At 35.0% G+C, this 72,089-nt stretch overlaps 1 protein-coding gene and 1 long non-coding RNA gene across 2 annotated transcripts; both read right to left on the bottom strand.

Annotated features, from left to right (window-relative positions):
- Positions 1-5,571: 5,571 nt before the first annotated feature.
- On the bottom strand, positions 5,572-8,405 carry LOC147404815 (uncharacterized). The gene is made up of 2 exons (XR_015177259.1): positions 7,342-8,405; positions 5,572-5,835 (listed from the first exon to the last, which is right to left on the bottom strand). It is a non-coding gene; the product is annotated as an uncharacterized LOC147404815 (long non-coding RNA).
- An 18,345-nt stretch (positions 8,406-26,750) lies between these two features.
- Positions 26,751-41,722, bottom strand: LOC147404814 (PI-PLC X domain-containing protein At5g67130-like). Its single transcript, XM_086440893.1, has 9 exons — positions 41,654-41,722; positions 41,483-41,563; positions 41,232-41,354; positions 41,020-41,157; positions 28,748-28,846; positions 28,356-28,659; positions 28,051-28,274; positions 27,494-27,580; positions 26,751-27,100 (listed from the first exon to the last, which is right to left on the bottom strand). The coding sequence occupies exons 1-9, from the start codon at positions 41,657-41,659 to the stop codon at positions 26,951-26,953; spliced, it is 1,212 nt and encodes a 403-aa protein (XP_086297019.1). The 5' UTR covers positions 41,660-41,722; the 3' UTR covers positions 26,751-26,950.
- Between the last annotated feature and the right edge of the window lie 30,367 nt (positions 41,723-72,089).

The raw sequence follows: 72,089 nt of genomic DNA, 5'->3' as shown, positions 1-72,089 counted from the left end.
ACCTCGTGTCGTGGTGGATTGCAGTGAATGTGAATTAGGGGTCTTTGGTTGGCTAGAGCAGTGGGTGGTGAGGTATTTTGTGCTTGCGGGGGTTGTTGTTGTAGTTGCTCTGGCATGGCCTAATTTGAACCAGAAGCTTGATGTTGGACCGCCTGAATGATACTTGGGTTGCTATCAATAGATCGAGAATCTTATCATGTTTTTCTAGTGTCTTTACTACCAAATCAAGCTTCGAAGTGAGATCTGTTATGACTTCTGTTATTGACTGTTGAGGTTGCTCTAAGGTGCTCATAATTGGTTACGAGCATAGAAAATATAGAGGATTGTTAGGTGGCAAGTACTTCTTTTTAAGTCATTTGGCCACCTGTGGATAAGAGGTTAGGCGTTAATATATCATTTACATAATGAAGATGTATGATGATTTATTATATTAGATTGGATGAATTGGTAAAGTTGCATTAAGAAAGTCTTGAGATTGGTTGGGATTGGATTTTTGTGTCAACAAGGAACTGGGGTTCGTCAGCATAAAGTCAGATATTGATCAGTATGGAGCTAGGATTTGTCAACACGAAACTGGAAGTTTGTCAGCATAGAGCTGGAGGTTCATCGGCACCAAGCCGGAGGTTTGTCAACACAGAACTAGAAGTTTGTCAGTACGAACTTGAAGGTTTATCAACACGGAGCTGGAAGTTTGTCAGCACGGAGCTGAAGGTTTGTCAGCACGGTGTCAAAGATTCATCAGCACAGAACCAAAGGTTTGTCAACACGGAACTGGAGGTTTATCGGCACGTAGCCGAAGGTTTGTCAACACGGAGTTAGAGGTTTATAGGCACGGAGCAAGAGGTTCGTCAGCGCGGAGCCAAAGGTTTGTCAGCACAGAGTTGGAGGTTTATCGGCAGAGAGCTGGAGGTTTTTGGGCACGGAGCCGGAGGTTTATCAATGCGGAGCCGAAGGTTTATCAGCACGGAACTGGAGGTTTATTGTCATAGAGCGAAAGGTTTTGTTAGCACAAAGCTAGGAAAATATTTTGTAAAGAAGAATTACTATAGAAAAATTAAGTCGGAAAAACCATTTTGTTAGCCCATCAATTCAATTCTCTGAAATCAAGATCGGCCAGTCAAATCCCCAAGGAAAAGGTGGCGCACAATGACACTCTTAAATCACCTCATTTTCTTAAATAGATGTAGTATATCCCCCTCGTATCAACAGGGTAGGATCATTCTTAGGCACTGATTTTGATTAAGAATTGCAATTGGTGCTTTAAAATCTTTTGTTTTTTTATTTTTTTGTTGGAAAATGATTGGATTTATTTGAATTGATCGACTGATTGTTGATCTTGATGGTTCATACATAGATTATGGACATGGTTGAGATTAAATGATAGATCTAGTTTAGGTTGGGTACGGGTTGTGGATCCGACTCAAAATGGATATAGGTTGTGAACCCATTTGGAAGTGGATATGGGTCATGGACTCATTTTGGTGCAAATATGGGTCGTAGACCCATTTGAAATGGATCTTGAAGCGGATATGGGTTGTGGACCCATTTGAAAGTGGATATGGTTCGTAGACCCAGTTGGAAGTGGGTATGGGTCGTAGACCCATTTGGAAACGGATATGGGTCGTTGACCCATTTGAGAATGGATCTTGAAGCGGATATGGGTCGTGAGCCCACTTGAAATAGATATGGGTAAACGATCCATTTTGAAGCAGATTTGGGTCGTGAATCCATTTAGAAATGGATATGGGTCGTGGACATATTTGAAAATGGATATAGGTCATAGACCCAATTGGAAGTGGGTATGGGTCGTGGACGCATTCGGAGTGGTTACGGGTTGTGGGCCCGATTTAAGTTGATCCTCGATGATTGATGATGGCAAGGTTGATAGTGTGCCACGTTGGGTTGAGATCAATATCGATAGGTAGAGCGGAGGCGAGCTCCGTTTGGGTCAAATACAAAGTGATGGGTAGTGGGCCCTAAGTTTAACGATAGAAATGACTTATTCAACCATTTTAAAGTCTTAAAACTCAAAAGAAAAATAAAGTCCAAAATAAAAGTTATCAGGACTGATGTAAGAGATGAAATGAGCAAATATATATATATATATTGTTTTAGGGTCCGATTTTAATGTGCGGACCAGAGGGCTCTTGTACTGGTCCGCACTTTAAAAATGGACCAGAACCTTAATTTTCCAATTTTTTTTTATACATTTTAAGGCACATAGCCTCTGTTTTTTGGGTTGAGCCATAAGGAAGAGAAATTTTTTTTTTTTTTATAATGCAAAGCATAAACAAAGATTTCCTCCTTTACCTAGGGGGACATGTAAAGAAATAAAATAAAAATAAGCCTAAAATCTATACAACTTGCCTTCATGGGCTAAAAAAAATTTACAAAGTCATCTCCTTAGATCGGAAAAATTACAATAATGAGAGGGTTGATAAATCATTTTTTCAAAATTGTGTCCTAAGCCTCTAATCGTATTTAATGCATGCGATTATAAGTGGCTTCACGGTTACCCATTCTTCAAACCTCAATGCATACCAAAATACACATGTCTTAGGTTGGTGATTGGGTTAGATGTGTTTCTTCCCGTACCCGAAATAAGCGATCTCGAGTCATGAAACTACTAAGCATCCGGGTTTAAACTTTTATAGGTAGAGGAGGTTTGTGTAATGGGCTATGCAAGCGTAAGTGCACAAGTGCATTTTAAACAAGTATCAACCCCGTTTACAAGCATTCATCCCACAAACGAGTCAAAGAAAATATTACAACCATTCTCTAAGAAAAAAAAGCAAAATACCAAACAAAACACAAACAACAACAATGTTAGTAAACACATATCGAATTTTTTTTTTGTAAAAAAAAAACAAATGGCCAAATGGTCATGGTTTGAACCCGCAATCTCCCCAGTGGAGTCGCCAAGTTGTAAACATGAGAATGTTTATCCTTGAACCTCAATGCTACGTTGTTTGGAGTCGCCACCATTCTTTTTTTGGAAATGGATGTGAATGGGCACCCGAATCGATTCTTTTGAAAACCATTTTTTTATTGCATTGTAGTAACTCCCATTCTTGGAAAAGGTATGGTCTACCTAAAATCTAAGTAAAGGGATTCGATTAGAGAATGGGGAAGGTGTTAAGCACTCCATTCTCTCCACCTAAGGTGATTACCTTTAGATTTGTCAATTTTTGAAAAAAGATTAGCATAATAAATAAATGCATGGGATACATGAAATGGGTGGGTACATATGGTATGTATGTACCTCTTTGAAAAAGGATTTGATGTTGGTGTTGACATAAGAATTATCTTATGAGAAAAGATATCCTATGGAGTCAACACACATTTGCATGAGTTGACCAGATCAAACGGTACTACATTTAAGGAGGCCATCTTTGACCGAATCAATTTTTCTACTACCTAGTTCAATATCTCCTTGCTCAGCCCTTTGCAGCCTTTTCAAAAAAAAATGATGCATTTTTCTTTCTCTGTCGGTTCACCTAACCTAGGAGAGGGAAAAATTCGAACTACGTCTTGGTCTGATCCCAAAATTCTGGGGTACGTAAGCAACTTGAAAAGTTACTTTAGGCCCGACCACATCAAAAAAAAAATATAGATTCCTCGCAAAAAATCTAGAAAAAGTTCAAAAGAAAAAAAAAGAAATATCTTCAAAATGGTGAAGAAAATTCAAAGCAAAAGAAATACCACACAAGGGGCATTCAGGTTTTTGAGCCTCAAAATCCCTTTCTTTTTATACCCAATCCCAAGCTTACCCATAAAAGTCCTCCTAAGTACCGTGCAAAAAGTCAAGGAAGATAGCAAAGCATAATCAGACAGCAATTCCAGAAGTTCAGCAGGAAGAAAATAAAAAAAAAAGAAAAAGCCTGCTAGGTTGAAAACCCGAAAAGGGAGACTTAGGCAAAAACTAAGGCAAGCTCGCAAGGTTGAAAATCTGAAAAGATATTCTTGGCAACAATCAGAGCAAAGAGAAAAAAAAAGCTCACTAAATTGAAAACTTGAAAAGACAATCTAGGCAAAAGCTAGATCAAGCTCGCTAGATCGAAAACCTAAAAAGGCGATCTAGGCAAAAGTTAGAGCAACAAAGAAAAACAAAAGAAAATCTCAAGTGGTTCGAGCCGAAATATTTAAAGTCCGAATAATCAAGTCTAATACTTAGCTTAAAACAAGCACAGATTTAGAAGTTACAAATATCTTGTCTACGATCGATCTAAAATTTTTTACTTCTCCAAGTGAACCAAAGATGAGAAGGGTGAATCCTATGACGAGCCTCAAAAGGAAATATTTTGTTCTTTTGAGCCTGACTAAAAATCTTCTATAAAATTAATCAAAATTAAAAGTTGGATCTTTATTGTGCTTGTGATAATCAAATATTTCAAACCTTCATACAAGGGGCATTTTCTTATGTAATTTCCCCCCTTATACCAGGGGCATTCTTTTTTAATGATCTCCAATGCCATGTTTATTGTCAAACTAGGGGCATTTTGTTTTTGAGCAATGTTAATCCTAAAAGATAATGGGAACTCCAAACTTAAGGTTACCCTCTTGATAACAATTTTTTGAAAAACCCTTGAGGTTCAAAAAAAATAATAACTCAGATTTTAAATTCATAAAATTTTTGAATACCCTTGAGAGGTTAAACAAAAGTATTCTTGATCTCATATTTTGGTTTTTGCCCAAAGAATAACTTATTTACCTAGAGTAGGAGATAGGGCATTCTTTTGTTCTCAGATTTGTTAATCTTTTTCCAGATCTATTCATTCTTTAATTCGATCATTCTCATCCAGATTTATTATCTTCCACATTTATTCATTCTATCAGTCTTCTCCAAATTCAATCATTCCTCTGCCAGTTTTGCTTAATTACCGTCAAGGATTAACTTGGATTTTGCACAGTTGCCGCCAAGGATTATCTTGGATTTTGCTCAGTTGCCGCCAAGGGTTATCTTGGATTTTGCTCAGTTACCGCCAAGGGTTATCTTGGATTTTGCTTAGATGTAACCAAGGGTACTCTTGGATTTTGCTCAGATGTCGCCAAGGGTTAACTTGGATTTTGCTCAATTGCTGCTAAGAGTTAACTTGGATTTTGCTCAGTTGCCACCAAGGGTTAACTTGGATTTTGCTCAGTTGCCGCCAAGGGTTAACTTGCATTTTGCTCAGATGCCATCAAGGGTTAACTTGGATTTTGCTCAGTTGCCGCCAAGGGTTATCTTGGATTTTGCTCAGTTGCCACCAAGGGTTATCTTGGATTTTGCTTAAATGTCGTCACCAAAGGTTATCTTGGATTTTGCTCAGATGCCGCCAAGGGTTATCTTGGATTTTGCTCAGTTGCCATCGAGGGTTTGCTCGGATTATGCCCAGCCAGTTATCACCGAGGGTGTGCTCGGATTATGCTCAGCCAGTGTGGCGCCCCACCGAACGCTAACACAAATCCCCATGTCAGATCTCGAGGTATTATGTAGCACCTCGAAATTTCGGCATGGTCTCCTCTGTTTATGTTAGCATTCCAAGGCGTTCAACCTGCACCTGATAAACGACATACAATCCTGCATACATATACAAAATATAATACTAGCGGAAGCCTATATAAGTCTAATAACGTACGAATTATCAGAGTGCGGAAGAAGAAAATTTACGGGATTATACAAAATTTTCTCACTCTAACAAGAATCCTAACGCTCAATACAAATCTATAATACTCCTAGACAAATGGAGTATAACTCCAATACTTACCAAGTGACAAAGTCTGGCTATCTATTTGACCCACCAGATGATTCTCACTCGTGCTCTATACTTGTCTCGCCAAGCTTTAGATCTGAAACTAAAAAAAATAGAGAAGGAAAGGGTGAGTAACAAGGGTTACCCAGTAAGGAAGCAACAATTTCTACCAATAACCTCTCCTAACATGAACGAATAAACATACTGAATCATTTTAAAATAAACAAAATTTTACAGAAGAAAACTACGATTAACTGGTACATATACCAGGGATGAGCAACTAAACATTTTAAAACTCACATTACATCGATCAGCAGTACTCACTATAACATTCTCTTTTTATACAAATCTAATTGATCAAATGGAAACAATAAACATGCATTTCATTTTATATATCAAAATAAGCAACAGATACATAATACACGATGGTGGAGTATTGGAATTAGAGAGTTGGGATTCACGACTGGATCGCTCCCAGTCGGGACATGATGTTACAATTCCTTTCTGGCTTTTAGTTCCTGATTTTGTGGCCGGTCGCTGCCCTTACCACGTTTGGTTGACCATTTATCCGGCTCAGGCTGGCCGTTTGACGTGACCGTAAGCAATGGGTCTCTTTTCGATGTGTCAGAACGTTCGACTACTATAGATTGTTAGTGATCACTGACTAATCATCTTCGTCTATGCCTATCAGGCGTACATGTGATTCCCAAAGATACAAACCATTCGTATACGACCACCTTTACATTACAAGTTCACTGGTAAATATAGAGAGGAATAAACCCGGATTCCAGTTGTGACTCCATTCTCATACGCGTCCCATACCACGTATGAGCTTGGTGGTCCCTACCGTACATCCCAGGATAGTACACCACTCCGGATGATATGACGCACTATCCCTTCAGGCATTCACAAACTCTTTAACAGCTCACAAATTAGCTACATATGTATATTATTTTTATTTGAAAACAAAAGAGAAATTAACAATACAAGGTTGAGAATGGATATCCAGTTTCCTACCATGCAAGTGTGGCCACCCGGCCTAAAATAAATAACATAACAGAGCGCCTCGCGCTAACAGAAAGTAAATAAACATGCAACCAGTAACATTATCCCTGGATATCCGTTCACCAACCTGCATACAACACAACAACGTAAAAAGCAGACATCACCCCTCGGGTGTGACTCTGACATTTTACCGTTTCATACCCTTTTTCCCTTTTTTCGACTTTTACAGTTTTCAATCTCTTCATAAAATATCCATTTTCTGATATTCATCAACTCAATCTGAGTTCATTGAATATTGAATCACATTTTTCAACTATAGAATTTATTTCTATCAATAATATTAAAAAAAAATACAAATTTCATATCAAAACGGGGTCCGAGCAGTGCACAAGACCCAATTTATGGTAATAACCCGTTAAAATACTCTACCCACTTATAATTTGTTAAAAATACAATTAAACATATCAAACATGCAATTTCTGGCGTGAATTTTGAAATAAACAAAGAATTCTATATTTCGAAAATACATCCAAATTTTTCCAATAAAATCCTAAATGCAATTTTCACAATCTATGATTATTAATAGAAATTCAGAGTTCCTTACAATGTCTAGGCGAAAGGATCAAAGCGTGTGCGCGGAAATCGAGGCGATCGGCGCGAAAATCGAGGCGGACCGAACTTCGAAGCGGCTGATTTTTGAAACCGACCCGGTGGTTTCGAAGAGCTCGACGTGCTCGTCTCTTCTCCTTTCTACAGCGAAAGGTGGTTTGACCCCGAAATCGATGAAAATCGAGGTCGAAGTTACGAAAATCTCCTTATAAAAATACGGCTGATTTTTGACTATACGGGGTGAAAAAGACGAGAAAACGGAAGGAACTTGGTTGGGTTATGTAGAGAATGAGGCTGCGGACGTTTCTTCCTTCTGCGTCGGAAAGCGATTTGACCCCGAAACGGACGAAATTCGAGGTCAAAGTTTTGAAATTTTTGTATCCGAATACGGCTGATTTTTGACGATATCGGGTGAAATAGAAAGTGAAACGAAGAAAGGTTGGGTGGGTTTTGTAGAGAACGTAGCTGCGGACATTTCTCCCTTCTGCGTTGATCGTCGACGGCGAGCCGTTTGTGAGAGATCTGAGGTGGAAGAATCGGAGGAAAATCAAATTTTTCGTTTTACATGTCTCGGCCATATGACGCGTTGGGGAAGATGAGTTATATAATAAAAAATTTAAATTATTATTTAAATGAAATTTGGGACGAATTTGGTATTTCGCCTATTGTTTTGATCGACTATAACTTGGTCATTCGGTCTCCAAAACTGACAAACGAATACTCTATTTCGCCTAATTTTTCATTCCGGATCTAATGGTATAGTCAATTTCTACAAATTATGTCTCCATCAAAAATTTACATTTTTGGCCTGACGTGACCCCTAAACTTTATGTCGTTTTCGTTTTTGGCGATAATTTAACTTCCTGATCTCCAAAAATGACAAATAAATAGTCTATGTTGAATAATTTTTCGTTATGAAACCAATGGTATGATCGAATTTTAAAAATTATTACTCCAACAAAAAGTTATTGTTTTAGCCTGGTCCGACCCGGTAATCGAGGATTTTGCAACTTTTATATTTGGACTCGCATTTGAGCGTGCTTACAGGCTAAACTATGTTTTTTGATCATTTTGAATCTAATGGTGAGGTCAGATTCTATTAAAAATGATCAAAATAAGGTCCCACAGTTTTACCCTAAGTCCCACTTTCAAGATTTTCTTAAAATTCCACTATTTATATTTTTCCTCGAGATACGAATTAAAAATTCGGGGTTTTACAGCCAGTTGCCGCCGAGGATTTGCTAGGATTATGCTTAGCCAGTTACCGCCAAGGGATTCCTCGAATTTTGCTAGTTTATTACTCTTTCACTCCAAGTAGGTAGAGTAGAACTCCCAAAAAATTAGTTCATTACTCTTTCACCCTGAGTAGGTAGAGTAGAACTTCCCAAAAAATTAGTTCATTACTCTTTCACTCCAAGTAGGTAGAGTAGAACTCCCAAAAAATTAGTTCATAACTCTTTCACCCCGAGTAGGTAGAATAGAACATCCTAAAAAATTAGTTCATTACTCTTTCACTCCAAGTAGGTTAAGTAAAACTCCCAAATAATTAGTTCATTACTCTTTCACCCCAAGTAGGTAGAGTAGAATTTCCCAAAAAATTAGTTCATTACTTTTTCACCCCGAATAGGTAGAGTAGAACTTCTCAAAAAGATTAGTTCATTACTCTTTCACTCCGAGTAGGTAGAGTAGAACTCCTAAAAAATTAGTTCATTACTCTTTCACCCTGAGTAGGTAGAGGAGAACTTCCAAAAATATTAGTTATTTACTCTTTCACTCCAAGTAGGTAGAGTAGAACTCCCAAAAAATTAGTTCATTACTCTTTCACTCCGAGTAGGTAGAGTAGAACTTCCCAAAACAAATTAGTTCATTACTCTTTCACCCTGGGCAGGTAGAGTAGGACTCTCAAAAATTTTAGTTCATTACTCTTTCACTCCGAGTAGGTAAAGTAGAACTTTCAAAAAAAAAAATAGTTCATTATTCTTTCACTCCGGGTAGGTAGAGTAGAACTTCCCAAAAAAAATTTAGTGCATTATTCTTTCACTCTGAGTAGGTAGAGTAGGACACTCAATAAAATATAAATTCATTCCTCTTTCACCTAAAGTAGGTAGAGTAGGGCACTCAACTTTCTCCCAACTTTTGCTCAGATTTTTCTCGAGTTTTGTTTTACTCAGATTTTACTCAGTTTCACACAGTGCACACACTTGAACATTTGTTTCATTAGTCAAAGAGAATTTCTAAAATTCAAGGATCTGACACTATCAGTGAGAGCTCTCGCTCAAGGACCTGACAACTTTTTAGTTCGGAGAGAGTTTTACCCTTGAGGATCTGAACGTCCTGACGAATTGCTAAATCAGACTGCAAAATGAACTGTCACTAGCTTTGGCATTCGGATATCGCACTATCTAACGAAATAGATTTGCTATCTAGTTTGCTTCAACCCTCTGCCAAAGTGGGGCATCTGTAGACACCCCATTTTTGCACTAGCCTGATTAATCAACTCGTCTGATTTAGATGATCTACTCTGTTTAAGGGTGCACTTGAGTGCTTTGGGAGATGAACCTATCATTTGTTATGGATTTTTAATTTGATGTGTAAATATTGTAATGTACTTAAATGGAAAAGAAATATCTCTAACACATAATGTCCCATCAGTTCAATTCAAATCTTTCTTGAACTTATTTTGGACATACTTGATCTTTGATGCTACCTTGGGGTTGTTCATATGCTGTGTGTCTAGCTGATTGTGAAAAGGATTTGATTCATGTTTTGTGTTTATGAAGGGATTTTGGTGCACGGAAGGACTCTTATCTTTCACAGATCTTTTTTAATTGGCCTATAGATTCTACGCCTGAGTTGAGTTTTCTACCAACCTGGTTGGTCTCTTTTGAGGTAGTTGTCTCATACTAACTAAAAGTTTTATTGTACTCTGTTTTAGATGATGTCGGTTGATACCATGCTCTGCATCTCTTATGGTAGGGGGGACACCTATATGTATATATTTTTTACGATATTCCTAGTTGTCGAACGAGGTAATTTGTCAGTTTTTGCTCATGATCAATTATTTATTTATTTATTTATTTAAAATGTCTCCCTAAGTGGACTCTACTTTTTTTTATTTCCGTATGGCATGTGCCCTTATTTATAACGTAACAATAATGGTCTCCCCATAACAGTTTTATAATAGTTATGCATGTATATTTATTAAAATTATTTTTTTTAAAGGTTTTTTTATAATATTTACAAAAAAAATATCATTGCCTAATTACCATCAAACCTCTTAATTTTTTGCACTAAAAAAGTAAATATAGAAATGTTTTTCACGGATGATTATTCCAACACTTTATTTTGTTACCAGATGTGTTTCAGAAATCCGAATGAGGTATCTCGAACTGACAAAACTGTAGAAACCACGTTATGCTAGGAAAATACGACTCCAGAAACATAGAAATCATCATCTTGCAGATTAAAAAGAAGTTTCACGATAAAAATCACTAAAAATGACCAAATTACCAAAATACCCCTAACATCAAAACAACCCTAGAGCCTACGTTACGCTTATAAAAACTAATTCAAACACATAAAATAACAAATCGCAACCAAATAAATCATTTCACCAATTTGCATAAAATTCGATAAAATTACAAAAATGCCCCTCATAAAGTTCACGACCATTTCATAAAAAAATTTCATAAATGACAAAAACCAACATTCCCATTGAATTCCTTATGAAAAACTGATTCCAAAACATCCTAGAATATTGAAAAATGACTTAAAACGCAAAAAGTTTTCTCCGAGGGCAAAACGATAATTTTACAAATTTAATAATTAAAAATTCTGAAATTAATAAATAAAATATTAAATAATGTAAAGTGAAATATTAATAAAATTAATTTAAAATTTTGAACCAAAAAATCAATCAATCGGGCTTTCAGGCAAAATTGTTAATGGTTGCTAGGATATTTATTCAAGGACCCCTCCATCTGGGGGCCCAAAGAATTAAAGATATAAAAGGGGGTTCTCCAAATCTTACAGTCAATCAAGTAAGACTAAAATCAATATATTAAAAGTCAACCAAGAAAGACTAAAGTCGAGAAATTAAAGTCAATCAAGAAATACTAAAGTCAAAATCTTAAAGTCAATCAAATGAGACTAAAAGTCAAAACCCTAATCTAAACTAATCAAGTCAAAACCTTAATTAAAATCCTAATCTAAACTAATCAAGTCAATCTCATAAGACTAAAGTCAAAACCCTAAAAGAAACCCTAATCAAACCGTAATTCTTCTAAAAAACTTTATAAATAGGAACCTCCACACCCTATTTTTGGATAAAATCATAAACCCTAAGAGAAGTAGGTCAAAAAATTGTCCTAGCCTCCCATAAACCCTAATTTTGTAATCCCAACTCCTTACCTAGCACCCATACTTCGATTTTAGCTTGAAAAACCCTTAGAAGTCCTTCAAAAACACCACAAAATCGATAATAAAATTTGAAGAATCCAGATCTAAGAAAGAGATACCTTGCCTCGGAGATCCAAAATTAGATCCGAACACAGAATGAAGCAAGGAGTACGGTACGCAGTTTTATCAAATCTTAGGGAATAGAACCATTATGTTAAAAGGTAAAATCTCTTTTATTTTTTCTATCTAGATTTTATATTAGCAATGTAGTCTTATTTGGGATTAGTAGAGACCGACATTAATCGGGCGGGGTTAGTGCCTAATACCTTCCAACCCCGTAACGTGATCCCCAGACCCGTATTTTTCTTTCGTAGATTAGTTTATTTGCCTTTTAGAGTCAAAATTCGGTTCGTACACCATAATAACTAGGTGACGACTCCCAAACCTCAAAGGTCAAAAGCGGATCCGCGCACCCCGCGGATCGAGGGCGCTTTTAGTAGCGACTCCACTAAGGACTATTGAGGATCAGACTTGAAAAACCCCAAGTATGGGAGCATTACCAAGATGACCTAGTTTTTTTTTTTATTTAGTTCGATTTATTTTATTTATTTATTTGTTTATTTATTTATTTATTTATTTTTATGATTTGATTGTGGATAATTTTGGGTATTGTATTTTTTTCCAATTAAGGGTCACTTTTTGATGATCCCTAAATAATGAGAGATTCAAATTGATATATGAAAAGGATGGAATGATGAAGGTTGGGACAACAATGTTAAAATATTTTTACAAAATATTCTAGTGAGAATTAAGTCTAGGCACCTATTAATAAAACGTAGATCCCATCGAATAGATTAATTTAGAACCTGAATTCACTCGATTTCTTTATCGGGAGCCTTAGATATCATCGATGCAAGTTCAATATGTAAATCTGGAATTGTTGCTGAATGAAGGTTGGGACAGCAATGTTAAAACGTTTTTACAGAATATTCTAATAAAAATTAAGTCTGGAAACCTTTAATAAAACGTAGATCTCATTGAGTAGATTAATTTAAAACTTGAATTCACTCAATTTCATTATCGGGAGCCTTAGATATCATCGATGCAAGTTCAATATGTAAATCTGAAATTATTGCTGAATTAAGGTTGGGACAGCAATGTTAAAACGTTTTTACAGAACATTCTAGTTAGAATTAGGCCTGAGCACCTATTAATAAAACTTAGATCCCATCGAGTAGATTAATTTAGAATCTGAATTCACTCGATTTTGTTATCGGGAACCTTAGATATCATTGATGCAAGTTCAGATTGTATTTTCTTAATTCACAGAAAATCTGAATTTATCTAATGTTAACACAGTTATTGTTCCTGAGAGCGAGCTCATTTGGTACTAGGATCTTTCTCTTTGATTTTCTTTTGGGATGTGTTTCTAGTTTTTTTTTCTATAATTAAAAAAAAAAGAGGGTTCATCGCTGCTCATCTCAACAATTATCATTCTATCATCAATGTAACATCTATTGGAATCTCGATTTACTTAGGATCACCCAAAGCAACCCTTAATTGGACCATAAAATTACAAAAATTGTGTCTATTGCAATGATTGGATCTAATTGATTATTATATGCTGTACTCATTGATTGATCTACCATAATTGATGTATGCAAGAGATGTGCATGTTTAAATCTTAAATTGAACTATATGAATATGTTTTTAATCAATGTATGCATGCACTTGTATGATTTAATATCCTCTCTTGTATGGTTTAATTGGACCCATGACTTAATCTGTTTAAAAAAGGTCCCGGGCACACCCCACCCTATTTTGCACACACCACATGCATGTTTACTGTTTTGCACACTTACACGTCCCATATAGCCAACGTGGCACTAGTGCATGGCCCAATCTCTTCCGAAATGCGACGTCATTCATGAAAACCACAATTCCAGTCACGTACCTTAGGGTATATCAAACTGGGACATTAGTACCGTCTAATCAGGTGACTCTGAAAGGTATATTGATGTACCCAGGCTAGAGCGACCTGAGCCTTTGACCTATTGTGAGCCATACAGTCAATTGTCTCGATTGCCAACGTCGTACTAGTACGTGGTCGGTCCCTTCGTGAGATGCCAAACCATTTATGAAAGCTACAACTCTTGACTCGTACCCGTAGATATATAAAAGATAATCTAAGTACATCAATTGCACTTCTTGGTCAAAATCGATGCCTAAGCGAGATCCTGCTCCGCTGTACCCTACTGTACGAGGGGGATAGACTACGTCTATTCTAGACAAGAGGTATTTAAGTGGGCCCTTGCTCAACATTGTGCGCCACCTCTCAACTGGAGATCAAACTGGCTGTTTTTGACTTCAGAGAAGTGAGTTGAGGTTTTAGATTATCACCTATACGGTATATCAAATCAAGTCACCACGTATCGAGAGGTATATAGGTGTGCTTGGGCAAGGGTGGCCAGATAAAAATACATTGCATATAGTAAGCTTAGAGTCTAGAAACCTCCCCTATAGGACATGACCAGAACTTATCGAGGGTGTTCCCGGGTTGTTCATTGAATGGAACCTTATGATTGATGTGAATAATATGAATGATGAGATCAGAGTGTATGATTGTCCTCAAGGATAAAAAATTTTACTTTTAGAAATTAAAATTGGTGCACCGACTCAATAAAGAATCCATTTCTTGCAATAATTCATAATGACCCAGTCCATCTCGATCCAACAATCACAATGGGCCGGGCCATTTAAATCAAAATGGAAATCAAATTCTTTTCTAAATTCGGGTTCCGACCCATTTTAAAAGAAGAAAAATGTTTTCTAGAAAATATATTTTCCAAAAGAAAAGAGAAGGAAGGAAAAATGATTTACAAAAGATATATTTTTGCATAAATCTTGGAAATTTTCTTTTTTGCATAGACTTTGAAAAATTACTAAAATGTATTTTTCTAAAAAGAAAATAATTTGCAAAAAAATAATCAGATTTGTGAAAGTTTTATTCAATGGAAACATTATTTGTCAATAATTTTCAAGAGTGCAAGAGAATTATTTTCCTTCTGAATAATCATTATATGAATTTTCAGGGTTCATTTAAAATGTTATCAAGGGGGTAACACTGGAATTGATCAAATTCACATTTGATGGGGTCTTAAGGTTCTCATTGCACCTAAGATCAATCGTTCACCTTTTTGTTAGGGTTACTAGTCCAGTCAGTTGGAACGAACGTCAACGACAAATCAATCTTTTAGAATATCTCAACATTTCTCAGTTATTCCTTGAAGGTCACAATGTCTCAGTCCTACCGGTTGTAAGCAATGTCTTAGTCCTTAGTCCTAATCAAGTCCGTTGTGAGTAGTCTTGAGTTTTCATGAGTCATTTGGGTTAGCTCGAGTCCCTTTTTTCAGCAAGGTCATGTCTTCTTTTCGAGTCGACTCTTTTTTCTGTTGAGTCAAGTTAGTTTGTCGAGTCATAGAAGTATTTGTCGCCCCATCTAAATTTGATTGGATAAAGAAAATTTTTAAATACCTCGATTGCATTAATGAATTAACTAATAATCTGATAGATTTCTCTCCTGAACAAGGAAGATAAGAGTCGGGCTCAACTTTTAATCAAGAAAGCAAAGTCATTGACCTCGGAACAGAAAATAATTCCTAAAGAGATTTAAAGGGAAACCATCCTATCCCTAGAGGAACACAAGGGGATAATAAATTTTCTCAGAAATTTCAAAAGACTTGTCCGTATGGGCCTAGGAGGATATGTTAAATGCAAGCTTGGGTGTTGTCTGACACAGAATAGATATTGGCTTGAGAAAATGAGATCAAGGAAGATGTTACAAAATGTATTAGTGCTACACTTCTCAAAATGGTAAAGCTCCCAGAATAGATTACCATTCTCAGATTAATGAAATAGTTGAAGTGGTATTGATCTCTGATAATGGGTCGTACATCAAAGCTTAGGTTATCACTCTGTGTTCACAGTTCGAGATTCGACATCCCATTATCTCTCTACCGTCCTCAGATTAATGGAAAGGTTGAAGCAACCAATAAAATATCTCAAAACAATCATCAAGAAAATGTGTCAATCACACCAGGATTAGTTAGAGAAGTTACCATTCATATAGGGGCACATCATACTTCAACACAGTCTTTCACTGGAGCTATTCCCTACTTTCTAGTGTATGATATGAAAGTAATCTTACCAATTGAAATGGAAATCCCGTATCTCAAGGCCTTCAAGGAAAGTCAATTGTTAAAAATAGATTAGGTTAGTCAATGGTATTGATCGGAGAAAAATGACTAAGAGCTTTGACTATGCGTTTGACAAAAAAGATCAATGCCCGTCACTTACAAGACAGGGATTTCGTAATCAAAAAAAAATCGGACACCTATATTTGACCCTAGAGAGAAGTTCAAACCAAATTTGGGTGGACCGTTCATCATCAAAGAAATATTATCCGAAAAAACTGTCAGACCTCAAGATCATGATGGAATCGAATTACAAGAACCAACAAACTTTGACCAGATCAAACGGTACTACATTTAAGGAGGTCATCTTTGACCGAATCAATTTTCCTACTACCTAGTTCAATATCTCCTTGCTCAGCCCTTTGCAGTCTTTTAAAAAAAAAATGATGCATTTTTCTTTCTCAACCTGTTCACCTAACCTAGGGGAGGGAAAAATTTGAACTACGTCTTGGTCTGATCCCAAAATTATAGGGTACGTAGGCAACCTGAGAAGTTACTTTAGGCCCGACCACATAAAAAAAAAATAGATTCCTCGAAAAAAATCTAGAAAAAGTTCAAAAGAAAAAAAAAAGAAATATCTTCAAAATGGGGAAGAAAATTCAAAGCAAAAGAAATGCCACACAAGGGGCATTCAGGTTTTTGAGCCTCAAAATCCCTTTCTTTTTATACCCAATCTCAAGCTTAACCATAAAAATGCTTCTAAGTACCGTGCGAAAAGTCAAGGAAGATAGGAAAGCATAATCAGACAGCAATTCTAGAAGCTCAGCTGGAAGAAAAAAAAAAAAAAGAAGCCTGCTAAGTTGAAAACCCGAAAATGGCGATTTAGGCAAAAACTAAGGCAAACTTGCAAGGTTGAAAATCCGAAAGGACGATCTTGACAACAATCAGAGCAAAGAGAAAAAAAAAACTCGCTAGATTGAAAACTTGAAAAGACAATCTAGGAAAAGACTAGAGCAAGCTCGCTAGATCGAAAACCTAAAAAGGCGATCTAGGCAAAAGTTAGAGCAACAAAGAAAAATAAAAGAAAATCTCAAGAGGTTCGAGCCGAAATATTTAAAGTCCGAATAATCAAGTCTAATACTTAGCTTAAACCATGCACAGACTTAGAAGTTACAAATATCTTGTCTACGATCGATCTGAAAATTTTTACTTCTCCAAGTGAACCAAAGATGAGAAGGATGAATCCCATGACGAGTCTCAAAAGGAAATATTTTGTTCTTTTGAGCCTGACTAAAAATCTTCTATAAAATTAATCAAAATTAAAAGTTGGATCTTTATTGTGCTTGTGGTAATCAAATATTTCAAACCTTCATACAAGAGGCATTTTCTTATGTAATTTCCCCCCTTATACTAGGGGCATTCTTTTTTAATGATCTCCAATGCCATGTTTATTGTCAAACTAGGGCCATTTTGTTTTTGAGCAATTATCTCCAATGCCATGTTTATTGTCAAACTAGGGGCATTTTGTTTTTGAGCAATGTTAATCCTAAAAGATAATGGGAACTCCAAACTTAAGGTTATCCTCTTAATAACAATTTTTCGAAAAACCCTTGAGGTTCAAAAAAAATAACAACTCAGGTTTTAAATTCGTAAAATTTTTGAAAACCCTTGAGAGGTTAAACAAAACTATTTTTGATCTCATATTTTAGTTTTTGCCCAAAGAATAACTTATTTACCTAGAGTAGGAGATAGGGAATTCTTTTATTCTCAAATTCATTAATCTTTTTCCAGATCTAGTCATTCTTGGATTCGATCATTCTCATCCAGATTCATTATCTTCCAGATTTATTCATTTATCAATCTTCTCCAAATTCATTCATTCCTCTGCCAGTTTTGCTTAATTACCGCCAATGATTAACTTTGATTTTGCACAGTTGCCGTCAATGGTTATCTTGGATTTTGCTCAGTTGCCGCCAAGGGTTAACTTGGATTTTGCTCAATTACCGCCAAGAGTTTTCTTGGATTTTGCTCAGTTGTCGCCAAGGGTTATCTTAGATTTTGCTCAGATGCCGCCAAGGGTTCTCTTGGATTTTGCTCAGTTGCCACCGAGGCTTATCTTGGATTTTGTTCAGTTGCCGCCAAGGGTTATCTTGGATTTTGCTCAAATACCGCAAAGGGTTAACTTGGATTTTGATCAGTTGCTGCTCAGGGATAACTTGGATTTTCCTTAGATGCCGCCAAGGGTTAACTTGGATTTTGCTCAGTTGCCGCCAAGGGTTATCTTGGATTTTGCTCAGTTGCCGCCAAGGGTTATCTTGGATTTTGCTCAGATGTCGTCGCCTAGGGTTATCTTGGATTTTGCTCAGATGCTGGCAAGGATTAACTTGGATTTTGCTCAGTTGCCGCCAAGGGTCATCTTGGATTTTGCTCAGATGCCGTCAAGGGTTAACTTAGATTTTTCTCAGATGCCGCCAAGGGTTATCTTGGATTTTGCTCAGTTGCCACTAAGGGTTATCTTGGATTTTGCTCAGTTGTCGCTAAGGGTTATCTTGAATTTTGCTCAATTGTCGCCGAGGGTTTGCTCGGATTATGCTCAGCCAATTACCACCGAGGGTTTGCTCGGATTATGCTCAGTCAGTTACCACCGAGGGTTTGCTCGGATTATGCTCAGCCAGTTGCCGCCGAGGGTTTGCCCGGACTATGCTCAGCCAGTTACCGCCAAGGGTTTCCTCGGATTTTGCTAGTTCATTACTCTTTCACTCAAAGTAGGTAGAATAGAATTCCCAAAAAATTAGTTCATTACTCTTTCACCCCGAGTAGGTAGAGCAAAACTTCCCAAAAATTAGTTCATTACTCTTTCACTCCAAGTAGGTAGAGTAGAACTCCCAAAAAATTAGTTCATTAATCTTTCACCCCGAGTAGGTAGAGTAGAACTTCCCAAAAAATTAGTTCATTACTCTTTCACCCCGAGTAGGTAGAGTAGAACTTCCCAAAAAATTAGATCATTACTCTTTCACTCCAAGTAGGTAGAGTAGAACTCCCAAAAAAATAGTTCATTACTCTTTCACCCCGAGTAGGCAGAGTAGAATTTCCCAAAAACTTAGTTCATTACTCTTTCACTTCGAGTAGGTAGAGTAGAACTTCTCAAAAAGATTAGTTCATTACTATTTCACTCCGAGTAGATAGAGTAGAACTCCCAAAAAATTAGTTCATTACTCTTTCACCTGAGTAGGTAAAGTAGAACTTCCTAAAAAATTAGTTCATTACTCTTTCACTCCTAGTAGGTAGAGTAGAACTTCCCAAAACAAATTAGTTCATTACTCTTTCATCCTGCGTAGGTAGAGTAGGACTCTCAAAAAGTTTAGTTCATTACTCTTTCACTCCGAGTAGGTAAAGTAGAATTTTCAAAAAAAAATAGTTCATTACTCTTTCACTCCGGGTAGGTAGAGTAGAGCTTCCAAAAAAAAAAATTAGTGCATTACTCTTTCACTCCGAGTAGGTAGAGTAAGACTCTCAAAAAAAATATAAATTCATTCCTCTTTCACCTAAAGTAGGTAGAGTAGGACACTCAACTTTCTCCCAACTTTTGCTCAGATTTTTCTCGAGTTTTGTTTTACTCAGATTTTACTCAGTTTCACACAGTGCACACACTTGAACATTTGTTTCATTAGTCAAGGAGAATTTTTAAAATTCAAGAATCTGACACTGTCAGTGAGAGCTCTCGCTCAAGGACCTGACAACGTTTTAGTTCGGGGAGAGTTTTACCCTTGAAGATCTGAACGTCCTGACGAATTGCTAAATCAGGCTGTAAAATGAATTATCACTAACTTTGGCATTCGGATATCGCATTATTTAACGAAATAGATTTGCTATCTAATTTGCTTCAACCCTCTTCCAAAGAGGAGCATCTGTAGACACCCTATTTTTGCACTCGCCTGATTAATCAACTCGTTAAACCGATCGCAACGATTCCAAATGATGGATGATTATTTCAACGCTATATTTTGTTACCAGATGTGTTTCAGAAATCCGGATGAGGTATCTCGAACTGACAAAACTATAGAAATCATGCTATGCTAGGGAAATACGACTCCAGAAACATAGAAATCATCATCTTGCAGACCAAAAAGAAGTTTCACGATAAAAATCACTAAAAATGACTAAATTACCAAAATACCCTAACATCAAAATAACCCTAGAGCCTACGTTACGCTTAGGAAAACTCATTCAAACACATAAAATAACAAATCGCAACCAAATAAATTATTTCGTCAATTTTTACAGAATTCGACAAAATTACAAAAATACCCCTCATAAAGTTCACGATTAGTTTATACAAAAAAATTCATAAATGACAAAAACCAACATTCCCATTGAATTCCTTATGAAAATCTGATTCCAAAACATCCTGGAACATTGAAAAATGACTTAAAACGTAAAAAGTTTTCTCCGAGGGCAAAACGATAATTTTACAAATTTAATAATTAAAAATTATGAAATTAATAAATAAAATATTAAATAATGTAAAGTGAAATATTAATAAAATTAATTTAAAATTTTGAACCAAAAAATCGATCAATCGGGCTTTCAGGCAAAATTGTTAATGGTTGCTAGGATATTTATTCAAGGACCCCTCCATCTGGGGGCCCAAAGAATTAAAGATATAAAAGGGGGTTCTCCAAATCTTACAGTCAATCAAGTAAGACTAAAGTCAATATATTAAAAGTCAACCAAGAAAGACTAAAGTCGAGAAATTAAAGTCAATCAAGAAATACTAAAGTCAAAATCTTAAAGTCAATCAAATGAGACTAAAAGTCAAAACCCTAATCTAAACTAATCAAGTCAAAACCCTAATTAAAACCCTAATCTAAACTAATCAAGTCAATCTCATAAGATTAAAGTCAAAACCCTAATTAAAATCCTAATCATGTCAATCTCATAATACTAAAGTCAAAATCCTAATTAAAACCGTAATCAAGTCAATCTCATAAGACTAAAGTCAAAACTGTAATTAAAACCCTAAAAGAAACCCTAATCAAACCCTAATTCTTCTAAAAAACTTTATAAATAGGAGCCTCCACAGCCTATTTTGGGATAAAATCATAAACCCTAAGAGAAGTAGGTCAAAAATTGCCCTAACCTCCCATAAACCTTAATTTTGAAGCCCCAACTCCTTGTCTAACACCCACACTTCGATTTTAGCTTGAAAAACCCCTAGAAGCCCTTCAAAAATACCACAAAATCGATAATAAAATTCGAAGAATCCAGATCTAAGAAAGAGATACCTTGCCTCGGAGATCCAAAATCAGATCTGGAGACAGAACGAAGCAAGGAGTACGGTACGCAATTTTATCAAATTTGAGGGAATAGAACCGTTACGTTAAAAAGTAAACTCTCTTTTATTTTTTCTATCTAGGTTTTTTGTTAGCAATGTAGTCTTATTTGGGATTAGTAGAGACCGACGGTTGCCGGGCGGGGTTGGTGCCTAACACCTTCTAACCCCGTAGCGTGATCCCCGGACCCGTATTTTTCTTTCGTAGATTAGTTTATTTGCCTTTTAGAGTCAAAATTCGGTTCCTAGACCATAATAACTAGGTGGCGACTCCCAAACCTCAAAGGTCAAAAGCGGATCCACGCACCCCGCGGATCAAGGGCGCTTTCAGTGTCATCTTTTGAAGGGGTGTGAGAGAATGGGCTTGGAATGGACTTGGTATTGGGCTTAGGTGATGGACTTGGGTTATGGACTATGGACTTTAAGGGTGGGCTAAAAGAATGGATTTGAATTTGGATTAGAAGGTAGGCTTTGTCTTGGGCTTAGGTTGGATTTGGAAATGGACCTTGGTTATGGTATGGGTGATGGAGTGGTGAATGGTGAATGGTTGTGGATCCGGATTGGATCATAAAGGTGGTATGGAATTAGACTGAGTTAGAGACAAGGTTGAGCATGCAAAATTATGTGATATGATGCATGTATGCATGTATGCATTAAAATGATGCCACGTGGCAATGTGGGTCTGTCGAGAATCTCGAGTTTTAAATCAAAATCAATTGAAGGAAATCAGATTCTCCTAACGGGTTCATGCAAATTGGGGTGTATACAGTATCTATAAGAAATCCAAGTAGTAAAATTTTGAGAAAATTTTAAAAATGGGACTTTAGGTAGAAATTCTTGAATTTTGTTCAGTTCACTTTTGATAAAATCTAACTTCACCATTGATTTGAAATGGTTGAAAAACATATTTTTACCTGAAACCATGCTCAAATTCGAGTTCGAACGAAAAAATTATAAAATCCTCGATTTTCATGTCGGACGAGACCTAAAAGATAAGTTTTTATTAGAGTGAGAATTAGTAAAATTCGATCGCACTATTATTTTCGTAATGAAAAGTTATCAAGAATGGAATACTCATTCGTCAATTTTCGAGTCCAAAAAGTCGAGATACCGTCAATAATAGAAATAAATTAGAAAATACCCATTTTTCCCTCAAACCCTTATAAATAAAAGAACTATTAAGTTATTTTATTTCATTCTCTTCTCTAACGACACCAAAACCCCTAGTCGACTCAACCCTCTTCACTTCAAGATCTATTGTGAACAAGATACCATTGAGCCTCGATGCAGAAGAGAAAGTTGTTGGTGTCGACGAGCTCTACGTTTCTACCATCCTTGATCTTAGTTTCCCTTTCTTCTTTTCCGTCTCTCACCAAAACCTAGCGAGTAGGTTTCGATGCACTCCACTCAATGCTTCATCTATTTGGAAGTGAATTCATCTATCATTGTAGAAGGGAATGTGAGCATCGTCATCAAGATCTTCACAAACCATTAATCGTTTCATACCCAAGACTACCCAACATCTATTCTCGTGATGTACACCTCGACTTCTATGTCATTTCTTCACCTTCGACAACCACGATCTTTGGTAAGAAACTTTCAATACCTATTGGTAATTATAGGGGGTTTTTAACGAAAATTTGTGATGTGTTTCAAAATGTAAAATTCTTTTCGTTTATTTCAAATTCATGCGAAGACCTTCATGGTTGATGTGTTTTTATCGCACTTTAAAAATTGATTCGTGGGTGGATTAATTGTTTTGATAAACATTCAAAAAAATAGTTAGTGTTGGAAAATGGCAAAAATAATAAATACAGAAAAAAGAGAAAATGGGAGAAACGGTAAAATGTTAAAGTCACACCTGATAGGTGATGTCTACATTTTACATGGTTGTGTTGTGTGTAGGTTTACAAATGGATATCTAGGGTAATTTACTTTCGGGTGCATGTTTATTTACTTTCTGTAACATAAAGCGTAGTTTAATTTTCATACTGTTATTTATTTTAGGTCAGTGGGCTACTGTTGCATGGTAGGAAACTTGATATCCATTATCAACTCTATATGTTAATTTCTCCTTTGTTTTCAAAGAAAATAATATATATGTAGCTATTTTGTGAATTTTTAAAGAGTTTATGAATGTCCAAAGGGATAGTCTGTCATATCATCCGGAATGACATGTTATCCTGAGATGTACAGTGGGAACAACCAAGCTCATACGTGGTATAAGACGGGTATGAGAGTGGAGTCATGATTAGAATTTGGGTTTATTCTTCTCTGTCTTTATCCATGAACTGGTAATGTAAAGGTGGTTGTACATGAATGGGGATGTATAATGGGGATCACATGCACGCCTGATAGGCATAGACGAAGATAATTGATCAGTGATCACTAACAGTCTATAGTAATTAAACGTCTTGACACGTCGAAATGAGACCTATTGCTTATGCTCACATCAAATGGCCAACCTGAACTGAATAAATAATCCTACAAGTGTGGTAATGCATCGATCAGCCATAAAATCAAGAACTAATACTTTATTGTTGGAACATCATATCCCGACTGGGAATGATCCAGTCGTAGAATCCCAACTCTCTAATTCCACTACTCTACCATTGTGTAATATGTATCTGCTGCTATATTTTGAATTATAAAATGAAAAACATATTTACTATTTTGATATTATAAATTAGAATTAGATAAAAAGAAAATGTTATATTATAAGTATTGTTACTTGTTTTAATGTGAATTTTAGCTATTTAGTTGCTCATCCCTAGGTATATGTATCAATTAATCGTAGTTTATCTTGTAAAACCATGCATATATTGAAATGATTGTGAATGATTACGTGTTCATATTAGGAGAAGTTATTAGTGAGAATTGTTTGTTTACCTACTGGATAACTATTGTTACTCACCATTTCTTTCCCATTTTTTTTAGTTTCAGAACCTACAATTACTAAGGCAGGCGTGGAGTCAGAGGGTGTGGAGCATCTACTTGGTCATATAGATGACCAGAGTCTGCTACCTGTTGAGCACTAGGGCTATATCTAGCATTGTTTGTCCGTGCAGGTTATACATAGATTTTGAGTCGAGTGTTAGGTTCATGTTAAAGGGAGCGTATTTTTGATAAATCATGTATATTGTTACACCTTCCGCACTCTGATCTAGTTTACGTTGTTGAACGTAATTAGGCTTCCGTTGTTATTCTGTATACATATAGGATTTGTTGCATTGGTTTATCAGGTTTTTTTTTTTTAGTTCCTTGAAATGCTAGCATAAACGAAGGAAATCATGCCGAAGCCTCAGAGTGCTACCTAATACCTCGAGATCTGGCATATGGATTTGTGTTAGTGTTCGGGGGTGCCACAAAAGAATTGGAAAGACGAGGAGAGAAAAAAAAATAAGTTTTATTTTTCTCCAAAAGTGAAGAGAAATAGAGAGAAATCCTTTTAAAATATTTTATAATGCCAACTCTGCCCCTAGATCTCTTTTAAGTTATTTTAAAATTCCAAAGTTATGCCAAGTTCTCTCTTGTTAATCTAAACATGGTAGAGCGAAATTGCACTTCTCTTTTCTTCTCTTAATGAGTTTCTCTTCTCTTCACTTCTCTCAATTCAAACACAGCCTTAATGAGTTTCTCCTCTCAATCCATGCATAGCCTTAGGGAACATATGTGTCATTGAGCTAGTGGTTATGCATGCTTTTCTAAAGGCACTCAACAAAATGATGTTGCCAAGGAATCTAACCCCCCGACTCTTTGAACCTATGTTATCTATTGAGAATTTTGAAAGTTGGATCTCGTGGAAAAGCAACCAGGTCGGGAAATTTGAGATTCAAAGACTCTATAACTCAAGATTCTGAGTAATAAGGTAATTACGAGAAATAAAAAGCAATTGCAATAAGTTTGACTAAAATCAAGGAAGTATCATATTTGGGACATAAATCCATAAATTTTGTGAAGACAACTACGTATATATATGTATCGATTTCAATTCATGAGAGCTTGACTTTTTACTAGAAAATTGACTTGGACATTAGAGAATTTTTGTGCAAGTGCAATTAACACATGAATCAAAGTCTTCAGCAACAAGTTACAAATCTTAAAGAAGATTACAGGTATTTGTTTTCACACTACCTATATTAATTTTGCATGCCTTCTAAAAACCCTAATTGGACAATCAGATTCTCACCGAAAACAATAAACATACGAAATTGATTACTTGTAAGGGCACAAGTTAAAGTAATCGATTACTTGTAAGGGCACAGGTTAAAGTACAATAAACACACCTTTTGAATAAGCATCTAGATGTATTTTGGTTTTAAAAAAAAGTTCGTTCTTTTAAAGACATTTTTGGTACAAAATTCAATTTCCCAAGTGTATTTATTGCAGTTTAACGTGTTGAATAAGAAAAAAAGTTTATTCTTTTAAGGACATTTTTGGTACAAAATTCAATTTCCCAGGTGTATTTATTGCAATTTAACGTGTGCACTTAGGGGCACATGTTGACAAAACCCAAACAAAATTGATATCTATCGAATTGAAATAGGTGATTTGGACATACCCTTGGACATTTTGATAAATATTAAGATACCTTGCGTTTCCAAATTGAGGAGATGCTATTTGACTTGGAACTGTGATTTGGACATATATACCCTTCCACATTTTGATGAATGTTAAGATACCCCGCGTTTTCAAATAGATGATATGTTGTTTGACTTGGGTCTTTGTTGAGTGACTCGTAGAACATGACCCAGTCTTCAACTTTTGGCAAAAGAATCCTTTCTTCCCATACCTATCATCTCTAACCACTTGGATAAAATTGTGTACCCTCATCTTCAACATTAAGATTACATCTACGTCTACTTCAACTTCAATCCTCAAGGAAAAATATAAGATTTATTGGAAAATAGACATTGATAGAATTTTGATAGAAAAATCTAAGCTTCTGTTTTACAAAAGGATCAAGGCAAAGATGAAAAAGATGGATTGTGGATAAAGTTGAATACATTGAAAATAAAATCCATAGAAGTTGAAGGTGAGAGTATTTAAGTCATTTCTTATTAATCTAAATGTAAGACCGGGGACATGGGGCACAACATCTGATTGAGAAATCGGATATCACAAATATTCACCAAAAACGTGGAAGGGTATGTGTAAACCATGCGACATAACAAACAAATTGGACAAACATAATATGAGACACGAAGACTAAACACAAATGGGCTATTTATAAAAGTTTTTGTTCATTTCTATTTGAGTACTTCACGTGAGTATAATCATGAATCAAACCTAAGAAAAGGGGGGATTATTGACACACCAATTTTTACTAGCGCTCGCCAACTGTGTGCAATTCTTTGCTGATTTATATAGGAACTGGTGTGACAATAGTAGCTCTCTTATACAAAGCAAGGCATGCATGAAACCAAAATTAGTGTCATATGGTTTTCTTTTTTTCCTCTAATATGGCTGCATTTACTTAAATTTTCTTGTATACCCTTATAATGAGCCTTTCTATTTGAAGTTTTAAAAAAACAAGGGTACATTTATAAAAAATTACATAAATGTGGAAGAATACCAAAGAGAGAATACCCACTTATATCTTCTAAATATTTTTGAAACACTTAGTGGCACAGTAATGTTGGCTTCTTGGTTGCCCTGTTTGATAAAATCTACACATAAAATTACAGGAGAATCATCATGGAAACCATCCCTACTAAGTACAACAGTTGAAATGGTCGATTATCTTCAGATGCAGCCCCCGAGTCTGGAGCTATTACACTTGGGGTAGGTGCCATCGCTGTGTCTCCACATGTACCGAACACTGTGTTTGCCTGCTCATTCATAATAACAAACTAACAGTCAAATTTAAAGGTTAGCTTAAGAGCTCCATATTAATCTCCAAATATTTCATTGTCTCCTCCCATATGCCGCACCAACTTTCCTCATAACATTCTAAATTATAAACATGAAGTTATATGGTATATGGGGGGGGAGGGGGGCGGGCAGAGAATCATTTTATTTTTCCATTTCTTTTTCTTTTTTCACCAAAGAATGTCTTCAACATAGATTTATATAAATAGTAGCTACAATTGGTGTGCGATAAAAAAATTGGGGTGGCAATATAATTTATCTAAAAGAACTCTCTCTCCATGCTTAATATCACCAATAGCCATTAACTTAGACAGTTATGGTAATTTTAACAGTAATAAGTACTAGAAGCAGACCTTGCAATAAGAGATGCTACCACACCCACAAACTAGATGACCATTCGCTACATCTACCGCTTCTGGAGCTCCCCCTCCATCGCTTCTCTGCAATCCCAAAACATATAATTAACTAAACCTCAATCGGATGTTGGAGGGGCCATTTTGTTTGAATTCTAGAATCCGACTATTGCCCATAATCAGATTCTAAGATTCTTTTTTATAGTTAATTCATATTAAAAAAAAGATTATCCCATAATCAGAGAGAGAAATCAGCTAAAATTAGAAACAAGGCAAGACCCATTTTGGGTGTTTTAAGAGAGCTGCTATTAGCACCCCAGCTTTTACTTATCACATCCCAATTAAAAATAAAGTAAATGAGTCAACTACTGAAATTGTTGAACGAGACACTGATTTTAGATTCTCAAATCAATTTCTTAAAACATAGTAGCCAAACGGAATTCTAGATTGTAAAAAATCAGTTCCTAATATAGGATCTTGACCATCTAAAATAAGAATCAAACAATCCAATCGAAACCAAACCAAACGGAAGCAATTTCATGTACTATAAGCCATACCTTGTAAAAATCAACAGTAATGAAGTTAGGCCACCGTTTGCCCGCGGCTTCATAACAAGTGTTCATCATGCTAATAAGTGGAGCTGAATTATGCTTGCAAGCTTCCAATTCATCAGGAATTGAAGGAAAATAATTCTGCAATACAAGTGATCTTGACGTCGTGTTCATTGGAGACGATTCTGCACGGTTTGGGCAGGAACCAGCCTTCATCCCACCATTGCCATCTATAATTTAAGCCTACCATTAAAACTAAACCCTTACCTCAAACCATTTGAATTACTTGCTATAAAATTTGATAAACTCACATTGGTTCTCAACAAGGTAATTCCATTCATAAGCAATCCCCTCAGAAGCCTCCTTAGCTGATTTTGATGTAAAAACTATCAAACGTTGGTTCTTCTGGATCATGTTCTTGACACTAGGCCAATCTTTACCATTTTTGGGCATTTGTGACACTGGGAACCAAAATTTCCTAAGGCCAGCAGCATCGAATACCTTAGTCAGGCCTTGAGGGGATGTAACATAGTCTTCGATGATGATGGTGACGATCTCTCTTGGGTTTGAATTAAGAAATACTTGGATCTCTTTCAGCACATTAATAGCTGGTTGCTAGTTTAAAAAATAGATTAATTAGATTGAAGATTGTTTAGTTGATATTAATGTGTATAGTTAAAGCAATCTTGACATAAATACTTACAAATGCTGTGAAGTTATAACATTGGCCACCGAAGGAGTGACATAACCAGATGTCATTTTCGAAATCATACAAATCCAGCATCAAACCTCTAACACCATTCTGCAAGATAACTCATTTCTTTAACTCAGAGGCAATTTAACTTAATCTATAAGGGAAAAGAAAGATTAAAACAAAGAAAAAGAGAGTTAAAATTGTGAAATTATGCAAGGATATTTTGAAAACCATGAACAAGATCCAAAACTAACTATGTAGGTCGACTGACACTACAAAAATATGGCTCACCCTTTGATGGTTTTATACACCAAAATCATTGAAATTGCCAAATTGGTGATTTCCAGTCATTTGTTTTGATTGTAAGTGTAAAACACAAACACATAGATCAGTCCACAATGAAAATACTCCAACCTATTGGCTAGTCACTAAGGTTGAATTTTGGTAGTCTAAGAGTGCAAGTGGGCATTTTCTATTCTACTACTGTGGACACCCCAATTTATTTGAACAGAGCCTGAGAGCTCCCAGGATGTGTAGAGCTTGGCCTACAAAATCATCCAAAGGCCAATTTCAGGGCGGCCCAAGGCTTGAAGAGCCATCCCAAGCTCTTTAGTTCTGGTCTGTGAGTCCCCCAAGGACCCATCCAATTTTGACCTGGTTTGTGGGTACCCCAAGGACCAGTGAAAATTCTGCGTAGTTCTTGCCTGAGACAAGGACCAAACTGTAATTATATTATTTTCTGGATTCTCACTCCATGTGTTACTGTTAAGGTGTTTTACACCTTAACCCTCTCTAATCCTCCATTTGCCAAGAGACCTCAAGGTGAGTTGCCCTCTCTAATCCTCCATTTTCCAAGAGACCTCAAGGTGAGTTGCCCTCTCTACCCTTGCATTAGTTCATTTCTAATCCCTCGTCCTTGATTTTCTTGTAATTTTGCAAATCATCAAAAATTGACTCTTCTCATTTTCAAAGGCCAATTACATCCCTAACCTTAGTTTGTTGAGACTCAAAGCAAAGTAATTGAACTTTAAAACCCTTTTTTTTTTGGGACCTTTCATCACAGTTTCTATGTAATTTGACAAAGTTCAAGGGACTTAGAACCTTTTACCCATCAAAGAGAATTCGCTAGAACCTAGGAGCAATTACCCTCCCAACCCCAAGTTGTTAAGACTCAAGGGAGAGTAATTGACTCTAAAATCCCTACATGTTTGGATAATTGCATACCCCTCCCATTGGTTTTTATAAAATTCAAGCTTTTCTCAATGGAATGGACAATTCAATCCCTCAAATAATTATCTCGAGACGTTGAGGGAGATTTACACTCTTATCCCTTGTTCATCATGATTGGTAAGACTCACAAGGGTGTAAATGACAATTAAGGCCTCTCTGCTCAAAGGTATTCAAAGTCATTCATTGTGATTTTAGTGCAATTAAGTTGAATTTTTGATTTGCGGACTATTATATCCCTAAGGGTCTTCCAAAGGCCTCTGTATAGAGGACCCCTCCAAAGAAAAAGGGAGAGCTCTCTTCTTCTCAAAATCCTTTCCATTTCTCTTCGTGAGACCTTTTAAAGTCCCAAAACTCTGTCAAAATACCCTTTCACATATTCTTGAAGGCCAACCATGAAGATTTAAGAAAGAATAAGAATAAGAAACAAAGGAAGAAGAAGACCAAGGTAGGATACAAAGTAGTTGTGCCTTTCTTTCCTTGCATTCCCCCAATCACACTTCTACCTCCCTCAATTCTTTATTTTTAGAATTCTAAATCATGTAATGTAGTTTCAAGTTCGTCATCATAACATAAGCATTTAATAGGATAAGGTGAAAGAGGGAGTATACACCTTATGAGGTGACCCCCCTTACCTTTGATTTCCTAATAAGTCCCTTGTGAGTACATTCATGGACACTTCATATAGTTAAAAGCATACAAGCACCATCCATGTAGTTTAAATTTCATTATTGGAAAAATAAGGTTAGGGAGTACACCCTCATCATGAGGTGATCCTCTGCATTTGTAAGTCCATAATATGTTAAAAGCACATGAGGTGATCCTCTAGTTAAAAGCATACAAGCACCATTCATGTAGTTTATGTATAAACTAGGTAATGGTTTTAAAGAGTATTCACAACCGATGGAATATCTCTAGGAACTTTACGAAAAAAATTTAAAGCTCATCCTTGAGCACATTCTCGTTAGCATTCATCATCACTAGATATGCTAGAGTCTTCAAGGGTTCTATCCTTAAGGATTAGTGTTCCCCAACTCTAAGCAAACATAAAATCCAAATTATCGGGAATTTAACATGCATCACCAAAAACCTGCCCACTTAAATATTCATACATACATACATCCATGTGTCAACACCTTACTAACCAAAACACTTTCAAAAAATAGTCTAAGTCCTCCTATATGATCAATAACTTGGTAGGTAGGATGGGGTGTCTAACACCTTCCCCCTATCCTTCAACCGAACCTTCTTTATCAAATCTCTTGGTTAAGATTAGTCAAGGAGTCGCTTTCAAAGAAAAGATGATTTTACAAAATTGAATTATATGTTATCATTCACACCTTACTTTTAAGAATGGTGGTGACTCCCAACCCCATATAGAAGTAGAGATTTCTTGAGTGAAATCTACGTGCATGTGTCTACAACTACCATTGACTTGTGTGATATACTATTGTAACGAGAGAAAAGAGAGTCTTGTTGATCGAAATCTAAGCTAAATATACTTTTGAGTTATAAATCATTAATGCATTCGAAATATTCTACCCATAATAAATATTGAAAAATATTAAGTTTATCTTTTAAAATTTTCTTGACAAAGAAGAAAATATGCAATGACAAGAATCATGTTTTGAGTTATCTTTACACTAGGATCATGCCTCATGTGCAATCCTGGGTTGTGAGGCCAATTCGCCAAAAGAAGATTTACCTGGACCAATCGAGGTAAAAACCCCACATTTTAAAATTCTTAGGCCCTACTCGGTACACTACAAGTCATTAGCATTTGCAAATTATTTGTAATGCAAATGTTTTCCAATGGAAACTTTATAGATGCTTGGTAGCCACCAATAGATCTCCTACAAATTTATTCCGTTAAGTGATTTCTTATTAAAATAAGATATAAATAAATTTTAATTTATTTAAGCTCATCAAATAAACTATTCCATTTACAAAAATATCCTCAGTGCTTGCTACCTTAACATATACTAGAGTTTGTAAGCATAGGCATCCTCTATGGGGGGAGTAGAATCGGTAGAGGAAAGATAATATATAAAGTTGAAGGGGTATTCTTGTAAAAGGGGTTAGAAGATGAAGAATAATAAAGTCGGAGAAGTATTCTTGGAAAGGTAGTGAAGAGAAAAGGAAATAAAATTGAAAGTTGTCTTCGAGATTCATGACTAGACTAAATCCCAACCTTTTTTATGTGGGACAAAGATTAAGATAAAGCGAAGGGACAAACGTCCTCTTTTATTACATAGATATAAATTTAGAGATGTTCTATTGCCACACCAACTTTTACAATAGCCAATGAATTTCAAATCTTCAATAAACAATATGAATTGTGTAAGAAAAGAATGGATGCAAAAGAATCTCTATTTCATTTAATGTTTCACTCATAATGTTTTTTCATTGTTTTGTCCTAAAGCATTGGTGTGCAGTACAAAAAATGGTGCATATATTTATTTTTCAATAAATTGTGTACACATTCCTTTTTTGGTGTGGCGCATATAATTTAATTAATTCGCGTGGAAAATTGGTGTGGCAACATAAGTTCTAAATTTACGACAATGCCCCAAAGACATATATAGTAATTTGCATATTGAAATTAAAAAGTTCCCCTCAATAAAAACACTATTCGAATCACAAAAATACTCAAATAACTCCTATTATAACATGGTATGAATTTATGAAATACCTTCTCAAAAAATACCCTCAGTATTTTCTACTATAACATTTCATATGAATTTTTAAAAACAACATATCAAAGATATGGTCACCTATATATTCATATGGAAATTTTTAATATGAGAATATTTTCTAAGGATTTTTAACCTTATAAATTTTTTTGCTAAATTTTAGTTAAAATTGATCATTTCATGTATTTTATAACATTTTGGTCTATAAATGGAAGCAAGCCTGACCAAGGCATTCTGGTCATTTTTCAAAAAATGAGAATTTTTAGAAAGTGTCCGATTTTATCCTAAGTTGATAAATTCTATGTCCAAAGATGATTTGTCATCAGTAACTTGATTTCTAAAAGATATGTTTGGTCAAGGGTACTTGGATAATTTTCCAAGTACCTTTGACCAAGCATACCTTGTAGAAATTTACAGGAGTGTTCTTCGAAGATTTTGCATAAAAGTGGGGCTTGTGTTATTTGATAATTCTTAGGTTCTCTTGTTGTTTGGTCCATTTGTAACTGGTCACTTCGACCATCTTCATCAATGTAATTTTACTTATAAAAAGAAGGGTGTATGGATCATTTTCAAAAATATATGAGACTTTTTAGGTAATATCCAATTTGAATCGAAATGTTGCTTTCTAATCTTGGTAAAGTGTTTTAAACTGTATTTTTTTATTTATTTATTTTTTTTTAAGTTAGTGATTTTCTTGGAAATATTGGTGTGATCCTAAGTGGCTGGTTTCTAATCTTTGGGGTGTATTTTAAATGTAAACAAGGTCTCCAAAGCTCTAGAAAATATCCAAAATGGTGAAAACTAATTTTAGAACATTGCCCATTATTGAGACTCTACAACATGGTGATGAATTAGTAAATAAAGCAAATGTGGAAGTAGGATGTCTCCACATGTTACTGAATCAAATAGTGGGGGTCATTTCTTAATTTGAATAGTTTATAAGATAAGGAGTACTTTTATAATTTTGAAACTACTTTTCATGGGTTCTTTGTAATTTTCATATTTTTGATGATGAATATTTAAAAAAAAAAAAAAAAAAACACAAGGTACTGCAGTAAGTATTGAAGGCTATTTTAGTAATTAAAATATTTATGCCACTAAGGATGCTTTTCATAAAAATAATGCTGCAGTGACCTCAAGCTGGAACCTCATATCGCACTTCATGATGTGAAAGTGGATGGGAACCATAGACACTTTTTCACTCGTATCTTGATGAAAAGCATCTATGGGTCCTATCCACTTTCACATCATGAAGCGCGGTATGAAGTTCCAGCTTGAGGTCACTCCAACATGACTCTCTTTGTAATTTCAAAAAATGCAATTTAATGTACACTAGAGTTCGTTTGTGTCGTACGCATTCTCCTTGAGATTAGGGGGTAAAAGAGGACAAAAAAAATAAAGTTGGGGGATATTATTAAAAAAACGTTGAGGTTAAGGGGTAAAAGATGAAAAGTCATAAAGTGGATTAAAGGAAAAAAGGAGAAAATATAGTAAAATGAAAGGGGGTGAAGAGGAAGACAATAAAGTGGACTCCACAAAAATAGTAATTGGATGAGATGTTTATCCTAACTGGTTGAAAGTTTATCCCCCACATAAGTGGGTCCTACAATTGTGTTTTATTATATAAATTTGATGAGAGTTATTTTCATAAACTAATAAATATGTTATTGCAGGAAGTATTGAGAGCTATTTCACAATTTGAATAATTTCTTTGATGGGAGGTTATTTTATAATTTTCTTATACAAATTATCGTATCATTGATTAAGGGTATTTTTGTAATTTTGATATGCAAGTTAATGTATCTTTGTTAAGAGGTATTTTTGTTAATTTTTATGTATGTTATTGTAACAAGTATTGAGGGCAATTTTCATAGTTTAAATGATTTCTTTGATGAGGGGTACTGTTATAATTTAAATAATAAGTTAATATATGTTTGTTGAAGGATATTTTTATAAATTTATATGCATATTACTATAGAAGTGCAAAGAGCTATTTTTGTAATTTGAATTATTTCTTTAATAAAGGCTATTTTGTAAAGGGACCAACTAGTTGCACACTACCCATTACTAATTGCATTCCATTTGGTGTAAGGATCTTATTTGATTGAGAATTCTTAGATGGTTATTACAAATGCCCAAATAGGGTATTTATAGGCATTACAAGAATAATCTAGAAAGTCTTAATTATCCTATTCTAGAATATTGTAAGAATAATCTAGAAAGTCTTAACTATCCTAATCTAGAAGTTTATAAGAATAATCTAAAAAGTCCTAACTATCCTAATCTAGAATATTACAAGAATAATCAAGAATAATCCGGAGATATCCTATTAGGCCCCCTCAAGATGGTGATCCAGAGGAGACACCAATCTTGAAAACTAAGTCACGTAGTCGAGTCAGAGAAAAAGGCTTTGTAAGAGCGTCGGCAAGCTGATCAGTAGAAGAAACATGGGACACGCGTGGCATAGAGCGTTGAACAAGATCCCGGACAAAATGATAATCAATGGAGATGTGCTTCATGCGAGAGTGAAAAACAGGATTAGCACAAAGATACGTTGCGCCAATGTTATCACTGTAAATAACTGGTGGTGAGGGAAGTGAAACCCCAAGTTCAGCAAGTAGAGACCTAACCCACTAAACTTCCGATGCAGCAGAGGCAATCGTTCTGTACTCAGCTTCAGTAGAGGAACGGGCCACAGAGCGTTGCTTCTTCGAGCTCCAGGAGATGGGATTAGGACCAAGAAAAAGAACTTAGGCCCCTATAGATGTGCGATCATCAGAGTTTCTGGCCCAGTCAGCATCGGTGAAACAGTGAAGAGACAGAGAAGAGCTTGCACGAAGGCGAAGTCCAAGATCATGAGTACCGTTTAGATAACGGAGCAAACGCTTGGCAGCACCCCAATGACGTTCAGATGGTGCATGCATAAATTGTGAGAGTTTGTTAACTGCGAAGGCAATGTCTGGGCGCGTGACAAGGAGGTACTGAAAACTTCCAATAACCTGTCGATACAAAGTTGCATCCGTGGGGGGAGAGCCATCATAAAGTGAAAGTATAGTACCAACTGCAAGAGGTGTCTGAACCGGTTTAGAAAAGAGCATGTTGTGTCGAGCAAGTAAGTCCACAATGTACTTCCGTTGAGAGAGGAAACATGAGTTTTGGTGCAAGAGAACTTCGATACCAAGAAAGTAGGATAACGATCCCAAGTCTTTGATAGAGAACTTGACAGCCAGCTGATCAATGACGCGAGAAACAAAAACAGTATCGCTACCCGTGATGATTAAGTCATCAACATATACCAGGAAGTAAGCAATGAGACCATCGTGGTTAAACACAAAGAGAGACGTGTCTGACTGGGCATGAACAAAACCCAACTGAAGCAAAAAACTACGAAGTTCTTGATACCACGCCCGAGGTGCTTGCTTAAGACCGTAGATGGCTTTCTTAAGTTTACAAACATAAGAGGGAAAATTGGCATCAATAAAGCCAGGTGGTTGTGCCATATAGACCTCTTCATCAAGATGACCATGGAGGAAAGCATTATTGACGTCAAGTTGCCGAAGAGCCCAACCTCGTGACAATGCTAGACTCAGAACATGACGAACAGTAGTGGGCTTAACAACCGGGCTGAAAGTGTCATAGTAATCAATGCTGGGTCGTTGGTGAAAACCCTTGGCAACAAGACGAGCTTTGTATTTGTCAATAGATCCATCAGGATTGCGCTTGATTCGAAACACCCATTTACAACCAACTAGATTCTGCGAGCCACTAGAAGGAACAAGATCCCACGTACCATTCCGAAAGAGAGCATCAAACTCAGTAGACATAGCAGAGCGCCATCGTGGATTAGTAAGGGCTTGAGTTACACTTGTGGGCTCAAAGTCAGTAGATGGATGGGAAGAGATAAGGCAATACTTGAGGTTCGGCTTGTGAATGTTATTTTTGGAGCGCGTGAGCATAGGGTGGCTATTAGAAATGGGTCTGGGCAAGGTGGAAGTGATCGAGGGAATGGGAGGGACAGAGGAAGAGCTCGGTGGTGAGGAATCATTGTTGGAGGCCGTGAGCGAAACCGAGGATGAGGGTTTATCATTGAGCAAAAGAGACGAACTGGCAGCACCACCAAGTGAGGTAGACGGGGCTTTAAAGAAAAGAGAGGAAGATGACGAAGGACTCGAGGGTGGGACAGATGAAACGGGCATGGAAAATGGAAAAACGTCTTCGACGAACTCAACATAACGAGAAGTAAATATTTTGGAAGAAGATTGATCATAGCAGATATATGCACTTTGTGTTAAGAAGTAGCCTAGAAAGACACAAGCACGAGATCGGGGTTCCAATTTATGAGCGGTATACGGACACAACCATGGGTAACACTGACAACCAAAGACACGAAGCTTTTGAAAGTTAAGGGGATGACCAAACAATTTTTCAAATGAAGACTCATTGAGAGATTGGATTTGGGCATGCGGTTGATGAGGTAGGTAGCTGTGGCAAAAGCAAAGGGCCAAAAAGTAAGAGGGATGGACGCATGATGAAGGAGGGTGAGACCGGTATCAACAATATGACGGTGTCGGCGTTCTGAAAAGCCATTGTGTTCGAAAGTATGTGGAGGTGTTGTGAGATGTGTAATCTCACTAGATGCAAGAAAGGAACGGAGTGGAATATACTTCCCCCCGTTGTCTGTGTATAAGGTAACTATTTTAATTTTGAAGTAGTTTTCCACAAGAGACTTAAATTTGACAAAGGTTTGAAGAACATCTGCTTTTCGCCTTAGAGGATATAACCATATGTACTTAGTAAAGTGGTCAACAAAAACAACATAGTACTTAAATCCATCAACGGAGAGAATAGGAGAAGACCACACGTCAGAAAAAATTAATTCAAGGGGTGTTGAAGATGAAAGGATAGATTCATAAAACGAAAGCTTGTGACTTTTATTAATTTTGCAAGAATTATAAGAAAAGTTTGATAGAAGACGGGAAGATAAAGAAAAAACATTAGATGAGGCTAAATGACGAATAATTTTGTGGGATGGGTGACCAAGACGGGAATGCCACAAAGACAAGGAATGAGTGACAGACAAGAGAGCACGTGGTGGAACTGACGAGCCCGTCGTGGCCGGCCAATAATAAACTCCGTCCTTATGTGGTCCTTGGAGAAGAAGGGCCCCCGTTTGACGATCCTTCACCTGAAAGCCAGACATGGAAAAGACAACAACAACATTGTTAGTATTACATAATTGGGAGACAGAGATAAGATTTTTTGTCATAGTTGGAACACAAAGAGTATTTGGGAAGGATAATGAGGATGAAGTGGGTAGGTTTAGGGAGTCAGTATGAGTGATGACCAGGCCTATACCATTACCGATGACAATGTCATCAAAACCATCATAAGGAAAGTGAAGCGAAAGGTTCGCAAGATCAGTAGTGACGTGATGAGAAGCACCCGAGTCTAGGATCCATTCAGATGGTGTTGAAGAAGCTGATGGATGAGTGGCCGTGTGAGCACTTGGTGCCGTATAGGCTGGACGAGGCCGGGACGTGACTATTGGACAGTGGGAGTCCATGGAATATGCTTGAAAACGGAACAACATTTTGCGGAATGGTCGTGTTGTTCACACAACTGGCAGCGACCGAGATACGAGCGTTATCCTTGATTGTCGACGGAAAATGGAGGCCAAGATGTCAAGGAGGCGTGTGACGATCGGGCTGACTGACCGCGAGTTTGGTTAAAGGAGCGGGGAAGACCACGCGATGAAGCATAACTCTGTGGGGAAGACCGAGTAGCAGGGAAAGCCGTGGCAAGGATAGGAGAAGATGAATCTGTTTTGGCCGCCAGTTGTGCTTCATGGTTGAGCAATTTCTCATGTAACTCATCGAAAGAGATAGATGTTTCTCGTGCTTGAATAGCATTAGAGAGTTCTTTATAATTCTCGTCAAGGCCATTAAGAATTTTCATGACGAGATCTTCAGAATCAACCGAGACGTTCATAAGGGCTAGTGCATCAACAGTGATTTTGATACATTGCATATACTCAGTGATAGACTGAGTACCTTTGACGGGGTTGGTGAGGCGACCCTTGAAACCGAGAATGCGATCGCGAGTCGACTTAGCATAGGTGTTGGAAAGAGTCGTCCAAGCATCATAGGATGTTTTTGCAGTAGTAATGAATGGGATTAGTGACGGTGTGAGAGAACCGATGATGGCGTTGAGCAAGAGTTGGTCTTGACGGATCCATATGAGATAATCGGGATTGGGCGATGAGACACCGTTTTGCATGATGGTGGAAAGTGGACATGACTTTGTTCCATCAATAAACCCGAGTAAGTTGTAGCCGATGAGAAGCGTTTGGAATTGGAGCCGCCATGCGGTGTAATTTGTGGATGTGAGTTTTAGAGGTGCTTGTGCTGAAACATTAATAGCAATGAGGTGTGTGGTGTTGTCTAGAGGATTAATGTCGGTGGGGTGGGGGGGTGGTTGATGACGGTGTGGTTGGAGTGGAGGCCATGACTTAGAAAGAAAATTTTTGTGGTGGAGGTGTGATCGGCTAGTGTTAAGAAATGGGTGGCGTTAGCCTTGAGGCTCTGATACCATGTAAGGATCTTATTTGATTGAGAATTCTTAGATGGTTATTACAAATGCCCAAATAGGGTATTTATAGGCATTACAAGAATAATCTAGAAAATCTTAATTATCCTATTCTAGAAGATTATAAGAATAATCTAGAAAGTCCCAACTATCCTAATCTAGAATATTACAAGAATAATCAAGAATAATCCGGAGATATCCTATTATTTGGATGATTACATACCAGAAATAATTTTAAAAACAATGATGCACTTCTTTTTTTTAATAATTTTTTTCTCCTTTCTCAACAATGTCCATAAAAATAATAGCAGCATAAAAAAGATTCCACTAAAGAAAATCAGCAACATATAACAAAAAGGGTCATGCTTTTTTTTTTCATTTTATATTTAAAAAATAGTGTCTGTATTTTTTAATTTTTTTTAATATTCAATGTTCGTGATAACTTCTATTTAAAAGAAGAGCAATTGCAAAATAGTAAACAAAAGCAAGATTTTTCTACAATACAGAAGCAAAAAAAAAAAAAAAACAAACATATCTTTGTCAACACTTTAGGTAGATCAGAAATAAGGAAAATCCAAGAGATGAGATTCAAACATAGGTTTATATTAATTTCTTAAAAAAATATAAAGAGAGATTGGCAAACAATAAGTGAATATCACAAGCAAATTACAATACAAGCAGAAAATAAAAAAACTTAGAAAGATGAATAAATTTTAAGGCCTAGAAGATAACGTATTGAAATGTAGCCTGTAAGTTAACAAAGGTTATAAAAAACAATAACAAAAAAGAAAAGATTTTTTTTTTAAATTTGGTGTGCAACCAACGATTAATGGTGTGTAACTAATCGGACCCTTTTGAAAAAGAATCTTGGTGAGGAATGCACATGGTTTTGGGCATGCGACTAACATGACAAAGGCACATAACCATAGATTTTTTCTTCGGGATACACAAGAAAAAGATCTATGATTTTGTGCCCTTGCCATGTAAATTGCTTACCCAAAACTATTATATTTTTTTGTAAATTCATATGCATTTTGAGTAGCAACTAAGCAAGTATTGAGGGATATTTTGTAATTTGAATATTCTTTTGCTACACCAACTTTTGATAATGACACCCCAATTCTTATACAAATCAATTAGCACACATCATAAGGTGCCGTTAGCAAAAGTTGGTGTGACAATAGAGGAAGCTCTCTAATATTTTGATTAATGATACTTTTGTAATTTTAATAGGAAAATTAATATTTCCCTTAAAAGTATTTTTTTCGTAAATTCGTGTTGCAGGTAGAAAGTAGCATGGGGTAGAATAACTTTTGAAAAAACACGCGATAATAATAATCCTTGACAGTCTAATAATGACATTTTCTTCACGTTAGGAAAGATGCAACAAAAAACTCTTTCTTTTTCTGACGAAACGAGTTGGGTTGAGAGAGACGTATATGCTTTTTTTCTGTTTTTTTTTAGTCAAAAGACGAAAATAGCCCTTTCCCATTTTATAATTATAATAAGTCGTGATTTTCTAACCCCCAACATACGCTCCCTGACGTGGCATAACTATAAATCCCCCATGTAGTTGTGCATCCCGAGGAAAATATTTTATAGGGATTTCAAAATCTCAAGAAAAAAACTAGGAAATCTTTGGGACTCAACACGTGCCAGGTAGCGCGCCAAGTGCACAGTTTTGGTGGAAATATTCTAGGGATTGTTACTAAAATAGAACTCAAGATTCCGAGTTTAGAGAGAGAGAGAGTATTACGGAGAGAAAATCTATCTCACTTTGAGCTGATCAGTAATGGAATCTTGCTGGTTTGTAGGAGCAAGTATAATAGCTCCCGTTTCTGACTTCTGTCCCAAACGAGCGAACGCGTTGTGTGTCGTTAACCATGAATATCGATTGAAAGGTAGTCCCTCCACCTAAACAAAATTATTATTATTAAATATAAAAATCGAAGATCAAAGCAAGAGTTCTTCGAAGACTGTTTATATACCTCTGATGTCGGGTTCAAAGGTTGGATTCGAGTACATCTCGGTCGGACATTTCCATTCGCAACACATGTTTCGCAATGTAAACCTTGGTCACAGTTTTGGTTTGAAATGCAGGTTTGCCCAACCTAATAAATAACCAAAAAACACTTAAGAGAGAAAACGAAATAAACCAAAGATTTTTTTTATTTTTTATTTTTAATTAAAGAGAGAGAGAGAGAGAGAGAGAGAGAGAGAGAGAGAGAGAGAGAGAAACCTTGAGAGCTGAAGAACAGATGAAGAAACAAGTTGAGAGTACGAGAGCAATAATGTGGAAATTTGGAGAGAAGTTTGCCCTCTGCAAGTGAATAAGAGATTAGTGTTTGTGTTTAAGACGGAAAAGAAATAATAAACATGAAGAAGAAGAAGAGTAGAAGATGCAACGTGCCTTCATCCTGATTTTTTTTCGTTTTAATTCCTACCTCTTTCTCACTCGCCCACTCGAGGCTCGAAGACAATCTCTATATTTAATGATTCGGGATATTTTTTTGAGTTGCGATTCTGTACACCTTAAAGTTAGTTTATAATCCAAGTCACATTTGTTTTGCATGATGCATGAACTACTTTTGTTTTTCAATAAATGGGTAAGCTGGACTTGTACCTAGTTTGTGTCTAAGCCCACGCATTTAGTAATGTGATAGAAAAATTTCTAAAAAGACCCTCCTCCTAAAAGGACTTTTTTCTAAATAGTCTCTAAGGGCGTGTTTGGATATCAGGAGCAGAACTACTGCTGCAAAAAACAGGAGCTGGAGTACTCTGTGGAGGAACTGAAAAAGTAATTCTGTGCAGAAGGGTGTTTGACAATCAACTCTGTGAAGTACTGGCAGAAGTACTTTTGTACTGGAAGTCTGTTTGGAAACCATACTGACTTCTCATGACTTCTAAAAAATTACTAGAATACCCTTATATTATACCAGTTATTATTTTTTGTTTTTTAATATCATAATATGCCTTCAAACTATATTGTTTTTGACATTTTAATTATAAATATTAATATAATATAATATAAGAAATATTAATATAATATTTTAAATATTAAATATTAATATAATGTGCTTAAATCCATTATACTTAAAATTTAAAATAAAAAAATTGACAACACCTCCATTGTACTTCTTACAATATATTTGTTTGCTAAGCTTGGTTCTATACTAAAAATCACTCACGATAGTCTCCAAAATGAGTCGTTGATCAAACTAAATCCTTGAAACAAATACATATAATTTCATTTCAATTTGTATGGAAAAAAAATCATTTTCAACTCAAAGAGGGAGAGATCGAACGAAGGTTCGTACCTTGGCTTTTCGTTTGCGGAGAGAGGGAGAGAGATTGGAGAAAATATGAAGAACACACCGATGTTCTGGTTGGCCAAATGAGCTAAGAACTAAATCTGCAATAAGGGCAGAAATATAAATGTAAACCATTTTGTAGATGAACAGAGATCTCATTGTCTCACATAAAAAAAATCAAATCAAGATCTGATAAACAAGATTTGATTCATCACATGTTTATCAAAGAACTAAATCGATCTTTTTGTTTGTGTTTTGGAATTATAAAGGCGGACAGAATATTTTGAATAGAATTGTGTTCAGCGATCTAGAGAGCGAATTAACCTACAATGTATCTGGATTAAGAAAGAGAAATAGTGACAATCAAATCTCACTAAATCAACAACAGATGCTTCTCCAATATCACCAATCAGACCTTCGAAATTAACATGTTATATGGCGATGAGGGAAGGAAGGAGGGAGAGAGGGTGAGAGAGAGGGCAAAGCACCTCCTTCGGATGGTCGAACGGCTGCAAGCAACAGATCGATGAGAGAGAGGGAGAAGCACCTCCATCAGATGGTCGAACGGCTGCAAGCAGCAAATCAATGAGAAAGAGGGAGAGAGAGAGATGGCGAAGCAACTCCTTCGGCTGGCCGAATGGCTACAAGTAGCAGATCGATGAGAGAAAGGGCGAAGCAACTCCTTCGGATGGCCGAACGGCTGCAAGCAGTAGATCGATGAAGAAAAAAGGGGCGAGTTCCTTCTTCGTCTGATTTAGGGCGCAAATATGATTTGGGTATTTTTGTGAAAAATTAGAAAAGTTGGGGGTATTTCGGTAAAATGAGCCGTTAAAAGTTTACTCCCCGCAAGATGCGAAATTGAGAAGTAGGTTTTAGCAACTTTTTCATAAAGAGCAATGTTTTGCTCTTGCGCGAAGTAATTCTCAGAAGGAGTTGCTTATCTAAATTATCCAAACGACTTCTAACTCCCCGCAAGAGTCAGAAGTAATCAAGGAGTCCTATCCAAACGCCATCTAAGTTTTTTATTGTACTTTGACACAACATTTAATAAACTTTTCCTTTCTAAATTGTCCACGAACCTCATCTTACCTGTGTAAGGTATTTGAAATACCCAAACTACCATTTTCTACAATTTTTGATCAACAATGACAAATAGAGAATAATGCTCTCTTAATTTTGAACACCTGGATGTATTTTTGTTATGATGATTTATAATATAAAAAAAATTTGAAGAACGAAATTAAAATTAGAATTTTTTTAATGATTACATTGTAACTTCTGATTTGCAATCATACTTTATTCATTTTTGGGAATTTCAAAGAGATTAACCAACTATTGAAATTGGAAAGATGAATTTTTCTTTTTTTTTGAAAAATATGATTTGCATTACAACATTGAGAACTCAACAGTAATTAAATAAAAAGTGGTGAATTCGACGTAATGCAAATAAGATTTTTCATTATTTTTCATTTTTCCAATTTTAATATTTGGTTAATCTCTTCGAAATACTAAAAAATGCATAAATTATGATTGCAAATCAAAAGTTACAATGTAATCATAAAAAAATTCAAATTTCAACTTCATTCTTATAAATCACCGGAAAAATAAAATCCATCTAGATTTCCAAACTTAAGAGAATATCATTCTCCATTTGTCATTCATGATCAAAGATCGTCGAAAATGATTGCAATCACCATTGAAAAAGTTAATTATGTGAAGAAGTAGGGAAAATGGTAGTTTGTGTATTTCAAATACCTTATACAGGTGAAATGAGGTCTAGGCCCATTTAGAAAGGAAAAATTTACTAGATGTCCTACTAAACTATAATTGATTAGGGACTATTTAAAAAGAATTCCCTCCATGAGGGTTCTTTAAGTAATTTATTCTAATATAATCTCAATGATAACGAAATTAGGGTGAAAATAATCATGATCCCAAAAATGATAGAGATTATAATTGCTAGCTAAATCTATCAATAATTGTGACTACTATATGAATCTACATCTAATTTATTCAATGTTGGAGAGGATTTCACATACCCTTAGATTGATCGATCAGAGGATGTATTGTGTATTGAGGCTTCCTAGTATTTTTGTAAAAAGCCATGCTAGAGTGACATTAAAATCTACATCGTTTAACACATTGTTGATGTGGAGATGTCCACAAAACCATAGATGTTTTTCACTCTTATCTCGATGAAAAGTATATGTGATTTTCTTAAACACTACATCCACATCTGCAATGTGTATAACGATGTACATTTCAATGTCACTTTCATCATTTTCCTGTTATTGATCAATCCAGAATCTCGAATTAACTTTTGTATGAAAAAAAAATTTCCTTTCTATTCCGAAAAGGTTGTGCCAAAATTTTCTATTGTTGTGTGCACTTTAATTAGCTTTTGTTGGTTTTACATTTGAGAAGGCGAGACTTTTTTTTTAACATTTCTAAATCTCCCTCATACTTTTAAAAAAAAAATGACATTTTTCAATAAATAGGTCCACCAAGAGATTTCAATTGATAGGTATAGTTGGGAGGTGGGCCGGCTCAATTAAGAGGGCATCAGAATTCTGTAAGAGGGGTTTCTTTCTAAATAATCTCTAACTTTTGTCCCCAGTGAACATTTTCTGTCTTAGTGGTCCTCAACCTCATCTTTCCTTATATATATATATTTTTAATGTCTAAACTATCCTTTTTCTCATCTTCTTTATATACTTAGATTTTCCAATAGCTATTGCAATCATTGGGTAAGAATTTTGATCATGAATGAAGAATGGAGAATGATATATTCCTAACTTTGAATATTTATATGTATTTTTTTATTTATAATAAAAATAAAAAAATAAAAAAATGTTGATGAGATTCTTAATTTTTTTTTAAATTTCATTGTTGTTTTTGATTCAAGTGTCCGTTTCGTAACTATAATATATGTATTTAGATTGTTTGAGAAGATCTAATCAGTATATAAGTCGGAAAAAAAAAATCTTGATCACATTTATAGTGTAGAATTTACCATTATTGATTGTCGAGTTCAACATTTTATCATTGAGCTCGACGATTTTTAAAAAAATTTGAATTCAACACTATAGTGATGGATAGATCCATCACTATAGCTTTTATTGTTGAATTCATCAATATCTTAAAAGCTGTTGAGTAAGACAATTTTTAAGAGCAATACGACGAATATATATATACTCCTCACTATAATGTTAAATTTTTACAAATTGTCGAACTCAATAATAAAAAATGTTGAAATCGACAATAAAATATTGAGCAAGACAATAAAAGTGATGAACTAAACATTGAAAAGTGATGAACTCGGCATTGTAAATGTGATTTAGATTTTTTTACTTTGATCTTAGATAGATCTTCACAAAATATCTGAAACACATATAATAGTTGCGAAACGGACACTTGAGTCAAAATTTATGACAAATTCTTTGAAAATTTTGAATTCCAACTTAATTCGTTATTTTTTTTTTTGTTATAAATCATTAAAAAAAATAAAAAAAAATATATATTTAAATGTTCAAAATTAAGAATATACCATTCTCCACTCATTAATCATAGTAAAAATTATCAGAAATGATTGGAATCACCATTGAAAAAATTAAGTAAATAAGACAAGAAACATGGTAATTTGAGTATTCCAAAAATATTACAAAGAGAGATAAGGTTGAGGGACCATTAAGCGAAAAAACCAAAAAAAAAAAGTACTAAATGAACTATCAAACTAATGCCCAAAAGTTAGAAACTATTTAGAAAGAAACCCCTCCCATAGGGTCTATTAAGTAATAGTTCATAAATGTTTCCAGCCAGATTTGCAAGATGATAGACTACTGATACTTCTAAATTTTAGTAGCAGACATCAAAGCTGCATCTGTGAATGCCTAAGAGAATTTACTAATCCATTGGATGCTTGTGCTCCCATCCCAACCGTATGTTTTGTACTTTGGCTGAAACATGGTTTAGAGCTAGAAAAATCCAACCATTGATATACCCTTTTGGTCTTATCTTATATAGTAATGAAAATTGACTTAAATAATCTATGGTAGATTATTTTTAATGTTTTCAGTCTTATTTTCAATCCATCATTATCAGCCTCTATAAAGTCCATTTTTTTAACCTGAATTCCATTGACTTCTGCTTCTCTAAAAATATTGTTTAATTTCTTGAGATTTCAAATGTTAATAGCATAAAAAATCTTTAAGATTGAAGATAAAAGTAAAATAAAAAATATCCAAGTGGTTAAAGATGATTGATTTTGAGAAGAAAAGTCAAGGGCTGCTATATCTTGTAGATGAGGACTTTTAGGTCATTTATATTAATCCATTAAAATAGACAAAAGTCAAGGGCACATAATAATTTGAAAAGATAGTGATATCTCAAATATTCATCAAACCAAACTTTAGAGGGGTATTCTAAATTACCTCATTTTTTATACATATTATACGCTACTCCTAAGACTCCAAGGCACACTGAAACTTTGAAAGCGTGTATGAAACATCTCTATTAATATCCAAGCATCAATATAATGTACGATGTCTTTATCAAAATCTAACCTTTTAAAGACATTATGAAATGCCACATTGATGTTCTTACTGTTTGACACATCTATTGAAGAGTTCAACTAGTCTTTACTAAGATGATTGAGGGAAAAAAAAAAGCCTTAGTAAGTCTCATCTAGTGTAAAAAATACCTCAAAATTCTTAACTTGAAAAAAATAAGTACTAAATAGCGTTAGTGCTGAAATTTATAAACGTTGAATTTAAATGTTGAAAAAGTTATTTGTTTAGATGCAAAATCAAGTTTGTTATATATTACAGAAATTGGTAAATTGTCTCTTTTACCCTTATAATCATATTATTCATTGTTTGCATGTTTCAAATGCCTATTTCTTATCAAACACAATAAAATATATTATTTCTTATAAAATTAAAATACAATTCATTTTTAAATAATAAGTAATACTCAAATTTTCAATTTATAAATAATAATTTTTCTTTATAAAAGCCCACAAATTTCTAATTAAAAACAATAATGTTATACAAGTCACCAAAATTTGAAATCAACATTGAAAGAATTTAATTTGGGATGAATAATTTTCGATGGAAATGAAAGATGTGTAATTATAAAAGCACCCCACAAATTATTAAGGGTAACCCATGCCATAGCCAATTTTTTTTGTCTTATATGAGTTAAAGTTTTTGAAATGAGCCAATTTTGGTGAGGATGATCTATATGGTCTAGAGATCATCCACACCAAAAGCAGTCCATTTCGAAACTTCTAACCATGCCAAAACTAGTTTAAAAAAAAATTTGGACAATTTATAGTTCTTGAACTTGTTTTGATAGGATTAGAAGTTTCGGGATGGGTTGATTTTTAGTAAGGATGATCTATTCATTGTAGAGATCATCTTCACCAAAAATCAAATCATTCTAAAACTTTTAACTCATATAAGACAAAACAATTCAGCCATGGTGTGGGTTTATTAATTTGTGAGGTGCTTATATACTTATCTATGGGATATACGAGGTAATATTTTTTTACGTATAACGACATACTTGTCCATGCCGGAAAAAGTGAAGTGCTTACAGTTTCAACGCAAAAATTAAGCATTAAAATAATATTGAATTTTTTTTACTTATTTTCATCTATAAGCACTGAAAATATAGAGTAAACAAACATGTTAATTTAACAAAAAATGTTGAATATTTTATTTTCAACAATAAACATTGAAAAATGACGCAAACAAACAACACCTAAGGAAAGCATTTCTCTAAACTACATTGGTGATTTTTAGTCATTGAATAAAATATCAAATCATATAGCTAGATATTATTGATGAAAATGCTAAAATGTGACAAAAGTCAAATATATGAGGGCGATATTAGAATTCCCTAGATCCCACAACAAACATTGAAAAAAGAGAGTTGTTATTGCCACACCAATTTTTACTAACGCCACACCAATTGTGTGCAATTCTTTGGTGATTTATATAAGGATTGGGTGGCATTAGTAAAAGTTGGTGTGGCAATAGTAGCTCTCTTAAAAAAAAACATGATGGGATGGAGAGTGATGTAGAGAACAAAATTAATATAAAAAAAAAATAGTTTTCACTATTAAATTTTAAATTTAATTTTGGGTGTTCCTCATCCACTTTTTAAACTTTGGAAATTCAAATTTACTTTTTTACCTTTTTTATAATTTTTAAAATTTGATTCCCATAAAATCGAGAGGATTGTGGTGTTGGATTGACAATATGACCATCCATGTTGGCTCAAAAACTATTATAAAGTTAATTAGGGTAGTCTAACTCTATTTATTAACTTGCAAAAGAGATAGAGGGAGAGAGAGCTACATGGACGATTGGGAATGTGGGGTTTAATAGGATCTCCAAAGTGTGAGTCTTCAAGATCGCAATCACAATATCTATATAATAAAATACAAATGTAGGCAAGGGCGGAGAGAGGATTTTCTTGCAGGGGCTAAACTATAGTTAAGGGTGCAGTTGAAGAACTTGAACATGACTATTTTTTGGAAGAATTAGGGTTTTTGGTCAAAGGTAAAAAGGGCACTTAGATCATTTTTCATTAATTTATGAGAGAAGACCCAAGTCAAGGGTGTAATGTCCTCATTTTAAAAACATAAGGTATCTCAATTATTCACCAAAATGCCTACATAACCTCTTGACTGGGTCATTTCCAATAGACTAATGCAAAATGATTTCATTACCTTTGTCTTTATCCTGAAATAAAAAACTTTGATTCATCTTCCCAAAACAAATCATCTTCAACCTCTTAAATAAATAAAAAATCATTGTAATTTTCAATTAAAAGATTAATCTACTTTAACCTTCAAATTTAAGAAACAAGATAGGATTTTATAATTAGAAGATTGAGAATTTTTTTAATAGAATAATATATTTTTTACAAAGGATTAAGGTGATGTTCAAAATGATGTATTGAAGATGAAATTAAAATAAATTTTAATGTAGAGGCTTGCTGAAGAAGATTAACTTTAGGAAAATAAGTAAGGATTTCTTTTTGTTACAAGTTGAAAATGAAGGTATTTAGATCATTTTCTCTTGACTTTAGTAAAGAAAAACAAAGTCAAGGGGGGCATGTCATCAATTTAAAAGCAAAGGATATCTTACATATTTACAAATTTGATTCAGGTGTATACCCAAAAATAATTGGGAGGGGGGAGGGGGGAGGGGGGAGGGGGGAGGGGGGGAGGGAAGGGAAAACAAAGTCAAAGTGGGTATGTTATCAATTTAAAAACATAGGTACATTATCTGAAATATTTAACAAAAGGTGTATGGGTATCTAAATCACCCAAAAAATTTAACACAGGGGGGGACCAACACGGTCAAAGGTGTATGCCATGAACTTTAAAACATTGGGGTATCTTAAATAATCAACAAAGTATAGGGGGTATTTAAATTCGAAAAAAAAATTGAGGGAGGCAATTGCCGCCCACCTTTTTGCGTGGGCCCTTCTTAGCTTCTCCCCCCCCCCCCTCTCCCCCTTGACTATAGGGCCCATATAGGGGATAAACGTCTCATCCATCCATTTTGTGTGGGCTCCTCTTTATTAGCTTCTCTCTCCATCCCTTAAACTTTATTTTCTTTCCTCTATTTTCCATTCATCCCTCTCCTTTTTCAATAGTACCACTCTAATAGGGCTCACAATTGTTCTACTTCTGTGAGAATTTCCTATTCAGTTACAATTTTGTGGGGATAAATAAAATTTCCTACTCACCCTCCCAAAAGTACTTTTATTTTCCTATTAGTCCATTTAAAAAATATACATCCACCCTTACTTTATGAGTTATTTACAAATGAACCAATGTCTACTTTTCACCTACCACTTCACCTTTACACATGTCACTCCCCTATTCACTCTCCTAAAAGTATTTTTAATTTTCTCATCTCTATTTATCAAAAAATCAAAGATCAAATAATATTTTTTAGATTTTTTCACAAATTTCACATTTACCCTCATACAAATGAAAAATCCAAAAAGAAACCTTATGTCCATTATCTTTATTTTTAGGATTTGACCACTTTATCCCCAAAAATTCTCCAAAAACTCTATAAATTATCTCATTTTCTATGAACAATTCATGCTCTCAAGCCCCTATCTCTCAACCTAAAATTCTACCAAAATCCCTACTCATTCTCTTATTTCCCAACCTTCAATTCAACAACTCTCATCTTATACCCTTAACTAAATCATTCAACATTTAAGTTCATCTCTCAAAATTCAAGATCATCTAAGAATATCAAAGGGACAAGATGGGTATTGTAGTTTTTTTTCTTTTTTTTTTAAATCTTTGAGCTTGTATCTTCTTTTTCTATCATTTTTTTTTTCTTTTTAGTAGTCTTTAGGATGTAATAGAAAACCCTCATTCATCCCAAGTAGATTGAACTTCAACCTAGGGCATAAAATGCTTGAGGCGATTTAGTTGAAAGTATGGAGATTGAAATCCCTTTTAAACTCATTTTCATCTCATGCATCATAATGTACACTATGTGCACACACCACACATGCTTGGCCATGATGAATAAATATGTAACTTTTCCGATAGGGTTGAAACATTAAGTTTTTAGTCAAATATGCATGCATTAAAATTATGGATTTAAGAAAATTTCATCCATGGTATTTCTTTAAAATTCTAAACCAATATTTTCACTCATGTAAAATGTGATGACTCCATGAGATATCTTCTTCTATAGGATATTTCTCATGTCAACACTAACATTAAATCAGTTTTCAAAGAGGTACATACTCACCATATGCACACACCCACTTCATGCATCTCATGCATCATTATTATGATATTCTTTTCAAAAATGGCTAAATTTAAAAGGTGGCACCTTAAATGGAGAGAATGAGGTGCTTAACACCTTCCCCATTCTTTAACTGAATTCTCTTACTTAGATTTTAGGTAGACCATACTTTTTTCATAAATGAAAGTCATTAAAATGTCATGAAAAATGATTTTTCTAAAAAAAATCAGTTCAGTTGCCCATTTAAACCCATTTCCAAAAAAGAATGATGACGACTCCAAAGAACGTAACATTAGAGGTTCAAATAATGAATATCTCATGTCTACAACTTGACGACTCCACTGGGAAATACTAACGAGTCCAAATCGATTTTACTTGGCCATTTTCTTTTATTTTAAAAATATCCAACTTTATTTCATTTTCTTGTTTTTGTTTCTAAGATGTTTGCTTATTGATTGACTCCATTGTCTTTATTGTTTTCTTTTCTTGGTTGAAGTGTATGTAATATTTATTTCTTTATCTTGTTTTGATTCAAAGTTGTAAGGGTCGATACATATTTGTAAATACACTTGTACACATTCGCTTCATAGCTCATTGCACAAACCACCTGATCTTATTTTAAAATCTAACCTTGGATGTCGGTACTCTCAAACCCCTTAAATCGTTCATTTGGGGAGGCGGGGAGGAGAACATCCATTTCAATCACCAACCTAAGAAGTATACATTTCAATGTGCATAGTGGTTTGAAGATAGAGTAACCTCAAACCACCTATAGCCGCATGCATCAATACGATTAGAAGCATAAGACACAAATGTTTCAAGATGAATCAACCTTTGAGTATCTTGTAATTTTCTTTTTTTATAACCCTTGAAGGCAAGGTTGTAATGTCCAAAGAGGCTAAGTTGTTTATATTTAAGCTTTTTTCCCTTTTTATTTTCGCACATGTTCCCCTTGGTAAATGGGAATTTTTTTTTTCTTTATGTTTTGCATTATCTTAAAAATTAAAAAAAAATTGGTCAAAAATATACGTTCTAGTCCATATTTAATGCACTGACTGTATAAAAATACCCTTGTTCGTGCATTAAATACGGACTTAAAATTTTTTTTGCTCATTTCGTCCCTTACATTAGTCTTGACAAATTTTCTATTGGACTTTATTTTTATTTTGAATTTTAAGGCCTAAAAATGATTAAATGAATCACTTTTATTGTTAAGTTTATGGCCCACCACTCGTCACCTATTGTTTGATCCAAGCCTACTCTCTACCGATCAAAATTGATCCCGACCCAACGCAGCATACTATTGACCTTGGTCACAATCAAACTCACTATCATTTATTATCGATGATCAACTCAAATCGGGTCCACGACCCGTATCCAATCCAAATCGGGTCCACGACCCAAATCCAACTCACAGTGGATCCAAAACCCGTATCCATTTCAAACTGGGTCCACAACCCATATCAATTTCAAATTGGGTCCACGACCCATATCTATTTCTAATTGGGTCCCTGACCTATATCTAATCTAAAGGGGGTTTACGACCCGTATCCATTTCAAATCGGTTCAAAACCCGTGTCAATTCTGAATTGGGTCCATGACCCATATCCATTTCTAATTGGGTCCCCGACCCATATCCAATCCAAAAAGGATCCACGACCCATATCCATTTCGGATCGAGTTAATAATCCACATTGGACCCAAATCGGGTCGTCCTCCAACTTTGACCAAAACCATATCCATGATTCATGTGTGATCCAACAAGGATGGGAATCGATTGAGCAATTCAAATGAATCCAATCGTTTTCCAACAAATTAGATTTGAAAAAAAAATGAAATAAGAAAAGAATTTTAAGGCATTAATTGCAATTCTTGATCAAAGTTGGTGCCTAAGAACGATCTTACCCTGTTGATACGAGGAAAATAAACTACGTTTATTCAAGGAAATGATGTGACTTAAGAGTACTCTTACTAAGCCATTGTGTGCCACTTCTTCCTTGGGGATCTGACTGGCCGATCTTGATTTCAGATAATTGAATTAGGGGGCTAACAAAAAATGTGATTTCCAACTCAATCCGTTTTTACAAAATGTTTTTCCATCTCAGCTCCGTGACGACAAACCTCCAGTTCTGTGCTGACAAACTCCCAGCTCCGTGCTGACAAACCTATGGCTCTGTGCCAACAAACCTCCAGCCTTGTGCTAACAAACCCCTAACTCTGTGCTGGCAAACCTCTGGCTCCGCACCAATAAACCTCTAGTTCCGTGCTGACAAACTTTTGGCTCCGCTCCAATAAACTTCCAGTTCCGTGCTAATAAACCGTTGGCTCCGCATAGATAAACTTTTAGCTTTGTGCTAACCATTACCTAACTCTATGCTAACAAACTTACAGTTCTATGCTAACAAACCCCCAGCTCCGAGCCGATGAACTCCTAGTTCTGTGATAACCAACCCTAGTTTTGTGCTGACAAAACTCCCAACTTCGTGTTGATAGATTCCAGTTCTATGCTGACAAACTCCAACTCCGTGCTAACAAACCCCAGCTCCGTATTGACGATCTTTTGGCTCCGTATTGACGAACCTCCAGTTCCGTGCTGACAAAAAATCTGATTCCAACTCAATCCAAGGCTCTCTTAATTCAATTTTACCAATTAATCTAATTTGACTTAATAATCATCATGCATTTTCATTGTGTAAATAATATAATAACCCAACACCTCTTGTCCACAGGTGGCCAAATGACTCAGAAAGAAGTACTTGCCACCTAACAATCCTCCATATTTTCTATGCTCGCAACCAATCATGAGCACTTCAAAGCAACCACAACAGTCAGTAACAGAAATAATAGCAAATCTCACCTCGAAGCTAGATATAGTAGTGAAGGCATTAGAAAAACATGACAAGATTCTAGATCTATTAATGAAAAATCTGAGTATCATTCAGGCTGTTCAACATCAAACCTTAGGCTCGAATCAGGTCACATATGAACAACCACAATAACAACAGTCACCATCACAGAATATCCTACCACCCATGGCTCTGACCAATCAAGAACTACCAATTCACATTTATTGCAACCCACAACGACAAGATGTCGTTCAAGAGGAAGAAGGTGAATTTAGAGCAACAGAGGTGAGAAATACCACAGAAAAAAAACTAGCCAACAAGCTTGAGACAGTTGAAGAAGAGATCCGAAAAATGAAGGGAAAAGACTCTACAAATAGAATGAGGTTCAGGGATCTTTGCCTATATCCAAATGCACCATTACTACCAAAATTCAAGTTTTCAGACTTCGAGAAATATAACGGCATTGGATGCCCTCTGCCTCACTTGAAACTCTATTGTTGATCTATATGCCAGTTTGGTGATGACGACAAGTTGTTGGTCCAACTCTTTCAAAGGAGCTTAACAGGGTAACCCTCTCATGGTTCTTTCAATTAGATCATTCTCGAATTAAGAACTGGCAGGACCTGACTACAATTTTTTCGGAAGAATAAAGATTTAATACAGACATGGGATTGGACAGAAATGATATGGCCAAGATGACTTGGAAGCCAAAGGAAAGTGTGAAAAGTATGTCCAAAGGTGGCAGGACTTGGCCTCTAAAGTGAAGCTACCAATAATAGAACAAGAGATGAACACCATATTTATCTCAACTTTGGGTCACTTTTTTCACTCACTTGGTGGGTCATACAAATGCGAGCTTCTCATCATTGGTCCAAGTAGTGGATCAAGTAGAGGACGGTATTCGATCGGGTCTAGTCTACGACCTGTCCAGTCTAAGGGCACCAATAGGGGGGTCTACTCAATAGAAATCGGTAGTCTTAAACAAGAATAAAGATAATGCACAAGTCAACAACCTTCTACTAGCATTTCCTTCTCTGTTGTAGAGTAGTTAAGCTGAGCATCATTAAGGGTTTTATTAGCATATTGGATAACATAAGGTTGTTTTTTGATTCGTTGACCCAGAACAGCGCCTATTGCTTAATCTGAAGCATCGCACATAACTTCCAATGGAATGCTCAAGTTTGGAGGTTGAATAATGGGTAACGAGGTTAACTCGGACTTGAGCTTGTTGAACGCAGAGAGTCATGACTCTAAAAAGTCGAAAGGAACATCCTTTCCCAATAGCTCATATAAAGGCTTCGAGATTTTTTCAAAATCTTTAATGAATCTACGATAGAAACCCGCATAGCCTAGGAATGACCTAATTTCTTTGACCATTCTAGGAGGTGGTAATTTTTCGATTAGACCTACCTTCGCCTTATCTACCTCAATCCCCTTAGCAGAAATAATGTGTCCTAGCACAATCCCCGATGTTACCATGAAATTACATTTTTTCCAATTGAGGACTAGATTGACCTCTTTGAAATGTACAAGGACTAAAGTCAAGTTATGGAGATATTCCTCAAAAGTTGGTCTGAAAACTGAAAAATCATCCATGAATATTTCGAGATATTTTTCTAGCATGTCGAAAAATATACTCATCGTGCACCATTGAAAAGCAACGGGTGCATTGCACAATCCAAAAGGCGTGCGACGATACACTCAAGTTCCGAAAGGACAGGTGAAAGTTGTTTTCTCTTTATCGACTAGAGCAACGGCTATCTGGTTGTACCCGGAATAACCATCTAAAAAGCAATAATAAGAATGTCTTGGTAGACACTCTAACATTTGATCAATGAAAGGTAAGGGGAAATAATCCTTAGCAGTCATCGAACTGAGTTTCCTATAAGTCAATACACACTCTCCATCCATTTTGGACTCGAATGGGGATTAATTCGTGTCTTGGTTCACTACCACAATGATATCAGACTTCTTAAGAACTACTTGTATAGGACTCACCCAACGGCTATCAGAGATGGGATAAATAATACACGCATCTAGAAATTTCATCACTTCCATCCGAACAACGTCTTTCATGACAAGATTTAACCGTCTCTGAGGTTCTAAGGAAGGCTTAGCGAAATCCTCTAGACGAATATGGGGCATCATCACAGATGGACTAATTCCCTTGATGTCAGCTATGGTCCAACCAATAGTTTCTTGATGTTCTCTTAATACTCCTAACAATTTTCCTTCTTGGACTTTATTGAGGTGAAAGCAAATGATCACAGGCAAGGTTTGATTCTTGACTAGAAATGCATATCTTAAGGTCTCTGGAAGTGACTTAAGTTCTAATTTTGGAGGCTCGACATGGAAAGAAACAAGATTGGATGTACACACAAGAAAACTTTCAACTTTTGCATGCCACCGCACATAATCTAAGAGTAGAATGGATTCAAGCAAAGCATTGACTTCACTTATAGACTCTTTTACGTCCAAGTCAAGGCCAAAGTGAGCAAAACATTTCGTTAGGGGATCAAAGTACCCTAACTCTTGATACGTTTGATTGACTATCGTATCTATCATGTTCACTTCCTCTATACCATCATCTACATCTATTCCTTGGAAATTGTGGAAGACGTTCAGTTTCACTTTCATATACCCAAATGCTAAAGTCATAATCTCGTTTCTACAACGAATGACTGCGTCAGACGTGACTAAGAATGGACGTCCTAATATGATAGGAATATAATTGTTCGAATTGATGACTGGCTCTGTGTTTAAGACAACAAAGTCAACGGGAAAATATAAATCTTTGACTTTAACTATCACGTCTTCAACTATACCCTTTGAAATTTTTATGGACCTATCGGTTAGATTCAATGTGATATCGATATATTTCAAAACCCCCAAACCTAATTGTTTATAAACCAAATGTGGTAAAAGGTTCACATTGGCTACTAAGTCTAAGGGACCTTTTTTGACTACTTGATTTCTAATGTGAATAGAAATTGTCGGACATCCAGGATCCTTAAATTTTGGTGCAATTGTTTGTTGGATGAGTGACGAAACTTGGGCGGGCCATTATGGCTTCTCGAGGAAACGATGTTTTCCTTTTAGCTGTAGTCAAATCCTTTAGGAATTTCGCATAAGAAGGTATCTGCTTAATGGCATCTAGGAATGGGATATTGATATTTACATTTTGGAAGACTTCTAAGACACCCTCAAACTACTTACCTATTCTAAAATCTCTAAGGTGATGGGAAAATAGAGCTTTTGGAATTGACAAAATGATGAGAGGATTTTTCAAATCTTTCTCCTTCTCTTTTGGAGACTCTATGACTTCTTTTTGAACTTTATCCTTCTCTAGGACTTTTTCTCCCTTGTCAGTAGGTTGAACCTTGTTGTCCACCTTCTTTCTCGAACGCAAGGTGTGAATAGCCTGGACTGAGTCTTGTGGAGCTCTAGAATGACTTCCTACTTCTTATTGACATTTCGATCCGTTTGGAATCAAATGTTGACCTCTAGGGTTAGGGATAGTTTGATTAGGAAATTGACCTTTCTCTCTCTCACTTAAGGAAATAGCAAACTACCCCAACTGAACTTCCATCTTAGCTATGGATTGCGCAGTGACCTGGTTAATCTGAGTTTGATTTTGATGGGTTTGCTGTCGAGTTTGGATGAACTATTGTTGCTGCCTCATCAACTCGACAATCATAGATTTTAAGGATGATTGTTGTTAGGCAGGCTGATAGTAATTGGTTATGGGATCTGGTATGATGGCTCTACAATATGTAGATTGTTGATAAGGGACTTGAAGAACAATAGTTTGATTTGTGGAAGAACCAGATTGCCTAGGAAAACTCCTATTGTAACCTGACGGATCACTAGATTGAATAGGTTCGTTCTGTCTGTACGAGAAGTTAAGATGAAACCTATTATCTGGGTGATACATTTGGCTAAAGTTAGCTTCCTAAAAACACTATATCCATTAATCGTATTTTCTTGTTCAGCTTTGACTTGAGGCAAATTGGGACAACACTCGACCAAATGGTCGTTGCTGTCGTATATGACGCACAAATAACTTGGTTCAACAGTCACTTGCCACACTGTACGAGGATCTAGGTGAAGTTTGGATATTGAAATGGTAAAGGTATCTAACTTCTTCGTAAGATTGTTCATCCCACTCACTAGACTAGACATGACATTTTTGAGATCAAGGTCTGCCTTCATCTCATACATGCATGTCTTCCTAACTCGATCGTCTCTATCAAACTCTTCCTGGTTAGTGCTCCAATTTTGAGCACTCTCAACTAACTCTATGAGAAAATCGTACGCTTGGTTGGGAGTCTGGTTCATGAACTGACCCTTATGCATTGACTCGACTAAGGTACGTTGATTCATTGTTAATCCTCTATAAAAACTTTCCACCAACTGTGCTTTGTCAATGCCATGGTGTAGGCACTTGACCAATAAATCATTGAATCTTTCCCAAGTTTGGGAAAATTCATCATCAGGACGGACTCTAAAATTTTTATTGGAGTCCTTCATTTTCTCAATTTTGGCCACGGGGTCAAATTTAGTCATAAATTTCTTGGATAGAACATCCCAGGTAGCTATGGAATTAGGTGTTAGGGAATTCAACCATGCAGCTGCGTGGTCTTCTAGGGATAACGAGAACAAAATAAGCTTGATACTCTCCTCATTTAGATTCTGATTTATAAAAGTTTGACATATAGTCAAGAATCGATTAAGGTGGGTGTAAGGTTGTTCACGCTCTAAACCATAGAACTTAGGGAGCATATTGATAATGGCAGCCCTAATTTCAAATTGAGGTGTATTATTCAATGGTAACACAATGCATGTAGGAAGAGATGCGGAAGTTGGAACGAAGAGCTCATTGAGAGTTCGCTCTCGATCGTCCATCATAACTACTGATGGTGTCTTGCTTATTCTATTAAGGGTACGTTCAATCTCAGGATCAAATGGTTATAACACGTTGTTCTGTGAACGTCTACTAAGCATGCAAATCACACAGTCGATCAAACAATTACGAAAAGAAAAAACTGGACCTAGATAGATTACCGAAAGCTAAACAGCTCCTAACTGGGTAGAAATAACGCAACTAGCCTTCCAACTCGATTCTATGAAGTCAATTTTGAATCATTCGGATCTCCAGATCTGAGGTGGCGCACAATGCATAAGCAAGGGCACTCTTAAATCACCTTCCTTTCTTGAATAGATTGAGTCTATTTCTTCAAAGGACAAGATCTTATTAGATACAAAAGATGACCAAGAAGCGCAATTGGCACAACTTAAAGCGAAATTTCTCTTATTAAGCTCGTGGGCCCTATAGTCAAGTCTAATTGATTTTATTTAATTTGATTGGATGACTAGTGAGTTGATTATCCTAATTAGAGCAAGGAATTGGTAATGACTTCCAATCCTTATCTTATCATGCCATCCCTAGGAGAGGGGTGATCTTTACTACTTTATTAACTATTCCATATGTGCTCAAATTAGAAAAATAACACAGAAAGGCAAGGAGTAACCCAGTAGCATATAGAGGCGTGGATGTTTCGAGATTACCTCTCATGCTAGATGGGGGTGAAGACGGTTTAAGTCGACTTAGGCCACCAATTTTAATTTTGATGTGTGAACCTAAGGAGCCGTGACGGTATTGTCCACCCGTCGTCCTTCCTTAGTCTATTACAATTCAAGTCTTTTTGGATAATTAAAAAAAATTACAAGGAATCCTATACAAGAAGTTTTAAAACAGAAAAATAAACCTAACTAAAAATTAAAGAAAATTGAAAGAAAAGAAGAAAAAAATGTTCACCTACAAGGAGCAAAATAGAAATGTTAGTAGAAATGATAGTAAACGGACTCAAAAATATAATCTAACTTACCAAAATCCTATTAATTTTGTCATAATTTATAAAAAATTTCGTTCTACCCCAAATCGATATACTATAATAGTTAATCGGAGATCAAAACAGAAAGTTACAATTAGTTTAAGTTTTGCTGTCAAGGGTGAAAAAGAACACGGGAATAACTTTATTTTATTCTATTTTATTTTTCTTTCTTCTCTCTTAAACCCTCAAAAACACTTGAACTTATAGAAAGAAATCAAAAGAAAAAATAAAATAAAATAAAAATGAAAGAAATGAATTTTAAATCAAAACTTACCATTACAACTTTTACCTTTCCCCAACAGCGGCGCCAAAATTCTGATGCGACTATCATTGTTTTTCCCACCGGAGTTAATATTAATCTTACTTTTACCTTACTTGTGGGACAAATAGGAGATCGAACCCAAGAGAAAGGGGGGGTAGAGTTAAGCTAAGAAAATAAAATTCGAATTAACCAAAAGGAATTAAAATTATTTTTCTTTGTATTTTTGAACTTATAAGAAGATTTAAATTTGCTAGAAAATGAACTAAAGTAAATGAAGTTAAAAGGAAGTAAACTTATGAAATTAAAGTACCATTAGAGGTGGATCTACCTAGAATATGTTGATGAGCAATTTTTAGTCTCTAACCTTTTTATAATGCAATAGTAAGAGCTTGGTGTTAGCTCTTTATATCGAAAAGTTTAGTAAATGAAAGCAAATGAGGGAATAAAAACAAAGTAGAATTCATTGAACTTCCTACTATCTATTATCTATTTTAAGCATACTTTATCTTGATCTAATCTAAGCATAAAGTATCTATATTAAGAATAAAAGGTGTAAGAAATCTTAAAGAGAACTCATGAGCATTTTAGATAAAAGAAAGACATGAAATTAGAAACAACACAAGAACTTGCTCTAGGCTTTTCCATTCCCAATGGAAGTGAGCTTAGCCTAATGTCATTGCAAGAGAGGGAAGATAAGAAATGAAAGAACTTTTCTTCATTTCATGGAGAAACTTACAAATTCTTCTTATTCTACTTCTTACAAGACTATTTAGCCAAAAGAAAATAACTAGAAAATGAAAATATAAAAAATAAGAAATTAGGCTAAGAACCTTAGATTTAAGGAGCCTTGGATAAGAGAACCAAGAGGGGACCCTTTCTCTAGATATTGAGGTTCTATTTATAGAGAAAAATATGTATAGAAGAGTTTAAAAGTAGCCTTCACTTTTTTTTGCATAAAAAAAATAAAAGAGGAGAACATGAGCTAAGGATTAGGGCATTCCAAAGTGGGCTCAAATGCTTTTGCCTTGAGATTTTGATTCCAAAATGTTGATTTTCTGCATAAGAAACACACGTAATTAGATTTATCTAGTAAATAGATTTATTTATGTATAATTAAGCCTAATTAACATGCAACATGGTGTTTCGAGGCTTATCATGATTATTACCTTAGTATAAAGAAATATGGAGAAAAATTAAGATAAATGTTTGGAAAATGTGTGTATAATTGAGTGTTTTGAGACACTCATCACCATCACGTTCAATCCTTAACCTAGAACTGGGGCAGGTCACCGTTATCGAAAAAGTAAAAAAAAAAAGAGATCTAAGGTCAAAAGAAAATGCCAAAGTATACTCCTGGCCTGTATGAGTATAAATTGTGAATGGCTAAAAGTACAAAAAAATGAAAAAAGTCAAAAACCTCGAATGTTTGATCTTAAGCTCGACCCAAATTTCTCACCTAAAGAAGTTTGTAAGACTTTGGGAAGAGACATAGATCATATTTTCAAAATAAAAGTAGACAAACCCCGTGTCCATTCTATCCCTCAATAAATCCAGATTTAACATTTCTTATCATTTCACTACTCTAGCCTAAGTCTACATTTCATCCTACTTAAAGCCCTCTCAGATCAGGGAATGGTTTAAGGCAACTTAGTAATGGTGGAAGCATGTCATGAAAAGTATCGTTACGGTATATTTAATCTTTTCACTCAATTCATATTTCAAGCCACCAAAGTAGTTGAAAAACCCAAGAGAAGATGCCAGGATGAATATTTGAAAAAAAAAGAGTGACTTGAAGTGTAGAGTCATTGATCTCGAAGCTCAACTTGAATCACAACACTATGAAAATCGTCAGAGGAACTCGAGAAGGGAGTCCAAATCTGTTACTCAAGAAAGAGCGTCACTAAAAGACTAGAATACTCGATCTCGCAGCTTAACTTGAGTCACCAAGCCACAAATGACATAGATAAATCAAGAAGGAGCTCATAGTGAAAATCTATAAAGTGAGTATAAACTGAAAGGGCATAGTGAAAACCCGTAAGGGCACTATGAGTAAAAAAATCAATTTATGGAAAAATCAAAACCACTGGCATGATAAAAACCCGAAAAGTGTATCGATGCACAAAAATGTAAAAATTGGGTCTGGTGAAAATCGTAACTGGTGTCAAGGGCAAAAATGGAAATAACAAACAAAACCATATCTAAATGTAGACACCTCATTTTTGCACTCGCCTGATTAATCAACTCGTCAACCCGATCGCAACGATTCCCAATGATGGATGTTTATTTTATTACTTTATTTTGTTACTAGAAATGTTTCAGAAATCTGGATGAGGTATCTCGAGTTGACAAAACCTTAGAAATCACGTTACGCTAGGAAAATACGACTCCAGAAACATAGAAATCATCATCTTGCAGACTCAAAAAGAAGCTTCACGATAAAAATCACTAAAAATTGACCAAATTACCAAAATACCCCTAACATCAAAACAACCCTAGAGCCTACGTTACGATTAGAAAAACCCTTTCGAACACATAAAACAACAAATCGAAACCAAATAAATCATTTCACCAATTTTAACAGAATTCGACAAAATTACGAAAATGCCCCTCATAAAGTTCATGACCATTTCACACAAAAAATTTCATAAACGACACAAACCAATATTTCCATTGAATTTCTTACGAAAAATTGATTCTAAAACATCTTAGAACATTAAAAACCGACTTAAAACGCGAAAAGTCCTCTCCGAGGGCAAAATGGTAATTTCACAATTTTCATAATTAAAATTTTCAAAATTAATAAATAAAAAATTAAATAATTAAAGTGAAACATTAATGAAATTAATTTAAAATTTTGAACTAAAAAAATCGATCAATCAGGCTCTTATGAAAAATTGTTGAGGGTTCGTGAGATATTTCTTTAAGGACCCCTCCATTTGGGGGTCCAAAGAATTAAAGATATAGTAGAGGGGGGTGCTCCAAAAATTTAAAGTCAATCAAGCAAGACTAAAGTCAAGGTATTAAAGTCAATCAAGTGAGACTAAAGTCAATTAAGCAAGACTGAAGTCAAGATATTAAAAGTCAATCAATTAAGACTAAAGTCAAAATATTAAAAGTCAATCAAATAAGACCAAAAGTCATAATCCTAATAGAGTTCTAATTAAATAATAACTCTATTTAATAGAATTCTAACTAAAATATAACTCTACTTAAAATAATTCTAATTAAAATACAACTCTACCTAAAACAATTCTAACTAAAATACAACTCTAACTAAAAGAATTCTAATTAAACACTAATTCTATCTAAATCAACCCTTAAAAAAATCTATAAATAGGGGTCCCTACACCCTATTTTTGTATAAAATCATAAACCCTAGGAAAATTAGGTCAAGAAGCCTCCCCAACCTTCCCAAAACCCTAATTTTGAAGCCCTAACTCCTTACCTAACATCCATACCTCAACTTAAGCTCAAAAAACACCCAAAAACCCTTCCAAAACACCTTCAAATCCAGAAGAAAAATCAGAAAACTCACAGATCTAAGAAGAAGACACCTCAACTTGGAGATCAGAAATCAAATCCGGTGACGGGCGAATAACAAGGAAATACATACGTAGATACTCTTCGCTGGTGTTGAGGGAATCGTTGTAATCGGCAAGGTAACTTTCTTTTATATTTTTTTATTATAATTATTTGTTATTTTTGGTGTATTTTGCAATGTAACAGATTTTTGGGAAGAAGTAGAGACCGGTACTTGCCGGGCAGGGTTGGTGCCTAACACCTTCCAACCCCGTAACGTGATCCCCGGACCCGTATTTTCTTTCGTAGATTAGTTGTCTTTGTTTTTAGAGTCAATGATCGGTTCCTAGACCGTAATAACTAGGTGGCGACTCCCAAGCCTCAAAGGTCAAAAGTGGATCCGCGCACCCCGCGGATCGTGGGCGCTTTCACTAAACTATGGAAATATATATATATAATAGCTTATAAACCACAAGATTATAAACTATATATGGCAAAAATCTTGAAGCCCTTAATATTCCAACAAATATAACGAAACGTAACTCAGTCAAAATTCTAAGTCTTGGGGAGGACTCTAAAGATGCTAAGGATTAGTTGATACTTGTATCCTTAGCATTTGGCAAAGGGACCATGATCATTAACATTCAAAGTTGTCAAATACTAGTTTAGCAAAGATTATTCGACAAAGACAATCTTAAAAAAAAAGCCTAAAAAAATTGCATCATCAAAGTTACTATTTTTGGCTTATGACGAAGAATCTAGGACTTTTCTTAACACCAAGAGTTTTCAAAAGTAGTAAATATATTTGAGGCCACTACATAAAAAACCTATTTCGTTCATTTAATGTTATATCGTTCTTCTTAAAAGCAAGATAGAAAAATGAACAATGGGCAAAGAACCACTAAAGCATTTCCTTGGGAAGTGTAGTAGGCATCAAGTCTATCCTCTAGGGATTTGATATGAGTAGCTTGGTCAATAATGATTCTCTCCGCATCTGAGGCATAACGACTCACCAAATACTCAAATATCATATCGTTATGCAAGTCTCTCTCAAGAATGGCCAAGTTACGCCAAGTCTTCTCACGACGGTCCCGTAACTAACATAAAAGAGGAATAATGAGTTCGAAATTCGAAATCATCAAAGAGAGAAGGAAAAATATTTCAAAAATTACATTGCATGGTTTGAAGCGTCAATCACTTTCAAAAATCATCAAAATTTTATCTAAGATTTCAAATGAGCTTCTTGTCACAAAATCAAGGATTTTTTTTAAAAAAAAAGGTTAACTCTATAATTCCTCGTACTTGGGTAGCCATACTTAACAAAAAAACCATCAACTTATCCGACGTTTTCAGCCATCTCACGATAAATCATTTTGGGTTCGCACAAATAAGGGTCCAATATATTCTTAGTAGTTCATTATAAGCAACTCCTGCAAAGAAAGTCAGCTGTAGACACCCCAATTTGCACGAATCTATTAGAAAAATTCAAATTTTCTCAAATTGATTTCAATTAAGAACTTAAGCCGTTCAACAGGCCCACATTGCCACTTGGCATCATCCTCATGCGTACATGCATACATGCATCATGTCATATAGTTTTACATGCTCAACCTTGTTCCTAATCCAATCTAATTTCATACAATTTCTATGATCCAATCCGAATCCATATTCATTCTCCATTAAACGATTCATCGACCACACCCTAATCCAAGTGCATATCCTAATTAAGCCAAGTCACCCTAAGACCTTAGCCCAAAATCCATAATACCATTATTCATAAACCAAGTCCATCTCCTAACCCAAAGTCCATAGCTCAAGTCCATCCCCTAAACCCATTATTTCACATCCCCTCAAAGGATGACACATGTTGATCTCTCATAAACCCCCAATACCCAATGATCCATTCTAATTATAGAGTCAACTCCCCATTATAAAAACCTAAGAATACCCTTCTCAAAAAATGTAGTCAAACCAAAAAGGTTATTTGATTTTTGGTAAAATCCTTTAAGTTAAAAGAACTTCCAATCATAACCTCAAAAGGTGAGAATCTTCAAGTACATACATGGAGCTTTCTTGTTAGCCCATTTAAAAAATATACATCCACCTTTGCTTTATAAGTTATTATGAATAAATCAAGGTCTACTTTTCACTTATCATTTTACCTTTACACATGTCACTTTTCTACTCACCCTCCCAAAAGTACTTTTATTCTTCCATTAGTTTATTTTAAAAATATATATTCACCCTTACTTTATGAGCTATTTACAAATGAATCAAGGTATATTTTTCTCCTACTTTACCTTTACACATGTCACTCCCCTATTCACCCTCCCAAAAGTACTTCTTGTTCTCTCATATCTATTTACCAAAAAATCAAAGATCAAAAAATAATTTTTAGATTTCTTTACAAATTCCACATTTACCCTCATACAAATGAAATATCTAAAAAGAAATAATATAAACCTCATGTCCATTCTCTTTATTTTTAGTGTTGGACCACTTTATCTCCAAAAGTTCTCCAAAAACTCTATAAATAACCCAATTTTTTATGAATAATTCATGCTCTCAAACCCCCATTTCTCAACTTAAAACTCTACCAAAATCCATATTTATTCTCTCGTCTCCTAACCTTAAACGCAACAACTCCTATCTTTTACCCTCAACTAAATCATTCAACCTTCAAGTTCATCTCTCAAGATTCGAGATCATTTAAGAATTTCAAAAGGATAAGGTGGGTATTGTAGTTTATTTTTTTAAACTCTTTGAGCTTGCATTTTCTTCTTTTATCTTTTTTTTTCTTTCAGTAGCCTTTAGGATGTAATAGAGAACCCTCATTCATCTCGAGTAGAGTAAACCTCAAACTTAGGTATGGAATACTTTAGGCAGTTTGGTTGAAAGAATAGAGGTTGAAGTCCATTTTAAACCCATTTTCATCTCATGCATCATAATATACACTATGCACACATGAAGAAATGTGCAACTCCCTTGATAGGGTTAAAACAGTAAAATTCTTGTCAAATATGCTTGTATTAAGATTATGAATTTAAGGGAATTCCATCCATGAAATTTCTCTAAAATCCTCAACCGACATTTTAACTAATGTAAAATGTGATGATTCTATGGGATATCATTTTCTATAAGATAATTCTCATGTCAATACTAACATTAAATCATCTTTCAAAGAGGTACATACTCACCATATGCACACTCCCAGTTCATGCATCTCATTCATTTTTATTGTTATGATATTCTTTTAAAAAATAGTCAAATTTAAAAGATAACCACCTTAAGTGGAGAGAATATGATGCTAAATACCTTTCCCATTCTCTAATCGAATTTCCTTACCTAGATTTTAGGTAGACCATGCCTTTTTCCATAAATGAGAGTCACTAAAATATCATGAAAAATGATTTAAAAAAAAAAATCAATTCAGGTGCCCATTCACACCAATTTCCAAAAAAGAATGGTGACGACTCCAAATAACGTAGCATTAAAGGTTCAAATAATAAATATCTCATGTCTACAGTTCCCAAACAGACTTCCAATAAAAGTACTTCATAGAGTTGATTGCCAAACGTCCTTTCAGCACAAAAGTACTTCTTCAGCTCCTTAATAGAATACTCCAACACCTACTATTTGGAACAATAGTTCTGCCTCTAATATCCAAACAAGGCCTTAATTTCCAACAACTTGTATTTTCTTTCGGTAACTTCAAAAGCACAAAAATAGATTTATTTGTTGGCTTGATTTTACCCCATTTCTCTTGGGTTCGAGCTCTTATTTGCAAAAGTAAAGTAAATTTACATATATATTAATTTCTATAAGAAATAAAATGATAGTCTCATTAGAATTTTGACGTCACTGCCAGGTAAAGGTATAGTAATTTCAAGTTTTGATTTGAAGTTCATTATTTTCATTTTTCTTTAATTTTCTATTTCTGTTTTCTGTCGATCCAAAAAAAAATTTAAAAATAAAATAAAATTTCATTGCAATCAGTGAACCAATAAGAGGTTATTGTGAAAATTTGGTGACCAAGGCTGACGTCATCATCGCGCTGCACCCAACCTATCTGGGTGAGGCGATAAAATTTTAGAAATTTTTGTTATGATTTTTACAATATCCTTCTGGTGATCTCTGGATTGTAATAATATCCTCTATTTTTATTTTTATTTCTCGATTTTGTTTAGTTTTTTTACTTTATATTTTTTTTGTAGGTTTGGGCAATTTTTGGAGAACAAACTTAAAAGATCATCAAAGCTCCAATACCATTTTATTTTTTATTTTTCTTTCATTTTTAATTCAGATTAGATAGGTTTCATTTTCTATTTTAGATATTCTTATATTAGATTCTTTATAATTTTTTTTTATTAATTATCCAAGACGCCTTGGATTGTAATAAACTAGGAAACGACAACGGTTGGTCGAGTATTGTCCCAACTTGCCATATATCAAGGTCGAACAAGCTAATGCAATTAATGGTTATAGTGCTTTAGGAAGCCAACTCAGAATTCATTTAGCCAAACGTATCACCTAGATAACTGAGTTGATGAAGTAGCAACAATAGCTTATCCAAACTCAACAACAAACCATTCAAAACCAAACTCAGAATAGCCATGTCACTGCTTAGTCTATAGTTAAGATGGAAATTTAGTGGGGTCAACTAGCTCTTTTCCTGAGTGGAATAGAGAAATGTTAATTTTCTCGTCAAATTATTCCTAATCATATAGGTCAACCTACGATTCCAAACGGACCAAAAGGTCAATACAAAGTAAAAAGTCATTTTTGAGTTTTACAGAACTCTGTCCAAGTTATCCACACCTAGTGGTCAGGAAAGAAAGTAAACAACATGGTTCAACCTATTGACAAGTAAGAAAATTTCTTAGAGAAGGAGAAAGATTTAGAGAATTTTCCCTTTATTCTACTAATTCCAAAAGTTCAATTTCCCCATCGCCTTAAAGACAATAAGAAGAGTAAACAATTTGAAGGTGTTCGCTAAGTTTTTCAAAATTTGCATATCAATATCTCATTCTTAAATGCCATTACGCAAATACCTTCTTATACTAAATTTCTAAAAGATTTAACCACAACTAAGAGGAAAACACTGTTTCCTCGGAAGCCATCATGGCAGCTCAAACTTCGTCACTCATCTTGCAAATGGTTGCACCAAAATTTAAAAATCCTGGATGTTCGACAATTTTCATTCATATTATAAATCAAGTGGTTGAAAAATATCTCTTAGACTTAGGGGCGAATGTAAATTTTTTTACCCTACTCGATTTATAAACAACTAGGTTTGGGGGTTTTGAAACCATCAGATATCACATTGAGTCTTGTCGATAGGCCTACTAAGGTTCCCAAAAATGTGTTTGAAGACGTGATAGTAACAGTCAAGGATTTCTACTTCCCTGTTGACTTTGCTATTTTAGACACAAAGTGCCATGCCCCAATTTAGGATCTAGATTTTTTCAAATCTCGAGGGTGGAACAAAAAAAAATTTTAAATGAAGATCTTCAAAGTTTAGATACGATATGAATTTCTTATAAATAATTTCGACAAAATGTCCCCTAAAAATTGGATTTATGAAAAATTTTCACCTGTAAAAATATACTTGTATGATTAAAATCTATATATCTATTGCATTTTAATCACCATATCATAACGAATATTTATTATTTAAAAAAAACATACTATAATTACACCCCAAAAGTATACATAGATCAACTACACATCTCGTATTAATCAACAATTATCCATGCCATAAATATTAACTCTCACTCTTTAGACATATATATACAAAATTACACAATATATGTTGTTAATATATACAAGAAAGTTCAAAACTATACAAAATAGCTCTACTAAACTCAAATCTCAGCTCACATATAACAAAAATTGTATTCATCATCCTGATCTTACGATCCTTCTATGTAATGTTCTTCATCAGGAATATTTATCTCGGTAGCTAGGATATCTGTAATGTTTTGTTGATAGGGTGAGTAACAGGGAAGTTACTCAATAGTAAATTCACATTTCTAATTAATAGTCATAATATGAATGGATAAACAAGCTAATATATTAAAAATAATGCAGATTTTTAAATAAATAAAAAAATAAATAACACTCGAAACAGGCTAATATTTAATAAAATGGTAACGAAATATCTTCATATCACAATGAAAAAAATATGAACGTGCAAAAACACCGATCTGATGTGATAAGAATGATGAGATACACAATCGATACAAAAGTACAAATCTGTATATCGATGCTCTAATACTTAACCAATGTGGAACTCATCGTTAGTTCCTAATTTTGTGATCGATTTGACAATTTACCATAATTGGTTGACCGTATTTTTCGGCTCAAGCTGACCGTTGATCCCTAATAGAGATCAATCATTTGACTACTATAAATTGTAAATGATCATTTAACAAGCCAGCTTCATCGTACCTTCGTGGGATGCATGTGTTATCAATCTATCTAGTTATCTACAAACCATCTTTACATTATAATTTATTATTTTCCAATAAAGATAAAATAGGAATTTTTCTAATAGTAGGTACAAAGATATTCTCAACTGGTATCCTATACTACCAAAGAGAATATCAAATTCTTATTATTCTCAATTAATTGGTTATTTTTGAAAATAGCTATCGATTAATATTATGGGTATTCATTACCCCTTTAATGGATAACAAAAATAATAATTATATTTTTTAAAATTTATTTGAAATAAATGAAAATAAATTTGCAAATGTGACGATATTCTCAAGTATTCTAGAATTATAAACATGTAGCAGTAAATCATAAAATAATAAACATGTAGATACACCGTCCCATGGTTACCATCCTAATTGTATCCCATGTTCTATTACACAGTGGTCAAAAACACTCTAAACCTGAAAATTCCTCAACACAAGCACATACATGAAAGCGCTCTCAATCCGCGGGGTGTGTGGATCCGCTTTTGATTTTTGAGGTTTGGGAATTGCCACCTAGTTATTATGGTCTACGAACCAAATATTGACTCTAACAGAGAAAATACTAATGTACAAAGAAAACAGGTTCGGGGATCACGTTACGGGGTTGGAAGGTGTTAGACACCAACCCCGCCGGGCAAACGTCAATCTCTACTATTTTTCAAAAAATAATACATTGCTAAAAGGCATCAAACAAATAAATAAAATAAATAAAAAAGTAAAAAAATATACCTAGATGATCGCAATGATTTGTTCCCTCAGTAGTAGTGGGGAGCGTCCTTGTACGAGTTTCCTTACTTTTCCTCCGTTATTGGATTTGTTTCAGATCTCCAAGTTGAGGTATTTTCTTCTTAGATATGAGTATTTTTTATATTTTTTAAGGATTTCTGGGTGCTTTTTGAGTAAATATTAGGGTTTGAATGATAGGTAGGGAGTTAGGGCTTCAAAATTAGGGTTTGGAGAAGGTTAGGGAGACTTTTTGACCTACTTTTCCTAAGTTTATTTTGACCTGTGAGATTGTGTTCTGGAGGCTCCTATTTATAGATTTTTTTGGAAGAATTAGGGTTTGACTAGGTCTCCTTTTAGATAAAGTGAATTAGGGTTTTGACTTAAGTCTTATTTGATTGACTAGGTTTATTTAGATTAGGATTTTAATTAGGATTTTGACTTAAGTCTTATGAGATTGACTTGGTCTTTTAAATTAGGTTTTTAATCTTGCGTACAATGAAAGAATATATTTTTAAGTTTTGTGGAAAACCCCCTAATTATATCTTTAATTATTTGGACCCCCAGATAAAGGGGTCTTTTAATAAATATCAAGGGGCTCCACTTAAATAAGTGGGCAACCATCAACAATTTTACCTGAGGGCTTCATTGATTAATTTTTTTAGTTTAAAATTTTAAATTAATTTTATTAAGGTTTCAATTTTACGTTAATTAATGTTTTATTTATTAATTTCAAAATTTAAAATTATTAAAATTAGAAAATTATCGTTTTGCCCCCCGAAGTGGACTTTTGTGTTGAGAAATCGTTTTTCGATGTTTTGAAATGTTTTGGAATCGATTTTTTGTAAGGAATTCAATGGGATTATGGGTTTATGTCATTTATGATTTTTTTTTCATGGAACGATTGTAAATCCTATGAGTGACATTTTCGTAATTTTGTCAAATTTGGTGAAAATTGATGAAATGGTTTATTTGGTTTCACTTTGTTATTTTATGTGTTCGAAAGGGTTTTCC

The sequence above is a fragment of the Akebia trifoliata genome, chromosome 4, assembly GCF_017979445.1.
Source record: "Akebia trifoliata isolate Shusen 1 chromosome 4, ASM1797944v1, whole genome shotgun sequence".
Classification (NCBI taxonomy): Eukaryota; Viridiplantae; Streptophyta; class Magnoliopsida; order Ranunculales; family Lardizabalaceae; genus Akebia; species Akebia trifoliata.
This window is presented reverse-complemented; position numbering and strand designations above follow the sequence as displayed.

Excerpts from the sequence above, each read along its gene's own strand:
- LOC147404814 (XM_086440893.1), bottom strand. Across the intron at positions 28,847-41,019 it reads CCATTACTGATCAGCTCAAA|AATGGTGTTAGAGGTTTGAT; the intron begins GTGAGATAGATT and ends GTTATCTTGCAG. Across the intron at positions 28,275-28,355 it reads TTACCTTGTTGAGAACCAAT|ATGGCAATGGTGGGATGAAG; the intron begins GTGAGTTTATCA and ends CTTAAATTATAG.